Source organism: Ictalurus furcatus, chromosome 22 (assembly GCF_023375685.1).
Source record: "Ictalurus furcatus strain D&B chromosome 22, Billie_1.0, whole genome shotgun sequence".
NCBI classification, from domain to species: domain Eukaryota; kingdom Metazoa; phylum Chordata; class Actinopteri; order Siluriformes; family Ictaluridae; genus Ictalurus; species Ictalurus furcatus.
In genome coordinates, this window is record NC_071276.1 from 3,010,163 (window position 1) to 3,082,251 (window position 72,089).

General features: G+C 39.6%; 2 protein-coding genes across 2 annotated transcripts in view; both read right to left on the minus strand.

Annotated features, from left to right (window-relative positions):
* Positions 1-22,421: 22,421 nt before the first annotated feature.
* sfrp1a (secreted frizzled-related protein 1a) lies at positions 22,422-35,252 on the minus strand. Its single transcript, XM_053610397.1, has 3 exons — positions 34,321-35,252; positions 31,052-31,132; positions 22,422-24,040 (listed from the first exon to the last, which is right to left on the minus strand). Exons 1-3 carry the CDS (start codon positions 34,841-34,843, stop codon positions 23,715-23,717), a joined length of 930 nt encoding a protein of 309 aa, XP_053466372.1. The 5' UTR covers positions 34,844-35,252; the 3' UTR covers positions 22,422-23,714.
* A 32,593-nt stretch (positions 35,253-67,845) lies between these two features.
* Positions 67,846-72,089, minus strand: part of loxl2b (lysyl oxidase-like 2b) — a 25,475-nt gene continuing 21,231 nt past the window's right edge. The window contains exons 11-14 of the mRNA XM_053654281.1: positions 71,792-71,907; positions 71,209-71,345; positions 70,142-70,253; positions 67,846-69,755 (exon numbers count right to left, since the gene is read on the minus strand). Coding sequence (XP_053510256.1) covers positions 69,685-69,755; positions 70,142-70,253; positions 71,209-71,345; positions 71,792-71,907 — 436 coding nt within the window. The 3' untranslated portion in view covers positions 67,846-69,684. The remainder of the gene's footprint in view (positions 69,756-70,141; positions 70,254-71,208; positions 71,346-71,791; positions 71,908-72,089) is intronic.

Here is a 72,089-nt window from a genome sequence, read left to right on the forward strand (position 1 = left end):
GAACACATGACTACACTGGTTCATATCGAGTTCGTCGAGAGAGAAGCTGTATTTCACGCTAATTTGCAAGAAACTGAGGTCGACCTGCGAGTGCAGTACATATATCACTTTATATCTCATACATCCTAACCACGTTCGTTATAACTGCCGTTAGCATTATTAATAATTTTTCCATTAGCTGTATCGAAGTGCAGTCTGAAGGAGTAGGATGTAAATACATCACAGTATAGTCCATGATGCGGGTAAGAGAGCAGCCAGCCATGGCAAACACAGGCTAATACATAATGAAGGTCAAAAGAAGGCCAAGGCAAACGTAGTAGATTTGGTTAAAGTCCCTACAGCTTGAAAGCTCTGATTGAATTCCTTTTGTAACAGGATGTCAGATGTTTAACTGATTTACACAACAGCCAATAGTGTTCCAGGTATGCCTCACAAAGCTAGCTAGTAAAAAATATTAGAGAAAACCCCAAACCAAGCTAGCTAGCTAATGTTAGCGACAACCCTAGACCAAACTAGCTAGCTAAGGTTAGAGACAAACCCAAATTAAGATAGGTAATAAATATTAGCCAAAACCCTAAACCAAGCTAGCTCGCTAATGTCAGAGACAACCCCAAATTAAGCTAGCTAGCTAATGTTAGTGGAAACCCTAAACCAAACTAGCTTGTTAATATTAGAGAAAACCATAAACCAAGCTAGCTAAATAATGCTAGAGACAACCCCAAATTAAGCTAGCTAGCTAATGTTAGAGAAAACCCTAAACCAAACTAGCTAGCTAATGCTAGAGACAACCCCAAATTAAGCTAGCTAGCTAGCTAATGTTAGAGGAAACCCTAAACCAAACTAGCTAGCTAATGCTAGAGACAACCCCAAATTAAGCTAGCTAGCTAATGTTAGAGGAAACCCTAAACCAAACTAGCTAGCTAATGTTAGAGAAAACCCTAAACCAAACTAGCTAGCTAATGCTAGAGACAACCCCAAATTAAGCTAGCTAGCTAATGTTAGAGGAAACCCTAAACCAAACTAGCTAGCTAATGTTAGTGGAAAAAAAAACAACTTAGCTTGCTAATGTTAGATAAAAGCCCAAACCTAGCTAGCTAGCTAACAATAATAATTGGAAGTGATTTCTTTAATATTATAATATCTGTAATACTATAATCATACATTAAATCATACTAATGCCGGCCTAATGATTTTCTTTTGTTTCATCCAAATGTTTTGGCACCCCAGTGACCCTGAGAACTCTATACTTGCTAATAGAAAACACAACAAGTTCGATTTGTTTGTCATAACCATATCAGTTGTAGTGGATTGCTAAATATAGCACTTTTTTCACTTTAGTAGCAGTGATGCAACTTGTGTGTGTGTGTTTTTTTTTTTATCATGTAAATGCAGCATCATTCAGCTTATTTACTCCCCTGAGTGTTGTGGAAAGGCTGCTTGCTGCTTTTAATTAATTAGCCTGACAGAAAGAGGCGTCATTTCTGATGGGTTTTGTTGGCAGATTGTCAATCTTACGGAAGCCCAATTAAAGTTTGTGAGGGAGGATAAAATGCCACTGGCATGAAGCCAGGCAGAGTACAGATGACATCCTTTAAAGTCACGTTCACACTCGGATGTGGTGCAACAATGATGCTGGTGATAATGATGATGAGGAAGATGTGATGCTTTAATGTGCCAGGAAGGATTATTTGCACATAACTTTGCCTCTGGAGGCGAAGCTGATAACGCTGAGGCGAATGTCTCTCCGTCTTCGCAGTCATTTGCATGTGAAAACCTTTAGATGTCACACGTGAGGTGTTTCCAGTTCTGGCGCTCATCTGTGTGTTGACAAGATTTGCATTTTTAACCTTTCACAAATCTTCTGCATGCATGTTTAGCTTTAAATAGAAGCACTGCTACTCTCTTACGTTCTTCAGTGAGTTGCCAGTATGTGCATTTACACCCAAGCGTGCGGATCATATTTAATGGTCCACCACTACTGTCAAATTGATGATTACATACTTACATATATAACAGGGATGTCACCAGATAGGAATACATTACTCAGAATGAACCGATAATGTATTTTTAGGTTCACAGGGCATCTATTTGGAACTAGACGAGTACTTCGGGACAATTAAAAAAAACTCACGAATGGGAGGTTTTTACTTTCATGTGAGCGCAGGTGAGCGGTCAGATATGAAGCTTATATGAAGGGACAAGGAAAGTTCATTTAAATGAATGCACAAGGCAAAATACCGCATTTACAGTTTCCTTAGTAACTGCCTGGTCAGGGTTGTTCTTGTTTAAATTAAGATACTAATTTGTTCACATTTTTGGGAGGTAGAACCAAATAAATTTCTTTTACTCAAACTCCGCCCCTTGAATGAATCTGTAGGTCTGAAAACCCATGTCACACCCCTCTTCATCTCCCTCCACTGGCTTCCTGTAGCCGCCCGTATCAAATTCAAGGCCTTGATGCTCACCTACAAGACCTTGTCTGGAACAGCACCTCCTACCTTAACTCTCTCCTGAAGGCTTACGTTCCCTCGCGCTATCTGCGATATATCGCTTTGCTTGTATTTCTTCATTTTGGATAAAAGCGTCTGCTAAATGAATAAATGTAAACGTGAATGTAAAACGGACGTGGGCATTCTCACTAAAGCCAGCCTAACTGTGAAATTTAAATAAAAGCTATGTAAGGTTTGTACCCTGACGAGGCATTCGGTGCAAAGTGCAAAAATGCAATGTGTGTGTTTTCCGGCATTACTGAGCACTCCAACCTTCCAACAGATGCGTGTCCTGATTCGCACCGATCTGCATGTGGGCCGATTACACGCTCTGCCGACCATATTTCCGAAGGCCGTTGACTCGCTCGCTAAGATCGCAGCGTGATGAGCTGGTCAGAGCCCAAGCTGTGACTCAGGGTGAAGAAGGGAAGAAGAAGAAAAAAAAAGACACAATAACCCGCAATAACCACATACTGAGCAGCATTTGCAGAAATAATGTTTAATCCTGATTACCAAAAATGTCACACGATGGCCATTAACAGCCATACTTTCCATCTGAAGGAGCACGATTGACCTTTCAACACCATTTGCAGTTGTGTGTGTAATACATAAATTGGCCACGAATGGGGTCAAAATGGGGTTAATCTGCCAACACGTGTTTGATGTAGATAACTGTCACCTCTGCTGACGAGCCTTGTTAACAAAAATAATGTGCAGCCACCACTTAGTAATGAAACTCAGGACACTCTGACACTAGCATGGGAACAAGATAATTAAACTCTGGCCACAATTAATTTGATTTAAATGGAGCAACAGTGTCATGGTCGTGCTTCTGTAGTACGACGACCAAAATTTTGCTTCTTTATTTTGCACTTTTCCTAGAAGGAAAATAACCAGTGACAAGGTGGCGCGATACGGCGTAACACGAAGCAGAGTTACTTTTATCACCTCAAAGTTCATTGTTTTCCTGTGAAATGTTTTACTTCTCGTATACCACTGCAGTGTGCCAACGATAGCACTTGTTTATTAATTTCAAAACAAGTTACATGCTGTACTTTGCCTCGAGCTTTACACAAGGACCATTAGGGGTCATAAGCTTCTGTTACTTGTTAGCATTAACATTAGCCTCGTAGCACCAATGCGAACCTAAGAAACACTATTTGGACTTGACTTGGTTGATTGATTCTGTTTGAAGTAAAGAGTCAAATGTGGATTGCTCGGTAATACTCATTCAGCGCCAAGAGAAACGCCATGTGGCTCCATTTTGGAAGATTTATCCACTGGATTGAAAAAGTGTTTACAGCATTCCATCTTTTCCAGAGTTTTGTTTGGAGCAGTTAGCAGTAAGTTAATGAGATATCCTCTCGTGCTTGCCAACCGGCTACAGGAAAAGCCTGTAGTTAGCCTTCTTCTGAATAACCCGGCTTCCTTTCGCAGGCTTTGTAGCGTTGACACACTCACATAAAGATGATGGAGTATCTATAAGAACATCGTATCAATGCCATTGATAACAATAAGCACAAATGAATGCATCGGTAGAATCGTTTCAGCTCAAGTTTCCCCTTAATGTAAACATCCTCTGTTTTCCACCATCTCTCAGACTGATGTGGCTTTTTCTGTAGTGTTTTTGGATTTCCTGTCAGGTTTCCAAAGTTGCCGTCATGTTCCTCAATTAGCTGTTGCATTTTGTGGTTTGCTCTTGTGCCCTTACAGGCCACCATACAAACTGAAATTACCAAAATGATGCTGTACTTGGCCAAGTTCTACTGATTACAAAATTTCAATTTGAATAAAACAAACACTCTCTTGTGTCGCTACATCTGACTTACGAGACTTTTTGGTAACAAGAAGAAAGATTAATGGTATCAAAATGCCTGCCACCACATTTTCAGCTCTGTGATGGTGTTTTTGGTGGTGTTGGTTTTATTGATTGAGAACAGTACGCCTGTAAGAACATCTCCCGCAGTGATAGATAATGAGCGACTGTCATTATTAAATGGTGGCTGTGGTTAAATGGTTGATAGGTTGTGTGTTTTTCTTCACCCTGACTCACAGCTTGGGCTCTGACCAGCTCATCACACTGTGATCTTAGCAAGTGTGAGTCATCGGCCTCTGGAAATATGGTGGGCAGTGTGTGTAATCAACCCACACACACACACACACACACACACACACACACACACAGGCTGGTGTAAATCAGGACACCATTGCAGCACACAGGTCTCTAAATATCTATGATGGCCAGAAATAAAATGCACACTATGTTCCTCTTATACCTAACGTGTAGTTTATCAGCCACGATACACTGTATCCAAAGCTAGTTTTATTTGATTTTTTCAAGTAAGTTTACATTGACCACTTTAGTTCCAACAGAATATAAATGTATGTTTGACTGAACTATTCAATTCAATTCAATTTTATTTGTATAGCGCTTTTTACAATAGACATTGTCTCAAAGCAGCTTTACAGAAATATCAACATATCAACTATCAATTTAAATATTTGTCCTCTCTTTTTGTCGGATATCAAATGATTACTCTTTTACATTTATAGAGCCCATGAATTGCTACCAAAAATATGTATTTTATGATTTTATTGACTGTAACACCCGTCCATAAACGGTCCCTATCAAATCTGATCGGTGAGATGAAATACCAGGTTTAGAGTTTAGAGCACCACTTGTCTTTTTTAATCCAGGAGAAAAGTGTGTTGTAGCGTTGGGGTACTCGATACCGGACTCGATCAAGTACAATTATGAACAAACTAGAAACTTGACACGGACTTGGACATTTTGGACGTTTTCTAAGTACAGTCGAGTCCATGTCATGTGTCACGTCAAAAGAAAGATAAAAAAATAAATAACCACATAAAATTAAGATAACAAGGGCAGTGGTGGTTTGACGGTTAAGGCTCTGGGTTATTGATCAGAAGGTCGGGGGTTCAAACCCCAGCACTGCCAAGCTGCCACTGTTGGGCCCTTGAGCAAGGCCCTTAACCCTCTCTGCTCCAGGGGGCGCTGTATCATGGCTGACCCTGCACTCCGACCCCAGCTTCCTGACATGCTGGAGTATGCGAAGAAAACAATTTCACTGTGCTCTACTGTATATGTGACCAATAAAGACTCATTATCATAACAAGAAATTAATGAATGTCCTTCTGAGTGCACACACTTGAAACTCATCGTGCGAGTACCGAATTGAGTTCTCTTTAGCGCCTTATTACGCCTGGACGGTCGAATAATTACACACACATCATGTGAAAATGCAGGTCTGGCCGAGTGTTCATACAAACACACTCGGTTATGTCTTAAGTGAACTGGGAAAGTTGGGAAAGCAATCAGAGGTGTGTCAGTACAGTATATTGGATCTGTGCATCAGGTCTTAAAGTGACAGCAGTCTAATAAACCTGCTGCTGTCTGTGTCATTAATGTTCATCACACAACTAAAGACAAAGAGAAAATCCCTCAGTCACTCATTAGACTGAATAACTTCAGTACGTTTAATAAGAATCACTGCATGTGTCATATTTTACGTTGAATTGCTTTATTCAATTTCCGTAGTATTTCATACGCGAACACTACTGATAGACCTACCTGAGAAAACGTACCGTTATGGTGAAATAAGACTGTTGTCGTATCGCCCGCCTCTAAATATTAGCATTTGATGATTCCAGTCTTGAATTTCATATAAAATATGAAATGTACTTCTTAATGTAGTAAATATCATAAACCCTGCTGATTGGGATTTATTTATTTATTTTAGGAATTAAAATAAAAAAAAAAAACAGTACAAGAACAGAGCTGTGTTCAGAAATGAGTTTGTTGTGAGTGATAGATGGATTAAAAGCAGTAATAAAGCATGAAGCTTGTTGTTATGACATTCTGCTAAATGTAACTCTACTCTATACTCTCTATCTCAGTCTATATAACTGTGGGGGAGAGGCATCAAATTATTGAAATGTCAGCTCGAACTAGAGGACAAAACAGCTTCATTTGTATTTTCATACACTTGTAATATAATAAAAGTCCTACATATACCTCTATATCCATTTTTGCTTTGGAACCTTTAATAGGAAAGTAGTTGAGGTGCTGATGACATGAAATTAAAATATTATGTGGTAACGGCGAGATGTAATAGTGGTATTTTTTGTTACGTTTATGTTGATATTGGATTGTGAAGGTTAAAATATTAATGTAACAGCTCAGTGTTGAGTTTACAATCGCAATTTCGAATCTTTTTTCAGTTTAATTACTTTCCGGACTCTGCCATTAAGGACTCGGACTTGAGTCCAACTCTGGCCCTTTTGGACTCGATTGGGTAAGGACTTGGTCTCGACTCGAACTCGACAAAGATGGACTCGGACCCTGCTCTAGTGTGCTGCTTCGCTAAAAACAAAGAAACACAGACAGAAGAACAGTCCTAGTGTGTCAATATCAAGCTAACGTAGATTTCTTTAAAGTTGGCCTATAAATAACGTGGACCGAATGTGTTCTTCCTTTAACAGTTCAAGAAAAAAATAGCTAATAAAAACAACTCAAATAACCGCCAAGAAGAGGAATCTGAGGCTACACTGGGCACAGACTCAATGAAACTAAACAGCTGAAGATTAGAAACCTTTACCTGTCTATAACGATTGGCTTATCAAATAGCTGCATAAATGAGCCGGCATACAGGTGTTCCTATTAAAGTGGCCGGTGAGGGTATATCTCTATTGTAAGGGTCCTTGGACTCTATTTTGCAGTTTAGAGCAGTGGCACCAGTTACTTTAGAAAGTGGTGAAACCGTCTGCTAATCAACTCATAAAAACTGGTAAATATATATATATATTTAATATTGTGCTTCATTACAACTTATATTCTGATGTTAGTTAAAATCTATTTAACATTCAAAACACATTTCTGACAAACTATAATGTATTTTATTTACCATAATATATATATATATATATATATATATATATATATATATATATATATATATATATATATATATATATAATAAATCCTTATACATGTACCTTGTCCCTGAATCTGACTCTCCCAGATCCAATCAATTCAGAAATGCCAATCTCACACATTACATCATGTGCGAAGAACGCTCGAGGTAAGTCAAAATCAGACACCATCATATATATATATACCTCGAGCGTTCTTCGCACATGATGTAATGTGTGAGATTGGCATTTCTGAATTGATTGGATCTGGGAGAGTCAGATTCAGGGACAGAACATGTGGAAGGTCCAGTTTATTAGGGTTTTTTTTTTTTTGTTCTTGTTGTTGGTTTGTTTGTTTCATGTACATGCATATGACTATAGCTCCCTCTTGTGGTAATGAGCTGCAAGCACAGCTGCACAGGACAAGCATTCACGCAGCTATAAGGATTTATTAAAGCTTTATACATATTGTGAAAAAGAAAAGTGAAAGTACCTAACCTACCTAACCATGGACATCCAGTGACCCTACATGTTATATTACTGCAAAAATACGTTAATACAATAGTGCCATGGTTCTCATTGAGGGGTCCCGGAACCCCAGGGGTCCATAAAATACAGCCCGGGTGTCCATGATTTTTTCATTTTGTTACAGTCTTGGAAACCACAACACACCATTATAGAAATTATTATGGCTATAAATAATGTCAGTCGGAAAATAATGGCGATTTTAATTTAAAAAATGGGTTCTGTTTGGAAATGTAAAAAAAAAAAAAAACCCTCTCTTGTTGCAATAAATACTCAAGATATTATTGTGTACATCTAAATAATGTTCCTATCCCCCCCCCCCCCCCCCCACACACACAAAAAAAGTGTGTATTCAGGAGTCTGTGCCCCCCCAACAAAAAAAATTTGAGAACCTCTGCACTAGTGTGCATTTCCTCAATAGACGGATTGGAGACGATTCTCTTGCACTGGAGGCTCCTTCCAAAAATGCAAAGTAAACATCTCGTTCTTTTCCCAGCCTTTTTGTCATGTTACAGAGAAACCATAAAGCACAAACTACTTCCATCTCAAAACACATGACAGGAAATGAAGAGGAAACGGAGCGGAAGAGAGTACTTAGCAACGAGGAGGGTGCACCGGCCTACTACAAGCTCCGAAACTTCAGACCTCATTCTCACTCTCCAAATAAATAAATAAATAAATAAATAAATAAATAATGCAGAGTCCTGCTCAAGTGTGAGTCGTGAGGTAAAATATGCATCCTAAAAAGTAGGGAGTTCAAGCCAAGGAGGATTTGGCTCCAGAGAGTGAAGCAGGAGCCAGCGAACCCCCCCACCAAACCCCCGGCTGTTAGTCTTGGATCGGTCCTGATTCATTCCTCAGGATTGGAGAGACGACAAGTTCCCGTCTTTTTTCTCCCAAGAGGAGGATCAAGTTGAGGTGCAAATGTCCAACAATGTCTCACCTCCGGCTCCGTACCACAAGCCTTTTTTTTTTTTTTTACAGTTTCCCCAGTGACAGTCCTTAACCCTCATGTTCTAAGGTTCCTTAACCTCATGTACTTTGGTGTTGAATGGGCCATTTATTATTATTATAAAATGCAGTATTCAGTACAGCTTAGCTTCATCTCACTGATTAGCAACATGGAAAGTAATGATGAAACGCAGCTCCTACAGACCACCATGATTTTGGTGTACTGCCATTAAAATCACATTCTCTTGGCTCAGCTTTATAAACACCAATCACATTTAACGTGTTACTCAGACACCAAACAGACCTCAACATCATTTCTGTAAATATAATAGGATTTTTTCACATTCTTTAGGGCAATGACGCAACCACATAGTCTTATGATGATAAAACTCTTTTCGTAGCAAAATTTTTTTTTTTAGCATTAATTCATCTGTTTGTGAGGGGGAAAAAAAGGTTTTCTCAAGGATGCATTGGGTAGTCTTTAACTTTCTAAAGGAGTTGTAGTTAATGAGAACGACTCTGTTTTTAATGAGCCTATCTGTCTTGCTACTTTATTTAGATACTATTTAGCGATTATAAATAAAGTCCCTGCAAATGAGCTGTTACTATAGAAACATTCAAATGAGCGCGTTAACGTAAACCTGTAATTTCCTGTAATCCGCGCTGCTGTTATAGAAAACGAATCAACACCTTCTGATCCGTCGTAGTCGAGAATTATATTATGAGCCGTGGTATAATTATATTTAGCTACTGCAGTGACAACCCTTCAGTGTAATGAGTCAGTTAGCCATGTCTAATACCGGACTAACGTAATAGTTCTAGCTTCTGTAATAAAAAACCATGGCACTTTCGGTCAAATTAACGCTGTTCAATCCTTAACGCAGTCAATGTGTAGCAAACAACAACAACAAGACGAAAAAGTGTAGTGCGAGGAATGTAAAGTCCAAATACTGTAAGACAGATTTATTCGCAATTAGTTTATTTATTTTTTTTTTCCCTCTCTTTGGAGTTTGGAGCAAGAGTACATTTTTGGGAGCACCTGGAGGAATATCATAATGTGTCACGCTACTTTGTCTTGCGCCATTTATAATGACTGGAGCCAGCAAAAACTGTACCGCAGAGGCACTTGAGATATTTAGCTTCCTGGGAATGAAAGATTTGCAGCTTCCATGTGATTCATTTTCAGAATCCGTTCCAGCCTGCCTGATGTACGGATTCTCGCTACGCGGTAACCGTTTTTATAGCAAAAGTCCGAACAATAGCATTTGCAGATTTATAATATTGTGATGCAGTCTGAAAATACCGTAAATCAGGAGGGAGGGGCATGCTGTCTCTCAACCTGTCAATCACGGAGGCACTAGCTAATCATGTGCGTCTGTGAGCTTATGTATGCGGAAGAAGGGAGATAGCTCAGTTCTTACCGCCAAATGCTGGTCTGTTCAGATAATCCATCCGTAACCAAGTTGGCACCAGGTTGGATGGCACTCAACCCATGGCACTACTGTACCTGATCTACTCAAATAATACCTGCCCAGCGGTGGTCCTACAGTATGGTGGACCATTTCCACTGGTATATTGTGCATAGCAGCAGACGGGCTGTAATCAGTAACAGATGTGGTTCTGTTACTGGATGAGATGTTAAATGGATTTACACATGAATGCCAAAAAAAAAAAAAACAACCCAAAAATGATTTCTGAAGTATTGTAATGGTTATATTTCAAGGTAAAGTGTAGTTATCGAGCACATGCACATATGTTACTGTGAAGTACACTTTACCTGTGTGTAAAATTCCTTTTAGCTTTACATTACATACATATTTATAAATGTAATATCGGTGGGTCACATCATGGGGCATCGTACTCTGCAGTGCAGTTCAGCCCAAAAGGGGGAGTCAGAACTCTCCAGACACTTGGCATGTTTCATTTTCTCCTGTTCTCTCTCTTTGTCCAATTAAAAAGAGAAGTTTAATTACAACTGGCTATCTGCACGCACACGCACACACACACACACTGATGGGAATCCTCTCTCTCTCTCGCTCGCTTGCTCTCGCTCTATGTTTCAGGAGCCGTGGGCTAGTTGGAAAGATGATATTACTCCATTTCCAAGGCGTTCACAAAGAGACATTGTTGAATGGGACATACACAGGTATGAGTCTACTTAGGCCTCATTAGCCTGAATCCAAACTCTCTCTCTCTCTCTCTCTCTCTCTCTCTCCCGCTCATGCACACGCACGCATGCATGCATGCTCTCTCTTTTAATGGGCAGAGCCATTTTCTGCCTGCTTCACACGAGCTATTTTGCAGAAATTGAAGTTTAATCATAAGGAATCAATGGAAAAATACAGACTAAACACAGTTCTCCGTTCATCCTTCACCAAGCTAGTTGTGTACAGCATCTCTGTACATCGTAACCCTAACCCAAATAATCAGTTCATTTACTGTATTCATTCGTTCATCTTCGGTAGGCGTTTTATCCTGGTCCAGGTCGCGGTGGATCTGGGTCCTACTATGTGGCAGGTGGGAATATTTCCTGCATGGGACGCCAGTCTATTGTTGCTGCTCACCTGCATTCACACACACACACACACACACACACACACACACACACACACCTAGGGGCAATCTAGAGTCTCCGAATCCACCTCCTGGCCTGCATTTGGGTGGGAGCTGGGAAGAAACCAGAGAACCTAGAGGACATGCGGAGCACATGCACGAGTCCAGACAGACAGAAAGTAACCTGAGCTCAGGACTGAACCCCAGACCCTGGAGCTGTGACTGGAGAACGGGGGCAGTAGGAGGTGGGGGTGCTCCGTGCTGCACCACAGTGCTGCCCTGAATTAATACGAATTAGATCGAGACAAAAAGAGAGACACGACCGTAAGGGAACGACCGTGGATGTTCCACAGCATTAAATGCAACTATAAACGGATAAAAGTGCATCGCGTTACTCTTGGTAAATTGTTCATAAATTGTCGTGGTACTGTAGAAAAGAAATAAAACCCCACAGGATGTGCTGTTATTGGAAAACAATAAACCGTAGCTCTGCTTTAACGCACCACTCCGTTGTTAATTAATTTCCCTGTAAGGTCATGCGCTCGTATTTGCATATATTCCAAATCTGACCTGCATTCAATAGGTTTTGCGTTCGTCCCTGATTCTTTTTTCATCCCAATCTTCAGTGTGATACTCACTATCTACCCCTCCCCCAACACACACACACACACACACACACCTCCCCGTCTCTCTTTGCCCTCTTTTTGCCCCATTCCTCTCAGCTAATGAAAAGTTCACTCTTCCATTCAGCCGTGAGGAATACGATCCCGTCCAGAGCTGTCTGTGCTTTAATTACTTCGTTCTTATGAGCACCTTGTGGAATATCCTGATTGCTCTGCCTTGCGTCATTGAGGGGGTTTAAATCCATAACACTTAAGAACAATGCTACAGTCAGTAAAATAAATAACTCCAGACAGCCACGATGGAGTCATGCCACTGCGAAAGGCACTTTCACTTCAGTGTGATGAAAGCAAAAACAAACACACTTCTTGGAAGTCAATGATTAAAGCCGTTTCATTACTTTATATGTGCCATTGCAGGCTTGGGCCAACAGTGTGCAACTGTGCTTATTATGAAGTGTGTGAGAGAAAGTGTACTGAGACATGCCTTTGTATTTGCTTTGTATAAATCTGTATAAAAGCCTCCAGCTATGGCTTGACACTTTCAAACACTGCTGAGTTTCTGGCCATCCTCCAGGAAGGATCTTAGCAGGTGATGGAGCGAGAAGAATAAACAAAAAGGGCTTGAAAGTGCATTCGGGGGAGACACTTAATAAAGCAACATGGAGTGTTAAACCTCTTTCTCACTCTCTCGCTCTCTCTCTCTCTCTCGTCCTCATTCGTGCTCTCTGTGATCCTTGCTTTATGTCACTAGGGTCATTTGTCTGGTTTTAATTATTAACATGAGCAGGCAGAAAGAAAAAAAAAATAAATAAATCCCCGCAGAGCATACAGACTTGGTCAGACTTGGTTAGCAGCCCTGACCGTGCAGATAGGAAATCACAAGTTTCTATGAACGTTCTTATACGTTATTGTTTCTATAGTAACCACACATTCGCAGGGAATTGTATGGCGGATGCGCCATATTAATCTAATTATTAAAGTTTTGTTTTTTTTTTTTTCAGCGTCAGCACTTTGTAACAGTTTTTGTCTGATTAACGTTTACTGCATGAATTATAACATTTAACATTAAAATATGTTTTAATGGATTTTTATTACTTGGATTAGTTCAAGAAATCAGGGCTAGTAGGTAAATCGTTGGCATATGGCAATAGTGTGCAATGGTGGAAAGTATCATATAGTCACAGATAATACAAAATGTACGAGATTACAATTACAATTTCGATTACTGCGTTTTACAGACTATTGAGTATTAGTAAGCATGTATCTTCTAGAAAGGAATTACACTTGTAAAAAGTATGTGGATGGATTTACTCACTCAATTTACATACAAAAATTAGATCCATACATGTTTTGGGTGAAGTATCGTCTTGTCATTTTGTCTATTGCATTCTAAAATTTAGAACATAAACTGCAATCGCAAGCCGTTTTTCTTACTTTGAATGTGAACATTTTTTAAAAATATCCTGTTGGAGAAGCCTAGCGTTTTTTGTTTAGTTTAGTTTTTTTTTTTTTTTGCTGTTTCAATTTCAATGATTTGTACATACCACAGTTCTATTATCGCATGGTGTTGCCATATTGCAAAAAAAACAAACAAAAAACGTTAATTTATCTCAGATAGTGTTTCAATTTTCTCCTTTGAGAAATGAATGACATTTTTAAGAGCCCTCTGATGATGACCGCTGAAAAGGAAGTGCAAACAACACTTCCTGGTCTTGTGACATAGCATTTTTTTTTTTTTTTTTTGTTATGTCAAAGTTAAAGCCCCCCATTTTCCAGTTAAATAGGAAAATAGTAGTTTTGTATTATTGCCTATGAATAAATTGGAGCTAAATGAATTGTTGCCATATGGCAACACCATGCAGTAAAGGGTTAACTTAAAAAGTGAGGCTGGTGATGAAACAACTGTTTATAGCAGGTATAGCATAAGCCATCGTTTGTTTATCGAACGTTGCTCAACATTAAATGTCTGACGTGTCATTCTTTTATAAATAAAGCATTGTCCTCATTGGCAAATTGCTGTATTATAAGAGGAATAAAACACTTCAGGGTGGTAACAGTGACTCCGCTTCATCACGCCTCGCCACCGTTGATTATTTTCCTATAACGGCACACCATCCATCCATCCATCCATCCATCTTCTACCGCTTACTCCTTTTCAGGGTCACGGGGAACCTGGAGCCTATCCCAGGGAGCATCTGGCACAAGGCGGGGTACACCCTGGACAGGGTTAACGGCACACCACGTCCAAGTATTTTATTCCTCACATTGTTTCCAAAAACCACATATTTCTTTGTCATAATTGCTTCATTCACGGAGCCTCCTGTAATCTTCAAGCTAAGTGCTTCATTCAGTCTATAGGTTTATAGTGTCAGCGCTGCTACCAATCTGAATTTCTTAGCACTTCATTACTCTGCCTAATGTTTATGGACAAACCTGCAGAGCCTGCTCCATAACCTCCTTCCCCCACCAACATATTTCAGGCTGTCATTTTTTTTCATATTTTTTTTTTTAAGTGCACATGTTCCATTTAGGGCCTCGCTATGCCCCAAGGAACCTTACAACAGCAGAGCTTCAGCTGAAAATACAATGCTCGGAGAAATTCATTTTTCCCCTTGTGAAAGCACAAATCAGCGTAATGGCCGGCGACCTTTTTAAAAGGCTCACCGTTTGCCAGAATGCTGTGTTCAACTTTTCCAGAAAACTGGAGGCTTTATGGATGTGTTTTCATTCAGACCTTTATTGAGGGCTGTAAGAAACATTTGGGCAAAAGTGTGAGCAATTAAATTTTATATCTCTTTATATATAAAATATTTCAAAATTGGCAGCCGCACAATAGCAAGACATGTCAGTTTCAGGAAAAAAAAAGTTATAATCCAAAACTAATCAACAAATCCTTCGTTTGTTTTTGAAATAAGCTTGCCCCATTTTCCAAAATAGTCGACGATAATCCTTTTTTTTTTTTTTTTTAATATATCTGGCATTTTTAATACAGCTCTCAGAGGGGGGGAAAAAAAAATCATAAAACTGCTCAGAATGTGGATCCAAATGTAGGATTCCAAAACTAACGCAGTAACAACCACCACATGAACATAACTGAACTTTTGATCATGACATGTTAGGTGCCTTACATTATCATTCACTGAACCTAGCATAGATGCGAGTGTTCTAGAAATGCAAAGTAGAGCATTAAAATGAAAGTATAAATAACGCGGCAAAATATTCATTAAACGTAGAACTATCCAGCCAAAAAATGCACTCAAGTAAAGGTAAAAATAAATAAATAAATAAATAAATTTGGTACTTTTATTTGTGCTCAAGTTTTAGAATTGATCAAATTAAATCATGTTTTCACATGAAAAGTAGAGCTTTTATTACTTATTTAAAATTATTAGAAGATGATTTCTGTTCTCGTGAAGTTGCACGATGAATGCTTCGTAGTTTGCTAATTAATTAAAATAATCGCATAAATATTTACCAGCAGCTAGAATTTGACTAGCTGGATATTTATGCTAGCTATACTGAAATCGATGCTAGTCTATCCTGGAGATTGCAAAGAAAACCGGCTAACTTAGTTCAACTTATTTCAGCCTATTATTGTGTGATTTCAGCACTAAGTATTTCTGCATACATTATATTTTTCACATTACTTACTATTTAATTATCTATTCAACTTGCATCAGGTATTATTATAAGTTCTACATTAACACCTCATTACCTTTTTTTTTTTTTTTGCTTACAAACTTTTTTTTTTTTCGAAACTATGCACTTTATTATGGACTAAATTACATGTAATAGCCATGCGTATACCTATTCAGTTTAAATGACTAGATACTCACTGTACTGTAAATTAAAATGCTACCCATTACTTCATACAGTGTATTCTCATTGGTAATTTGATTGTGTAATAAAATAAAGAGTAAAGTCATCTGGATAGCATCCCGTAGCCTTCTGTCAGGTTGAGCTGAGCATGCTGAATTATAGCTAGCACTAAAAAAAAAAAAAAAAAAAAAGTCAGCAGTGGGATGGTGTGATAAATGCCAGATGAAATCAACAAAATAGCACGAATGAGTCCAGTCTTGTGACAGTCCCCTAACCATTATCAGAAGTTAGTTCTGTTTTTGGATTTATCTAATGAAACACAGAGCAGCTTGTCGGTTTCATTGGAAAGAAAAGTTTCATGATGGCCAGTAATTATCCGAACTCCCATCAGTCCACTGATAAATCCCCCACTGGAAATCTGCGAATGGAAATTTGTAAAATCGCCATGCAGTCTCAGTGGAAGCGCTGTAAATTCAGCTTGGCCATTGAGTTTTAGGAACGCTTCATGGGTGATAAATCTAGTGCAGATGAACGTGAGGCTCATTAGGTCGCATTTTATCAACGGGAGTGAGCGGAAGCACTTTTGAGCACTGGCAGGATGTCATAAATATTGAGATTGATGTAGATGTGCTTCCAAATTAATAACAGTCCAAGACATCCAGAGGAACAATAGCAGCATATGTATTCAGTAAGGGCCTTGCTGATTCATTGTGGAGCAATTTAAAAGATCAAGTTCTGGACTCGATCTAACTGAGGATCTATGAACTAACAGTCCAAGCGTGTCTCCTCCTGAAGTGTCAGTGGTGATGAATAATACATGGAAATATTCATTATCTAAGATCTGGGGGAATCAGATGCTGGATGCTTTCCTTAGTGTTGAGTTGCTGCACCTTCTGGCCTGGTAAAGCTCAGGAAATGCCTTTCCAGAATGTCTTTCTGAGACTCATCGAGTTTCATCCATGTTGGCAAGTCCACTCATCGAGCCTTAGCTATATTGGCAAGACCAAACTTGAAATTACTGATATCCCCTCGGCTCTCATAAGGAGATAAGCAAGCATACTCTGCGTCAGACTGCGTGTTATCTGAAGTATCTTTCCAGCTCCAGCTGTTTACATATTCAAGATGCGGCCAGGAATCCGTCTTATCATACAGGTAGAAGTCTAAGCAGGTGAAATTAACAAGGTTACTCGCTTGACGTCAGCTTTTTTTCCATTGAGCGATCATAACCCGATGCATGCAAGGAACCAAAAATGTTAGTGGGCGTATCTGAAGAGCATCAGGCCTTTTGAAGTGTAAAACCCACTCGGTGTTGTTAAAATGATTCATTGATGACATGCCGTATGGAAAAATGTTAGGATGATCTGAGAATAAAGATTTCATCTTACAGAAGGCTACATGCCCGAAGGCTTCATCTCCAGTTCTGTCAGTACTAGTATCAAATGTGTACCTAATTGGAAAACTGAGACTCATGGAAATGTGCTGTGGTATCTGGCACCAAGACCTTAGCAGCAGATCCTTTAAGTCCTGTAAGCTGCGAGGTGGGGCCTCCATAGATCGGACTTGTTTGTCCAGCACATCGCACACATGCTCGATTGGATTGGGATCTGGAGAAGTTGGAGGTCGAGTCAACATCTGTTCATTTGCTGCCTAATATATCCCACCCCTTGACAGGTGCCACTGTAATGAGATAATCAATGTTATTATAGTCACCTGTCAATGGTTTTAATGTTATAAAAGCACACAAGCAATGACTTTCTTAGCAAATATCAGCAGCGTTTCATTTTCATCGCGCAGGGCTAATACGATCTGTTTAAGCAGTGTGACTTTTCAGCACTAATCCTGCAGAACAGTTTAACAGCTTCCATTTTATTTTTTTCATATCCTATTTTTGTTGCGTCTTAAATTTTACGAGAACCTCCGGTAGACAAGCTGCTGTAAATGGAACAGTTAATGACGATCCTAATAAAAACAACACAAATGTATAGACTTAATGGCCTTTTAAAGGACTTTCCTTGGAAATATCTTGTTTTAGCACATTTCTGCTGCTATACATGTGAGGAAATCCAGTTTACACACCAATAAATCATTTTCTGATGCGTGCCATTTCACTGGGGGAAATATGGGTCCGTTTTATTTGTGTAATATTTCATCTGTCATGGAGTCGTAACGAATTATAGCAGGAAAAAAAAAAAAAAACCTTTCTTGACCTGCTTGCAACTATAAAACTATTGCCTTTACTTTTATACTGATACAAATTACAATTTGAGACGGTTGGAAAACCATTTTCGTTTTATTAAAGTATTTTTCTATGAGAAGTGTTCACTATGTTTTACAGGTTCTTATAATATAACCATTTTGTTTTTATTTTTTTAACCACAACTAAAAATGAATATTATTCATTATGTTTTAAAGCACACACACACACACACACAAAAAAAGGTTACCTCCAAAAGTGAAAAGGGAGAAAATTGCATTTAAAAATTCCAATTCCACCGAAATGGACAAACACACTAATTGTACAACAGCAACTGCTACATGTGTATTGATTTCATTTGCATTTGATTTAAAACTGTAATAAATAAAATATGAGAAATATTAATATAAACATATAAATATGACCATGAAAACTAACTATGATGAGAACTGCATCTGTCCTTATACCCACCTTTATTCAGTACAGCCTATGAGTTTTTGCAGCTGTGTTTTTTTTTTTAATCATGTCATTTACCTAACGTGATCTTTGCAGGAAGGTCAGAAAGGGAATGAAAATAGGTCTACATTGTTTTCGTGAAATATATTTGTTTTCTGAAAAGTAGGCATGTAAAATTATGTTATCATTTTGGCCACAACAGTATTTTTTGGCCCGCAGAACTCAGCCCCAGTAACAATTGAACTCTTAAACCAGGCTCGTAAAGAAATGATTTGGCTGATGAGATCACAGTTTTCCCCACAAAGCTCAAACTTTTATTATGAACGTAGCAAACAAGTAATTAAAAGCACTCTCGGCCGATACCATTTCCATAAATATGTAAACACTTGGGGTGTAACGCGATAACACTCTCTGTTTAGTGTTTTAAATGTACATATCTGTAAACGTATATTCGTATTTAGACGAAAACTGTATATTTTTTAATTAACCTTATGCTAGCAGTGTTATTTTTTAAATCTCGCTCACACAGTTGTTATTTTTGTTTGTTCCTGCCTGTAGTGTTTTCTAACTAATTTAGTTTAAGTCTATTTACTACAATACATAAATAAACGAGTAGCCTAATTTAAACCACCACAACCCTGAACAGGCAGTTACTAAGGATGAACACACATTTTAAATACAGACTTCAAACTAAATCCAGCTCTACAACTGAACACTAGAGCAATGTGGGAGTGGCCATCTTGGACAAGGGGAACCTCTTTTGTCATTAAGCACAATTTGCCACCACTCCGCCCTCATAGGCCACACCTCTCAAAGTTTTACATCGGAAATTTACAGTCAAAAGCTGAAGCGGTAGAGATGATAACAAAGTTCCATATCACCTACTGTATATTCACTCTCCTGTTTAAAAAAATTGGATTATGTAGCATAATGTAATTCGTAGCATGAACAGTAGGGTCCAAAAATTCTGGGATCACATTGCAAATCTGGGATTTTTATGTATTTATTTAAAATTGGAAATAAAGAGAAGGTTTTAGAATTTTTAAATATATAGAAAGTTCATTGTCTTGAATATTTAATATTCAAGACGCTGCACTATTTCTAGGGCCCTAAGCAGATTTGTGATATTAACCATGCTAACCACTTTCTACAGAAGGTCAGATTTTCCTCACGTCTAATCACTTGTATTGAACACTCCAATGGGATTTCATCTAAAAAAGATCATAAAGTCTTTGCACACGCTTGTGGAGTCCATGCCAGCTCGAGTGCACAATGTCTTTAAAGCAAAATGGAGATGAACCAAATACTAAGAAACTCTGAAATACATGTAAATATTTCCAAGATTCTACTTTTCACTCAAGTTGTTGTCAGTAATATAATTTTCAACAATGAAAATTGCTGTGTTCAATTAGAAAGCGTTCAGTAGTGCTCTCAAACTTTTGGAGCCCACAGTGGCACTATGTGTATTGCTCATGTATTTAGAGAAAAGAATTGGAATGATGTAGATTTCTATTTGTTATTGACTATGTTAGCCTTGTAGCTCCAGCGCAAACATAAAGCTGTTATATATTGAACATTTCTAAGGAGAAATTTACATACATTTTTTTTTTACCTCCCACTACATTTTATTCTCAGACGCTCTGATTGATGCTTCAGCAGGATTCTCATTCGATTTGGGTCACTTTTGATTAAAGGATCTGACAAATTCATATATGAAAATGTAAAAGTTGTAGGTTGTAGATCCTGAAATTGTAAAATAATAATAATAATAATAGTAAAAAATAAAAAAAAGAAAGAAAAGAAAGAAAAAGAATAAAAAAAGTAAGATAAACATTAATAATAATAATAATAATAATAATAATAATAATAATAATAATAAAAGATGGCTTCTCTGTTAAAATCACAGGGCGTTTTTGTTGTTGTTGTTATTGTTACTGTTTTGTTCTCAGATAAATTCCCAGATATGACAGAGCTGCATCTTGGCTTCTATTCCTTCTTTAAAAAAAATCTTTCCAGGCACACTTTCCGGGACAGCTTCGGTTACTGTCACAAAGATTAAACCACATCTGAAATATATTTGGCAAATCGTAGGCCTTTACTCAAACCACATGGCCTGAAAGACAACTTTTTTTTTGTCTTTTCAACATTCCGGGATCTTCCGCCTTCTTTTCAGAAAGAAGACAGCGCCATGATTTGTTTTTTAAAATGATTTTATTGCTTGTCCAGTGTTACCATGAGGTTCCAGGTTTGTAGCGTCGTTTTTGGATTATGCCGTCAATTCGAGGTTGTGCAAACTGTCTGGTCTTGATTGCGTGTTGTTTCATGTCCTTACGTTTGCTTGAGCTTAATAAAAATAAGATGTCTTAGTAAACCGTGTCTTATGTTTAATCAGCATTCTGTGGCAGTGTTTAAGCAATGTTCAAGATATCTTAATAGCATCAGTGCAGCTGGATACATTTTTAGCTACGCATAAGGCTAGAGAAATATCTGAAGAAAACAATTTTGAATGGCTTGTCTGTGATGGACGCCTGGGATGTTCATACGAGCCAACAGTCATACAGCAATGCCTGCAGCTGAATAAGCCATAATTATCTGTGACATGGCTGTCATTTCACTCATATAGTGATTTCTTTTGCCTGGTCGGGATAAGTCATAAATCATACGGCAGGCCAGTGGCAGTTTCGCCAAGGAGCTGTTATTCCTTGCGGATTTAAGATGGCTGCAACCTTCTAGACAGGAATTAGGAGCTCAATGGTGTAACTGGAGACAGTGTGTGAAAAAAGCTGCTGAAGGATCTGAACTCCACTGAGTTTTATGACCACCATCGGATACGCTGCGTCTAAGACGGCAGATCGTAAAATATCCGTGTTGACGTAACCTCTGCTCCTGTTGATATGGAACCAATTTTCTGTTCCAGGAAGGAGAATTTTCCTAAACCTTGTGGAACAACTGTCAATCCGAGTAACAGCCATGTTCCCATTAAAAGTGTGTCATTAAATTTAAGATATTATAGCAAAAGAGAAACTAAACAAAATGTGACCTAATATATGCAAAGCATATTGTTTTCTATCCAAATTCAAATCGCTTTAAAATAGAAAAAGTAAAAAAAAAAAAAAAAAAAAATGATCAGCACCTCCATAATTAATATTGGGTGAAGTTTAGGCTTTAAATCTGTATAATTCATCCTTTCAGTAATAGAATGACTTTTTCAGAGGAAAAAAAATGAATTGGTGGTTTGAGTTTTGAGGTCCAGGATTAGCTCAGAGTACACATTTCCAGCTGATCAAGCATGAAGTCCACAAAACCTTTTAGTAAGTAATGTCTTTAGCGTAAAGTTCTAGTGTTGGAAAGATGTATAAAGGAAGAATAAAACATTTCGGGACCTGCTGTCATTGGAAAAGAATCGACGACCGGGTAGTGTGATGTGGCCTGACGTGACGCGGAATTATTCTTACCACCCCGGCATTGATTCTTTTCCTCTGAACGTACAGTATGTCCCAAAGTTTTCATTATTCTCACACAACAGCAATTTGCCTGTGATTGTATTGAAGAACAACACAATATTTTTTTTTATCCAGTAATTACATTTAAAACCACCAACCAAAACGTTCAAACTTTTAGAAAAATCACATGGTGGTACCTGCAGCACTAATCTCATCAAGGACAACAAAACACTCTCAAGATCTTCTCAAAGTCAAAAAGCAAACTTTTCTAGGAGTATTGCCAGCTCTAGCTGATTGCTAGTTAATAATGTTAGCTATTATCTAACACGCTAATTCAGCATTAGCTGATTGCTTGTAGCTAATGTTGGCTATCTAACTGCTAGCTACCTAGCTAATGTTATTCGTTGAGACACAGTTTAAAATGTCAGTGCTGACTTATATCTTGCTTATGTGTGTAAAACAGGGTATAGACCATTTCTGACATACAGTATTATATATAACAGACATTATACTAAGTCCTACAGCGTTAGTTTGGTAGCAAGCTAATCTTCCCAGAGTGTTCTCTGCAAGTGCCATAAAATACACATACCATCGAAAACACCATTAAAAAAAAACGTTTACTCGTTAGCAAGTAATAAGGTGCGAAGCGGATCAGGCCGTGTTTGTGTCACAGTTTTATTCTATATTCGTGTTAGAATTTTATGTACAAAATGATTGGCAACATTTTACAAAAGACACTTTGAACTGAAATCGAACTAATAGTGCTACACTGAATAAAAAAAAAAAAAAAGAAGTCATTTGATATGTATATTGTGCATTTTTAACCACTATGAAAGAAGCATTTTGTAATATGGTGTAGGAATTGTATGAATGTCAAAAATACACAAAACTTATCCCCACAATAATAGCAAAAAGACTCAAACAAGATCTCAATCTTGTGGATCTAAAATTCATTTAGATAATAATGTATAGCTGTTGTTTACAAAGCTTGCTTTCTGTCATTGGTTAAGTATTAAAATGTGTGTGGTGTCTTCTACATGAACGTGTGAACCAGGACATCTATTACCTACCAATCACAGCATAATGAATACAAAAGCAGCTTGATTATCTTTGGATTGATTACTGAATATAGGTTATGGTATCTAGAGTGGATTACGTCACAAAGTGTATGATAATGTGTGTACAATAAAAAAAAAAAAATAATAATAATAAAGAAAACAATAAAAGCAAACAAATTCTGCCCAAAATGTGAGACATAACGTTCAACATACTTGATAACATTCAAGGCTCAAAATCTTTTGTGCAGGGTTCACAGTTTAAAATATAAGTACCTTTCCAAATGATCCAAAGAAGAAGGGTAGTCCTAATAAGCTAGATGTTTACAGAGAGGGGAGAAAAAAAAAAAAAAGAAATAATGATACATTCGAGAGGAATTCTGGTAATTTCCCAACACTTTCTGGACTGATATGGCTATATACATTAGTAATGATTCATACTTTGCTGGATAGTGTACCATTCGTAAAATCACTCCAATTAGAGTCCTCTATCTTAAACAGCACACACGCACACACACACACACACACAAAAAAAAAAACTACAAGTGTTGGTCTGAAACATACATAGAAATATATATATATAGGCTGTATATAAACAAAAGGAGCATTTTTGGGTTGCTCATATGTGCAAGTTCATTCAAAAGTAGGATGGAAATGTTGTTTTCGCTGCTGGATTATTTGAAGACTTTTTCGTAAGTAGGGCACTTGTGGCTTTGCAGTTTCTTCAAGGTCTTTTTGAACTCCTTGTTGGATTTGTCCCACTTGTGGATGCTGGTGATGAGGTACTGCCTGTCTGTCTTGCGGCCCATAATGAGGTACGCGCTGCTCAGGTTGTCCAGCTGCGAGCAGGGACAGTCAGCGCCGTTCTTCAGATACAATGTGAGGGTCTTCAGGTCTTTCTTTTTTAGGGATCCCAATTTCACAGCCTTCTTCTTCTTCTGCAAGATCACCTTGCGGTCCGCGTTGTCCCGTTTCACCTCCTTGATTTTGGTCTTGATGGCTGGAGGAAAGAACACAAAGATGAAGCTGAGTCAGTTTTACGAAATCGTATATGCTTGGGAAAGAGAGCGTGACGGACAGGCAAGAGCCTCGAGCAAACTTTGCTGAACTCCTAGGCATTAAAAAAAAAAAAAAATCTTTTAGCTCTTGGAAGGGTTCAATGATCCATTTTTCAGAGAACCCTCCCTCCATGCCTAAAAGACAACATTGGAAGACCTGTACTGCTAGGTAGGCCAATAGTTTGCCGTATATGCTTAAAGTACTTAGGGTCCAGCAAAACATCCCCCTTGGGATGTATGTCAGGCTTAGAAATGCTAAACAGCAAACAGGAGTTGGGTTGCAGGGGGGTGGGGTGGTTTGGGTCACACGGTGCTCTAGTCAGCGCCAGACCACAAAAGGAGAGGACAACCTGGAGGAAGGGATGGGGAGGGGGTCAACAAGGGAGGTTGTAATCAATATCAAGAGTCCCAGAGCTCTTCATAATGACCCAGGTATCACTGTCTCAGGCTCTGTCAAGTTTAAGAGTCTTCATCAGGATAAAGCCTCAGCCATGTTAATCAATCTGCCCCTACTGCCCTCGGTTTTCCCAGGGGGGGCAGGAATGTCACAAATTGCTGCCCTTTCTGCCTTGTCCTCCTCCAGATGTAACTTGATCTGTAACTTGATGTAAGTCTTGTTCCATGTATGATACATGTATTTGAAGTAGATAAGACTCAGTACTTCTGCAGTTAAAGTGTTTCTCACTGAACAGGAGGAGTAACGGTTTTTCTTTTATATTACGCTTGGTCACGGAATAAAGATGTCCAATATGCCTAGATTAACATTGCTAATCATATACTTGATATTCTTCAACTTCAAGTCCCACACTTGAATGCAAAAACAAGTTTTAATGACTGTACTCTGCCTTTCTAAACTACAACGGACAACTCACATGAACTAGATGTAGTAAGATCCTCATATGAAGATGGAACGCTGAAATTCTGGGAAAAAAAACTCTGCTTCTTGGAAAGCCACCTCCTTGCATTAATCTCCTAATCTTTTCATTTGCTTAACCTTTTGCTGCTCATAAGTCATCTCTGGGGGTGGTCTTGCTCATTGCTGTAAGTACATTTCAGGTAAGTTTACTTTTGCTCCAGTGTAATACCAAAACATAACATGAAATACGTCTTTGGAATTATGTCTGACACTCCTGTGAACCTCTGGAGGAATTCATCCCAATTAGTCAGCCTGCACTCAAAAACCCATTAAAAAAGCTTTCTATGGAAAAACATATGAATTATGATTTACTGCTAATTAGCCTTTAACAAGCTGATTAGTCTCCATCAGCTGTCACCAAGCAGACCACAGTAAAACTAAATCCTTCCTGTGTGGTGCTGAAAGTACACTAATGAAACACTCAGCTGTTTCCAAAGAAAGTTGTATTTGGAATTAATTCTTAAAAAAAAAAAAAAAAACATTATAAAATGAAAAAAAAAAAAAAAAGTTGTGAAAATTTTTCATTCATCTTCAGTAAGTGCTTTATCCCGGTCAGGGTCACGGTGGATGCCGGGAACACTGGGCCGGATGTGGGAATTACAACCCGGCTGGGATGCCAGTTTATCACCGAGTACCATGTACACACTTTCATAGAGGCAATTCAGAGTCATCAGTCCAGCCACTGGCATGTTTTTCGGAGGAAACTGGAGATCCCGGTGGCAACCCACCCCATGTGAAAATGCGGACAACGTGTGAAAGTCCACACAGGTAGTAACCCAAGCTGGATAAAGAACCAGGGACCCTGGAGCTGTGAGGTGTATCACCGTGACTCCCAGGAAAACATTTCATTCGAGATTTTCATTGAACTTCATTATGTATTTGGAACTGAAAATAGTGAGTGGCGAACGTGGTGCATCGCATTCAGAGGTTATAGTTGACTATTTCAATGAATCAAATGGTACTACAAGTGCTTCAGCGCATACCAAATTAACACCGCCGAGAAGCACGGTCCAGTGTTCAGGAATTAACTTTGCACATGGAAAGGATTAAGGGCTTGATCTGCAGTCTCAGCTCCATAAACAGGCTTTTTGAGAGGGCTTAATGTTTAATGGAATAAACGCATTGGTCAGGCTTCAGAGTTCTCAAGTCAGGAAAGTTCACCTTTCTGGGCTTTAAATTCTGCCTGAACCCTTGGTTGAACTCTCTACGCACCCTGTGGCATTTGTAACTGTAATCCGCATAGTCACAGCTGCAAAGCCACAATTGAAATACTGCCCTCACTGTGCTAATACCCATAATACCAAATAGTTCCTTTCCAGTGGTTCTAATACAGCAGAGTTAACAGAGTCCGTGCTCAACAAGTGCAATGAAGTATTTCACACAGAATCCCTGGGAAGCAAATGGGAGTTTAGACTTTCCGACTGGGATCCCTAATGAATTTATGATTTGTCCTCCAGTTTGACCAAATTATGTAACTGAATATACATCATTTTTCTTAATCAGTCACATTCATTTTCCTGATAAGCCTTATAAACATTTATGCCTAGATTTGGCACTAAAGATTATTAAAAAGTGATGTAGAAGTCTGATCTCTGTCCAAACATTGCCCGTCACCCCAAATAAGTACACTATCCTCGATAGTTCTTTTAAATATTTATTTCGTCAACTTTCACTTCAGCAGCTGGTGACCACTCGATTCGTAGCACATCGTTTACAAAAGTAAACAAGAAAGCAGAACCCAAACGCTGATAAGTAGCACAGAAAGGGAAGAATGTTTTGAATGAAGAATGATTTAAGTCCTGCATCTTTCCAAAGTCATCTGGAATATCTAGCCCACCTGACTAATATTTGGATGGTTTGGGAGATTGTGGTTGTTTGGATGGTTTGGGAGATTGTGGATGAATGAGGACCTGTGAGATTAAGAAACGAACTCTGCAAGGAGGGTCTGGAAGACTTTCAGAAGTGGAATCTGGGACTGAATTCTGGTGGGTCTTCAAGAGCAGGACAACCCTATATTGTACCCATAAATGCTTCCAGAGATTTAGCTTTTAAACTCCGTCTCTGTTCCCTGACTTGGCATTGTATACTGTCGTGGGACAAGAGGCAGACTTGCAGACGGTTCAGATAGTGTCATAAACCCAGCAGGGGATGTCGGGGATGAAAACAGTCCCAAACACAGCTTCCTTTGCAGCCTCAGATGCGTAAATGTGTGCGGAATCCAAAGCGTATGGATGGCCAAGGCGAACAATTTTCACTAAAACTGAACATGCGCCATTGACCGCAGAAGGAACAGCCAACAGAAGTGTGAGAAGAGATGTGTGCAGTGGAAGGCCATGAGGTTTGGTTAGGAAGAGGGATCATAAAACCCAGGCCTGGACATGAACTGCATTCCCCATAAAACCATTGCTGTTTATTAGCAAAGTGTCTGTAAGTGAGTCTGGACAGTTTGTCAAGAACAAACGCTCTAAGAAGGACTGTTGGGTTTTTGTTATCTCCCATGGTATTTGAAATGTCTGCTAAGCCGCGTTTCCACCGAAATTACCTGGAACAATTAGTCCCATTAACTTTTTTTCAGGGGACCATTTGGTTCCTCCAGACCTTTGTTGTCTGTGTTTCCATCGCGGTCTAAAGTAAGGTGAAGAGTAGGCAAATTATGCTATGAAGTATGCTACAATCAAACTGATAACTGACACAGTAAGCAAGTAAGCTGATTTTAATGATGTAATAAGGTAAAATGTTTGTTCAGCTCATAAAAAGACGTAGCAGGCTCTGATTGGAACACGGGCTTCTCTCTGCACTGTTTTCCTGTGTGAACAACGCCCAGCTCGCTTAACCGACTTGATATTTTTAAGTCGCCGTTTCCGGTTCCTGCTGTATTTCGTCATCAGCATAAATACTTAATAAGGCCTGAACCTCGTCGTCGGTCCATCGGTCGAATTTTTTAAGAAACTCCATTGTGTTGATTCGAATCGCAATAAACAACTGTTACGGTATGCACCGGAACAGAGTTCTAAAAATGGTGGTTTGAAAAAAATACTGTGTGCATTCAACCAATCAGCATGTTCAGCACCCAAGTCCCACCCCCTAAAGGTCCTGAACTTTGAAAAAGTACCACCTCCCAAGTAGAGACTTTCTGAGGGGGAAATATGTTACCCGGAACTTAATTTAGACCCTGGTCCCTGTGGTGGAAACACACCGAGCACCTCCGAAAGTCCCTAGTTCCTGAGGAAAGTTCCTGTGGTGGAAACGCGACTCAAGTCAGCTCTTGCTTGAAACTTTGTATAGGGTAATGTCTTTGCTTAACCACAGGGTTAGCTGAGGTTCTTACTAATACATTTGTGAAATCGCAACTGCACAATGACCAACAAAAGTGGCATTTGTGAAGAATCACAGTCTTTGCATCCAGTAATCAACATGTGGATGCATGAACTTAAGCCACTTTTCCACTGCACGGTACGGCTCGACTCAACTCGACTGAGCTCGCTTGACTTTTTTGAACTTGCTTTTCCACGGCAGTTTAGTGCTGCCTCAACATGGGTGCCATCTTCCATTCGCCTTCATGCAGGAATAACGTTGTATTATCGAAGCTCTGCACGGTCGGCCGTATTCCAAATGTCTTTTGTGTTCACTGAACATGGACCCTATTAAGGATGTAAAATAACGGTGTTCTATAAGCTATGTAGTGCTCTATATGACTAAGTTAGGTTCAGCAGCGACAGGAGTGACTTCGATAAACGCCTATTTGGAAATCGGTAACAAGCGAGATTTAAAAATCTAAGACAGAAACCTTTGTTGTAATTCGATCTGTAATGAGATAAATGAGACTTATTTTTCAATTTATAGAATATTACCATATACAAAGTATGTATCAAATGACGCACATTTATTCAGGCACAATACAGAAACACTCGTTAGGGAGAATCCTTACTCCCTCAATGCGTGGCTCACATTTAGTATCGGCTCAGCTTGCTTGGAACCTCGACCGAGGTGGTAATAAAAACAGTACCAGGTACCAGGTACTATCCACAGTGGAAAGCCCCCAAAAAGTGAGCAGAGTCGAGTCAAGCCGTACCGTGCGGTGGAAAAGTGCCATTTGTGAATCCATCGCCAAACCCATACTAGACAAAACTGTTCTCACCAATGTAAAGCCAGGTCCAGTGGGTTGGTGCAGGGCATTTTTAACAAAAACATTTTAATGCAAACCAGGTAACTGCTCAGTGATGACAATTCATCATGAATCGACAAACCACTCTCGCTTTCTCTCCCTGACAATAACTGGCTTTAGAGCTCAACCCAGGGGGTCACAGAGGGGGTTGCCAGTGGGCTTGGTTTACACAAAGCTGTCCAGAGGAAAGATGGCAGCTCACCAAAGATGGCTTAGCCCCTTCGAATCTCTGTCTGAATGAGGCTTTATGGTTTTCTAAGAGACAAACCAAAACCAGCATTTGTTTTCCTCTTGGGAGGAGAGCAGGAAGTGCTTGGTGCAGCACTCTCCTTTTGTTGAGGTAACTCCTGCTGGGAACGGTCCTAATGGCAGGAGTAATGGGCTGTTTTAACAGCTATGGTCAGTGGCTATCCCTCAGAATGTGTGGATTAACTCAGATTTTGAGCAAAAGTCCAAACATTTTCCGTCAAATGTGACCTGGAAGACCAGAATGAAATAGTGGCCCAAGTGTGGAAGTGATCTATTCTTTTGAGTCTACCAATTTATTTATTTTTTGCTTTCCTTAGAAACTTGGAGGGCTGGAGTGAATGCTAATGCAGAAGGTCTGGATGTCTAAGCCTTCACACATGTTTGCAAAACCTTGGCAGCAAAAACGAGTAAGAGTGTAAAAAACAAAGTGAGAAAACTAAAGTGAAAAACAATGTTTGGAATAGTGAGGATTACCAAAAAAAAAATTGCTCAAGCTAAATCTCATACTAAATATAGAGTTTGATGTATAATTCATCTGCACCATTCGTAAGCAACTGTACAACTGAAATATGCTGCACTACATCTACTTGCTGGAAAGATATCAACCTCAATCTCCTTTGACCCCTGCACAAAGGTCAGCTCTGGTGCTGTTGTCACATCCACTGGACCAGACAGGAAAACAAACATCCCGATTTACAGCTCTGAGTAGTGGCCAAATAAAAGGTTTTTAGACCTGTGTGAATTACCTCAATTCATTAGTCACAGAGTAGTGGTCTCTAAAAGGGTCAACCACACCGTGACATGGATTTACAGGGGTTAAAAGGAGCCCGCAGCTGTTATTGTAAGCACCGAAGACAGCAGTATTGTTCTTTTGTAAAACATGAGCGTGCTTACCACAGTCAGAGAAATCGTGTCAAAACAAGTCCAACGCAAGGACTTTTGAAATATACATGTACTGAAAAAGTGGTGAAATTGAATAAAGATTGCAATTAAGATCCTGCACTGTTGATAGGAAATGGTGTGAAAAGGCACCCTTTTAGCCTATTACAGTACTTATGCAAACGTTTCTAAGTCAAGCCGAGTGTACGTATCGTTTTCTTTCCACTGAACATCGGCTAGTAAAACGAGGGTGATGAAAAGAACACTTTAGAAAGTCTTTGTTGTGCAGTCAAGGAAAAGAAGGGAGGAACGTTTACTCAGTAACTCAACGACTAGACATGAACTGGTCAGAACATTGGTCGCCCCTCCGATGTCATTATGGAGTAATTCATGCAAATTACACAGTTATGGATATTGTGAAATAGAAAAGAAAAAAAAAAACAGTTCTACAATCAACTTTCTATATATTAACAATAAGCATACGGTGATGCAGTGAATGGTTCGTGTGCTTTCTGGATTGATGTACATCCACTTACCGCTACTTACAACTAATAACAGGATTTGGGAATGCGCTGCACTTGGAAATGTTTTTGGCTCGGTGTCCAGCAGGAATGTAACGTTTTTTGGCTGTCTTGAAAGTGGCATCTCAGTTTTCACCGCAAAATGGGCTTGTGTGTGTGTGTATGTGTGTGTGTGTGTGTGTGTGTGAGAGAGAGAGAGAGAGGGGTGTTTTGAAGCACTTACCAAACTCGCTGGCGCACATGTGCTCCAGAATAGCATCGGTTTTCATTTCGTTGTCGCATGGTGGGCAGACCGGCGAGTAACCTAAGACAGAAAGCGAGGCACAATGTCAGGGCCAATATGCTGCACAGAGATACCTAATCAGTATCATGGGCCATGGTAATAGAAACCAAATGTCTTTCCTCTTCGTTTCCTTAAACCTCTCATTGACATCCTCGTGAGTGTCCGGAAAAGTCGGCGTATGAGCGTAAACGGCGGGGACACACTTTACAGTCTTGTGATTGAAGGGAAATGTTAAGGAAATTCAGACTGCCATTTGGCTTGTAATCCACTTGTCAAATCACAACGCAGGAATTCAGTCTTAATGCAGCTTCATCTGATACCAGCTCTTTCCTCCCCCACGTTTCGAACTACGTATTTCAATTCTAAAACAAGAGGATGAATTTTTAGGATCAAAATCCCGCTTAATCCTGCTTTCCTCCACAATTCTCTCAAAATCTCTCTGTCATGCTAATGAGCAGTAGACAAACCCAAAACCACATCATTTACACATGTATGTCAACAGCTGTTCTTTGGTTTACTGTGAAAGGAGCAGAGGTTTGAGACAAGACCCTGAAGACCCCGGGCCATCTGTAATTATTAGAAACACTAAGCGTAAGAGGCCCCCTGAGGTCACGGAAAGTGTAATAATAATAGTAATAATAAGAAGAAGTAGAAGACTGAGATTACAGCTCCTTATCTCTGTGGACTCTGTTAAGATTTCAATCATTCTTTGATTAGCTTTGGTTATCTTTGTTGTCCTGTTTGTGTGGTCCCTTCTCTTATCAGTAGCAGCTCTTCTGGAAAATCCTTGTGAAAAATTTTCACAGCAGGTCAGGCTGTGAAATGGGGGGGGGGGGGGGGAAATAAATAAAAAAAAAACATTTTCCAAGTTGTCTTTCACACAAATTAGCACTAATAACGGGGAGAGAACAAAATCCACATTACTGGGACCCCCATCCCAAACGAATCCATTCCCATTGGAAGCTTGACTATATTTTCAATAGCTATCCAATCTGAGCATGCTGAACAATTCTGTATCTATTCCTTCTCGTGCCAAGAGCGCGTGTTTTCTTTCATTTTTTTTTTTCCCTTCCCCACATCAAGTGCTAAGTATGCTAAGTTTATTTTCCAGTTCCATGAACTACGCACACCAGGCTGTAGATCTCAGATTATTCCTGGAGCCCCAAAGCATGCAAGGCTTCCATAAATGTCTATTTGAAAGCTTTTCATTTATTTAAAGTTCGGTGTAACGCATTGAAACCCCATTCCACTGAGCGAAAATAGACGCCTATTGCAACTTTTATTCATATTTCTTCTGCTGTAGCAGAGCACAAACGCCATCCTGCTAGAAGTTATTTATCCATCAATGAAGGGGGAGTGGTGTGGAAAACAAAAAAAGAGAAGATATTTTCAATATTTTGACCTCACAATGCATTAAACATCAAGAGGACAGCATTAAACGCCATACTGCACTGCGATCTTTTAGAAAAATATGTTCTAAGAGCATGTTTTTAACCAGAATTAGCACACTAGCGCACTACGCACTAATGTTCAGTGTGATTTGAAACCTCCAGGAGAGCAACTTTAATCAACGCCTCACTTAATCCTTGACAAAATTCATGTTCTAAAGTACCACAGAGTTTCCCTGCCTTGCACATGACTGAGTCGACGTATATCACACGGTTCCTTTTTTCTGTGCATGTGGTCGAATTTGTTTCAGCTTGCTTCGTTGTTGTTTTTTGGGTTTTTTTTTTTTTTTTTTTGTCTCAAATTCCTCCTCCTTCTCGACGAATGCTTGGAAATACCCACACAATTTACGAGACAGTTACATCAACTGGGTGTACTTTCCCTCGTTCTCCCTTGTTCCATCAATTTAGACTTTCCGTAGAACCCCTGCCTACTTCCAACGACTAAAAGCGCACAAACACCACGGGATTCTGGGACAAACTTTCCTTCCAGACGCTTATTTTCGTAACGTTTATATTTTGTCGATGTTTTTAGGTGTTTAACGATCACGGAAATGTAAAAAAATGTCTTGCTTAGGTACTGTGTAATTCGAATGAAAAGCAGCCACCTCAGCCCCACCTCTTCTTCCCTTGTGCTGCACTGAGAGCCCTGTCCTGTTGCATTATCTTATGAAAAGTGATGCTAATGGGGGTCGTGCAAGGCTTAACTAAGCGTAGCCCTGAATCTCCATGATCGATGTGGCTGCTCCTAAAAATGCATCTTGAAAAAAAAAAATAATAATAAGTACTCTTCAAACAAACAATGGGAAACTATTTATAACAAAGTCATTAGTTTAACAACGCGCAGCAGTTGCGAAAGGTAGGGAAAAGAATGCGCACAATGCTTTTTCTTTGGACTAAATCCCAGCTCGGCTTACACCCTGCTGACAATTGTTACCAGGTGCAAACAAGCACCCAAATATGAATCTTTTCATGCCTTTCCGAGCAAGCGTGCTCGCTTGTCTGACACGGCCATCGTTTAATAAACGGTGAAAAGCATGCGCTGGCAGAAATAACAGAGTAACAAAAGGTGGGTAAACGGTGGCCCCAAACAGATGCCGGTTCCTGAAACAACATCACGCTGCCTTTTAAGAAGGACCCAAGCGTCATTTCTGACACACGGCAAAAGGTGTGACATGGTCGAGCGTGGGGAAAGTGACGCTAAATGCAGGAATACACACTCTACAACAGCAGGCTCATGTACACGCCGCGGCAGTGGGCTGAATACGGCCAACATGCATACTACATGACTCACGACACATATTGGAAATTACACTGAAAGTCATTTTTTTTAAATTCTGGTGAACTGACATTAGCAATTCAGATTGCTGCATGAGGCTGCAAAAACCTAGTAAGGCCTTTCAAAACCACAGGGTCCCAACCCTGGTCCTGGAGGACCCCTTGTCCTGCACATTTTGATTCGACTAATCAGCTAATTATCAGTCCGTCCTTGTGTCGAAGTTGAATTGGGTATCTAAGAGCAGGACAAGGGGATTCTGCAAGACCAGGGTTGGCAACCTGTTTTCTAGATGTGTTCTTGGATGTCTACCTTCCTACAAAATCCAAAAGGCAGACTCATTATCTGGAGCAGGTCTGGGTTTTGGGTTGGAAGTGAATTTTAGATCAACATCGAGCTCCAGCATGAGCGAGTTGGTGCCCACTGTTGGTACCCGTGAATACCATTTTTAGATCAGTACTGTCATTTTTTGATGCTTTAAAACTCACCGCTCTCCGTGGACGTTTCGGTGTTGTTGGGCGTGCTGATGCACACGTCATTCTGAGGGAACTTGTCGCAGGCGAGCATTTCGGGCCATGGGAACCCGTACGCCTCCATGATGGGTTCGCAGCCCTGGCGCACGCTCTCGCACAGCCAGCGGCATGGGTAGATGGGCTGATCCATGCAGACAGGTGCAAACAGCGAGCACAGGAAGATGCGTGTGCCTGGATGGCAGGCCTTGTGCACCAGAGGCACCCAGCTGCCCGCTTGCTGCCTCACCTCGGCCATGGTCTCGTGCTCAAGCAAGTTGGGCAACAGCATCTGGTTGTAGCCGACACCGTGGCACAGGCGCAGGTCATCTGGGATGGCCACGCACTGCGGAGGCTTGTCATAGGCTCGCCCGCCACCGAACGAATCAGGCTTCCAGCCTGGGTACTCGTACTCCGTTGCCGGGCTCAGGGGCACCAGGTTCACCATCAGTGCCAACACAGTGGTGGCCTTCCAGAGGTGCAGGGATGCCGCCGGCTTCATCACGTTAGTCAGTGTCAAAACAAAGGCACTGATGCAGATACAGAGTCCTCCTGCAAACAAACAAACAAACAAAAAAACTAAACAAAACAAAACAAGTAAAGGTCCTGTTTCAGGTCCCTTCAAAACTAAACTCAAAGTCAGTACAGCCAAAACGGTTCAGGAAATGTTCCCCAGTAGAAATGAATATGAGTGGTTTAAATGAGCAGAAGGCTGCCTCTGAAAGCTTGACAGCATTCAGCTGAGAGAGCGAGAGAGAAAGAGAGTGAGTGTGTGCGCTTTCCTCCTGCTGACTCACAAGGCCGCCTGCCAGGGACCCCTGCGCTTGAAAAATGACTGGAAGTGCGAGACAGCGGGGGAGCGCGAGCGCAGCGCCGGCCAATAGGAACCATTCAGCGCTTTTTGGTGCGCGGGGAACCAATGAAACGCACGAACCCCCACCTCCAAAAAAAAAAAAAAAAAAAAAAAGGCCACCCCACCCCACCCCGTCCCGCTGTCCCCCTCCCCCATCCCTCTTCCCATTTGCACTCAGTAAACCGGAGTCTTTCTGAGTCCCGCAGCAGCGCGCGCGCTGAAACACCGCAACCAGTATTATAGGCAATAATAATAACAATAAGCTGTTGAATCATGTTTATGGTAAGGTTCTGTGCGTTTGGGAACAGTCTGTGCCGGATTTTGCGCGCTGTTTGAGAGGTGGAAATGGGAAAAAAAAGACTAGATTATTCTGTTGACTGAAGAAAGAACAGGATATGTCAGTTTTGTATATTATTATTATTATTATTATTATTATTATTATTATTATTATTATTACGGTTTTTAATGCTGCCGACGTCGTTATGGTTGTTTTTACTATCGAGTGGTTGTTATATTCTCCTTTTCTGTGTTATCAATATACTCCATGATAAAAATGTGTGTGTGTGTGTGTGTGTGTGTGTGTGTGTGTTCACAGTTTCTTTGGTTTTTGTCAGAATGAAATAAGATCTGTACTCGCCTCTTTCCAAAAGCACATCTGATTAGAGACTATTCTCAGTTTTATTAGTATTTTTTTTTCTTTTTTTTTCAGTGCGGCTTGAAGTCGCGTCCAGGAACAGCTTGCCTTGATTTAAATGAATGAATAAATAAATAAATAAATTGCGGGGTTTTTTTCTTCTTCTTCTTTTCTTTCCTTTTTTTTTTCTTTTTCTTTTTAACATTTGTGGTTCTTTTCATTTATGACGCCAATGACGTAATTACCCCTGCTGTTATGTTCAGTTTCCGGCAACAGTGAAATTGTTCGGGTCAGAGTGACCCTAATCACATACAATCACCAAAAAGTAGTCTTAAATAAACTATAATGTCTGAGTTTTTAAGGCTGTTTTTTAAAATTATTTTTATTTATTTACTTAATATAAACTAACATAGGCTAAAACTATAAACTCATATTTATTCATATTTTTAATTAGTTTATTTATTTTTTCTTCAAAATATTTTGATGCAAATTTATATACTGCAGGAAGGTTGTAAATGCACACTATAAGTGTGTGTGTGTGTGTGTGTGTGTGAGAGAGAGAGAAAGGGTCCAACAGAAGCTAAGAACCCTTAAATAGCCTACACAAAGATCCCTTAAAGCATCCTTAGAGTGCATACGATCACAGCGTAAAAGCTTCTCCGTTGAAAATGTGATCGACTGTGATCTCCTTTAACTCGAGCATGAAGTCCGTTCCTTCGATGTGGAATTACATACAGGTCATTCTAGTTTATATATAGACGACTTTGAATTTTTACACTTTTAGTGATAAAAAGGGATCTTGAGGCGTTCTGAGGTTCCTGTAGCGGTTCTACTTGGGGAAACACTGGGGTTGAATACAACATAGAAACATTAAACACGTCTGAAGTTTAGAAAGCAGGTCAATTGTTGTATGCATATATATATATATATATACACACACAAATTTGTACAAGGCCATTGAGCTAACAATTTTAGAGATCATGACCTGAGATTATTATTATTATTATTATTATTATTATTATTATTATTATTAATGAGGAAGGTTTCTTCATTCAGTTAGGTGTTAAAGTTTCTGTAAAAATTGTTTCTGTACTTTCATACATGAAATTTCTGGATAAGCAGATAAATGTTAATTAATCACAGTAAGGTTAGGGAACCATATGGTAATACAATGTTTATTGTAATGTAATACATGTTTGTAAAGCGTTTGCTTTAATTCTCTTCACTTAAACGAAAACAAACAGCTAAAACAAATATGCAGAGTGTCATGTTTGGCTGTACATGTGCATGTTTTCGCTCAAGCTGTCATTTCTCTTTATAAAACAGGGGGCTTATGATGCCACGATGTATTCTCAGACAATAGAGTCTAAATATTTTGACATTTGGTCTCCTTTGGCGTGTGGAGACACTGCAGGCTTTCTGTGCACTCGAGCAGACGAATCCATACGTTCAGCCGACCGTTCACACGAATCGTTACGTTTCCATCCAAATGGTAAGCGAATTTCCGAAAAAAGTCAATCGACGGAGTACTAACAAAGCACTGGTATGGAGAGACTGGAGCACGCACTCATCGTTTATTCCAAACATCTGTTTTCAACACACTTTATTGCATTAATCCATGTACTTGCTTTTATAACTTCGGATAGATTAATCCGATATTAATGCGTTGTTGAATTCTGGATTCTGATGGATCAGAAGGTGTTGGAACACTAGCGGAAAACTGTACAGGTTTATATTAATGAGCTCATTCGAATACGTTATCGTTTCTATAGTAACACTAATCCGTGGCGGACACTCCGATTAATCTAAACCTAATAATAAATACCTACATATTGTGTTTTTATTTAACATTAAATCCATTTTCCAGTTTTTGGTAACATGTCAAGCTGTTTTTTGTTTTTGTTTTTAAACTTCAAGAGAGAAACAGTGGTAACAGGAACTAACTTGCAGATGTTCCATGACATTATACTCTATAAATGAATAAAATTGACAAAATGCTGTGGTATAAGAGGAATAAAACACTGCTGTTATTGGAAATCATCTTTGAGATTGTAACAGTGACTCCACTTCATCACACTACTCAGTTCTTGATTATTTTCCAACAACAGCACGCACCCCCCAAGTGTTTTAATCCTTACATATTTCAATTGAGGCTTTCCTTAATACAAAACAAGTAGGGAACCCCACAGAGAACCCCCACGGATAAACAGACATTAATATAAGCCTCATTACTAAAGGTATAGCTTTTGGTCACAACACTGAGGCAAACAGTTGATGTTTGCAGAGTCAAACGGCTCTTGGGCTCAGTAATTGAAGTCCTTTGCAGGTCTTAGCCTGAGGTGTGAATGAGAAAGCCTTCGATTAAGCTAACATAACAGCTGATCAATGCTAATTGAACGGCTTTGTGAGTGGAAGACCGACCCAACAGTAGGTCTCTTAACATAACCTTTAAACTAACAAAGGCGGGTCTCTTGGTTGGCCGTTGTTCTTAATGCAAAGCTGTTTCCTGACACACAATGGAGATCTTTATCAGCTGCATTCGCATTTGGGTAGACAGATGGCCTGATGTTACAGTAAACACAGCGCTTTAGCATAGGAACTTGACCTCATTTAAAGGTGAATGGAGATAGGCAGATGCAGGAATGCGAAAGGGGCGTCGACTTTACCTGGAGAGCTTTGTGCAAGTTAAATGTAGGGTTAATTTTTTTTTTTTTTCCCCACTATGTAAAAAAAAAAAAAATCACATAAAACCATGATTGGATGAACTTTTGTCTTGCAGGAATACAGCAAGCATGCATTGCTTTATGTAGGTTGCTTAATGAAAGATTAAGGGCTGCTAATTAAACACAGAGATGTTTTAACACCTCCTGGGATTTTCACAAGACAGTAAGCCACAGTGTTACTGCAATCTGTGACTTGCCTGGATGCGCATGACTAATGTAGATAATTAGCAACATTTACAGAGCACAGAGCCAGAGAAAGAGAGAGAGAGAGGGAGAGAGAGAGAGAGAGAGAGGTAGAGAGAGAGAGAGAGAAAACCATCTATAATGTCCATTCCAGGTTGTTCGGGTAAATGCATTGAAGTAGTTTGTTGTACCAGTTGGTGCAAGTCTATAATTTTGACAGATAGAACTGCACCCATGTAACATATTAATCTTAGACTGCCTCCAACTTTGACCGATTCATCATAGCAACTGGTATTTTTCATAAATACACAAGCGCTTTAATCGGTGTTGTGGCCTTGCCAGTGAAACTTCAAACCAGGTCTACAACAAAGAGTAAATTATAATAGTCCCAACTCCATAAAAATGCCTGAAGTGAACATCGAGCCCAGAGCTTGGACGCTCTTGTAAGGAGATCTCGCATTCCTCGCACTGATTTGGGCGATGTGGTTTAAGTTGAGCAGGAGGCAATATTTCAGCTCAATGTATTTAATGGGGCAAGGCACTTAAGAGTCGTGTTGGCCAACGTCGAATTTTTGGTGTCTCACTGCAACCCTGAAAGGTTTCGCGAAAGAACACGAGAGAGTGTGTGGACTGTATCCAACACAGCATGTCTCTGCGATTCTGCCAGTTCAGCTGAGCTCTTCTCTGCAACCCAGGCCAGACAGAGAAAGAAGGGAAATGGCAAAACAAACAAGATGTTGCTTTTCTTTCGTAGCTCCGGGCCAAAGAAAGCAGAGAAAATCCCTCAGAGACGGAGGCTCTTTCCTTGAGCAAGGCTCGCCAATGGCTATGACCATTTCTGTCCACCGGCTTCCTTCAGATAACTATGATAGTGTCCTGTTATGTCACTTGGGTGTTAGGAGGTCGGCATTTAATTCGATCCACATGTAGCCTGGTTTTATCCTTCTCGGCGGCCATGTTTACGATTAAAAAAAAAAAAAAAAAAGGCACCAAAACCCCTGCCGCTGCATTAAAACTCGTGGGTGAGTCACGTCGTGTCTGGCTAACGACTCAAAGAAAGAATGCAAAGGCCACATGTGAACTTTGGCGTTCTTTTTTAACGCTTCCCGGATCTTGCTTATGAGATCACTCTTCACTTATGAGGTAATGACTCTGAAATCTTTTCTTTTTTTTTTTTTTGTATATTCACTCTTCTTCGATTGATATAGCAAGCCACATCTTAATAAACAGCGAGATGTTCGTTGGGTTGGATTCTCCTAGCATACAACATCCATCTGGGAATGATTACACTGACTTACACACACACTTCCATTGCCGTACTTCAACCAGCGAAACATGTTTTCATCTGCAAACCATGTTCTACTGATTTTCCTTGCTTCCCAAGGAATAATATGTGATCTGCCACATTCCTTAAAGATTCATTTGTTTGTTTTGCTGGTCTATGGTTTCTTCCCCAATGACACAAATTGCTGATGTTACCACTGTTTTTGTAATTTATTCATTCTTTCTTGTCTTATGTCAGGATATGTCGCTAGTTTTATGGCCTTGCAAATAATTGTTATGACCTCAAAATATTCTATTTTTTCAAAACTTCCCCGACAGAGACCACTGACCAGCTCCTCCTCCTCCTCCTCCTCCTCCTCCTCCTCCACCTCGTCTTCACTCGAGGACGTGGGCGAGCTGAATAAATCGAGCTGAAGGAATTAGGCCAGCTGAGGCATGAAATTCAACAGACCCAGAACCATGTGCTTTGGTGGCTCTCGTGCTTGGGCAGAAGCATTAGGCTGGGACACTATCGGAGATGCTAAACAGACCCCCCCCTCCCCCTCTGGGACGCGCTGTTTAATGTTAGTCTGTGTAAACATGTACCCTAAGCGGATTTCACTGTGGCTTTAGGTTACACAGAGCTGAAGGTTTGAAGAAACTGAGGTCTTTGAAGTTGATGGTCGTTCGAAAAAAAAAAAAATGGTAGAACTGGTTGAATTTCTCTGTTTGTAAAATGATTCTGTTTTTATACAACAATCATCTAGCTAACAACTAGCTAAGAACTGTAACAGTAATATTATTCCAAGTACATTATCGTTGCTGACAACTAGCTAAGAATGACAGAACATCATTTTGCATAAACGGTCCCTGGGCATTCTCAGGACTTTAACAATGAGTCTTGACCTTCAGCACCAATCTTGATTAAGAGCTTAATCCTGGTCAGGGTTGCACTGAATCTGGCAACTATCCAGGAACACTGGGCATGAGGTAGGAATGCACCCTGGAGGGAAAGCCAGTCCACCATGGGCACCATGTGCACCAAGAGGTAATTTGGCTTCACAAATCCATCTACCTATTGGGAGGTGGGAGGAATCACACGGAGACGCAGGGAGAACACAGAATATAACCCAAGATCCGGATCAAACTGGGGACACTGGAGATTATGACACAACAGCTACCATCTGTGGCATAGTCTTTCTTGTATTGTTGTAGTTATCATTCCAGTGTCACCAAAGGTAGCCAAGCTAAGAACAAATCAAACCATAATATTTTCCAAAAAAGTATGCTCTCAGGGCTTCAGGGCTGCTTCATGACTTTTGTGGTCTCTCTTTTTCATTCAGAGTTTTGTTCCTTGGCAAGTCCTTGGTACATCAGTTTGCACGTGGCAAGACACTGCAATGTTCTCTACTCAAGTCAGGGTAGAGTCAGTCTTGTGGTGACATAAGTGACATAATTTAACCCGACAATAGCCTGACATGTGATTTAACCTCTCATTGACCATCAGTCTTCACTGAATGCAAACGAATGGGAATGTTTCCAACCTGGTGCAATTCTCTCTCTCTTTCCCACAAAGCAACATCTTTGTGGTTTCATTGGTTCCATTTGGTGTTTAACGAGGAACGCATGGCGTGTTGGCAATCGCGGCCTTGTTATTATTCTGTCCATCCCCTCCCTCTACAATCCTTCCTTCTCATTCTGGGGCTTTGTTATATGTAAGTTCAAACAGACAAGATCATGTTGTTTTGTTCCTTTTTTTTTTCCTGCCCCAATGTCTGATAAACCTTTTTTTATTTTATTTTATTTTATACGTAGCTGCTAATTTGAACCACATTTACAAACATTTGTGTATCAGAAAGCACTGCTTCCTGAGTATTCACACTTGTTACATAACATTTCTTCAGGACATCCAAAGCCAAACAAGAATGTAGCATGTGAAAATAGTATCGCACCAACGCTCCACATGGGTGGAGGTACGATTTTGATTTATTATTTAGTGTTGCAGCGATCTTGGACGTAGCCTTGAAAAGAATGCAACACACCCTCACTACATCTTCATTTATTCAAAATGGTTTCCATCATCCCTTTATCCATTTGGCAACTGTTACACCTCAGCTCAGTGTTGAAGCTCTTTTAGGTTTATGAGACTTCAATTTTATGACCAACTTCAATGGTACAAATGTATCACTAATGGGGTTTTGGAATTGGTATTTGCTAATCAGCTATTTGAAGCGTTCGCCTAAAATTTTGTCATGTCCCTGAAAACTCTCTCTCAGTACGGCACGAATCTCAACATCCTCCAACAAAGCGATATAAACCATGTTGCATTCATTAACACGCCGACCCTGTTAGCTGTTTACTGGATTTGAGCGTAACCACAAACTTGTTTGTATTTAGTGCTAATTACTTTCAAAGGTAATTCAATGTATTAGCAGTCCAGCATTATGTTTTAACACTCATGCAGAGGAGCCAGAATATGATATGTAGCCTACTGCTCCTGAATCTGTTGCTCCAGTGCTACAAACCGGACTGCGAACCGAGATTTTGGATACAATCAGTGTTCGAATTGGGGGGGGGGGGGGTGCAGACCCCCACAGGTGATAAGGGAGCCCCCCCATAAGGCCCAAATAATTTACTTTGGTGGGTGATGGGGGGGTTGGGGGGTCCCCTGGTGGGGGTCCCCTGGTGTTTCATTGAAACTAGAATACTAGAAACTTAAACATTGTCCATTATTTGTCGCACTTTCAAAAGTAATCCAAATTAGATTTTCTTTCATCTGAATACTCTAAACACACTCAAGTGCACCAGATGAGTGGATTTTCATTTTCATCCCATGATGATGGCAAGATATAGCTCTTCTATTTGTTTGGTACACCTAATTTATTGACATTGAATAGTGTATATCTCTGAACAGTTGCTAGGTTATAATTTTATGAGGCAAGTAGTCTTTCTTTATACTATGTTAGCTCACTATCAGAGAGTTGTAACTAGCCATCTAACATAATTAAGAAAAACAAAATACAAATAAGTATTAAAGTCAATGTAAAAAAAAAAAAATAAAATTCTATAATCAGGTCATGGTGTAAAATTTATTTAAGTAATTTATTATTTATATAGAAAACAAAACTATAGCAGTATCAAGTCTGGTTGGTGACTTTCGACTGGGGGAGGGCCCCCCACGGGCCCCCCACCCCCAAGAACAGAACCTTGACACAACTCTTATTCTTAATATAAGATTAAGCACTAGCTTACCGTCAATGCACGCACACGAGTCCTCGTGTTTTCGCCATTGTTCGTTTGAGAACTTTTGTCCATGTTGGAGTTTTTTCTCTTTTCACCTTCACTAGCACTCAATACGCATGTCATAATGCTATTCTCATGGTGCGCGATGTACGGAAATGCTATTTGACTGGACAAGAATTTATTTGAAATGGATGCGTAAAAAAATCAGAAATGTGTTATTTCATAATCAGTATCCCTGAAGAGGACGCTTATCCTTATCATGCCTTATATCTTGGCTCATTTGACGAATGGCGACTTTTAAACTGCGACATTGTAATGGATAAATATTCTAATATTTATGTTCTTTTACACTTTACGGTAGCATTATTAGTAGGAAACAAAATGACTTATTTAGCAAATAATATAGCGCTTATCCTTAGTGGGTCGCGGGGAACCTGGAGCCTATCCCAGGGGGCATGGGACACAAGGTGAGGGACACCCTGGATGGAGTTTTATAGAATATTGTTTATATTATTGTATTGTTAGCTCAATCGGCAACAGCAATGGAAACGTTGTTACTATTGCCTAGGTCTGAATCCGAATCAAACTTTATCTACAGCCTAAAACATCATCCGAAATCCTAAAAACAAACCTTAATAACAATTCCACCATAGGGACTTGAGGGAAAACTATCCATCAGAAGAATATGTGTAGTTTAACTGTTGGCTCAGCTGCACGAGTGGGTTATACCAGCCACTGGAAAAGCAATTAAATCAGGAACGCATGAGTGAATGCAGGTCAAATGCCTTGTCAGCAAGTATACATGTGTGTGTGTGTGTGTTTTCTTTGCGACAAGAGATCTCAAGAAATACATGGATGTAATGCAAAGAAGCCCACGTTTGACCTTGTACGTTGCAGTGAGGATGACCTTTTATTCCGCATTCAAAGTCAGTGCAACAATTTGAGTTATGCACAGCATTCTGATGGTCCATCACTTTTATTGTCTTTCTCATTTTGGAGTGGGGTTCAATCTCCATTTCTATTTATTTAGTTATCCTGCACTGCAGAGGTGGGGTGGGTTAGGGAGTGTGTCTGGAAACCTGGGAAAAATGGACTCATTGTCCAAAGCCAGGACCAACCATAAGGCCTCCATGTTCTAAGCCTGCTCTTTCTCAGCCTGTTTTATAAATTTTGTGATGGAGGGGGTCGCTTTTCTGAGTCACTCGGAATGGGATTTCCATCTGATTCAGTCTGGTCATTCTGGCAGAGACAGCCACGAGGGCATTAAGAATTAGGCGTCTTTCTGCGGTTTCTAATTTGCGCTACATGATTTATGAGCTTTTCATTTATTTATTTTTAAAAAATTTTTCTCAAGAGCACCACAGAACCCAAAATCTGATTTATTTTCTGTCAAGTACTTGAAGCCTGGAGCGGGTGTACATCTGGGAATGTTCCAGAAGATGACGGCCAAATATTTCTCTTGTGCGGAAAACGCGCTGAACATCTTGCCTTATTTATGAACACCGTTATTATCTGAGTAAAGTCGACAGTTTTAAAGTTCGCTTTACAATGTCGCGTTAGAGTCAGTTAACGTACTCGTCAAACGAACGATTCGTTACGTATACGCCGTTTAGTTCAGCTCGTTGCTTTGCTTCGCATCATCCACGTAGACTTCGAGCGGGTGCTTACACGTCAGTCGTGTAGCAAACTGCTTTCAGTTACGGAACGTCTTAGCGACCGCGTTTGTCATCTAATCAGAGGTTCAGTTTTACAGCTTTATCGCCCATAAAATCCAATTTTACTTACTTTTGGGTTAAGAGAGAGAGAAAAAGAAGCGTTTGTACTTAACTAGCGTTCTGTGTGTGGGGAAAATAAACCAACAACAACCACAAATGACAGAGCTCATCAAAAGTAAAATAAGCTCGTAAAGACATGAGATACGATTTGGGTTTCTGCAGTCTGAACCGGTAGCGGCTCACGTTTCCATGCTGGGGGAGGCAGATAGAGCAACAAGCCATAAATCTCCAGTAAGAACACACACACACACACACACACACACACACACACACACCATGTCGTGTTTAATGATAAACCTGTCTAAAACTCCACCCATAGACAGAGTGATTCATTACTGCGTTAGAAGCAAGAGAAATATGCATCTCACCAAAGCTATTAAAGATGACAAGGACAATTTTCCTTTAATAGTCTATATAACTTTGTCTCAGGGTGCGTTTTTTGAGTGAGCTCACTTTCTTTTACATTTTTTTTTAAGTACACACCCTTTTGGGTAGTTCCTTAAATAAAAAAATGCTAATCCCTAAAATCCACTGGGTCGTTTTGTAGATTTTTAATGAAGCAAAGTGAGATCTGTGTCATGCGTTCATTACATCACCCTTCACTTAGACAATCAAAGCCTATGTGGTATTAAACATATTATAGTCTAACATATATGGTAGGTGTTATTAGCATTAGGGGTAGGCTAATCCCGAGTGCGAACTGTAAATGTACTCTTAGCGAACAGCGCACGAGTGGAAATTTCTTCCTAACCATATAAATAGTTTATTACACAGCTTACAGGGACAGTACAAAACCCTGAACGTATTGGGGGCTGGTTTTTCCTCGCAGAAATTGTAGCTTTGGTGACCTGAATACTGTTTTTGTAAGAACGCTAACTAATCCTAGTGAGACTGCGCCATATGTCTGAGACTTTAGCCCAGTGTTTACCCATCCTGCATTGCTGTCTTGCATTTGTACTCTCTAATCGGAAACTGCGTTTCTCCCTGTTTTGGGAACTCGAAAATATGTTCTGATTGCTTCCAGAATGCAGTATGATTTAAAACATGTTTTTTTATTCGCTGATTGCTCCGAGTTGGTTAAAAGCCCTAATCATGTTTATTCTGTTAGACGGTAGGTACATTTTTTTTTTTCTTTTTAAAGAAATGTCTCTCAACCCCTTTCTCAGACTGGATGTATACCAGTACCAGCGTGGGACTCTGAGGCCTCACCCATCCCACCCACCCACCCACCTTTTGTCTCTCATCCTCATGGCCAATTTTTCCACATAACCCCCACCCCCAAATCCACTTCTTTCACCATGTCCGCTGTTTTTCTTCGCTGGTTTGACGTTTGTTATAAAAGCTGCGGGTGCTGTGTTGTAATCCACATCCTTCCATTTATGGGGAGACTAAAGCATGTATGTAATCGGAGAGGAAGCTTATCCCAAACATGAGTCCAAGACACATGTTGCCTCTCTTTGTGGTTCCTAAAGCAATAAATCAGGAAGCAGATGCAATAAATAAGGGCATAAAATGCAACATATCAGAGTCAAATGCAGCACTTTTCACTCATCGTGGTGAGTGTTTCAGTGAAGTGATGCAACACCTCCAGATTTTATTGCATTCTGCTTCCCAAGTGTGCATTCTGGTGTAATTAAACATAATGCAATCATCTAATTTATCGCTAAAATGGTCAAATATTTTGTAAACTATTAAACTGTCTTTTGATTCCAAATATATAGAACTCACAACCTTTATATTCATCACGGATCCTAAAACCCTGTTACCTTACCTTTTCTTTTTCTTTTCTTTTTTTTTTCCAACCTCACTTATTTTTGATAAATATTTACACACTGTTGTAATTTGCTTTTTATATTTCACTTCCTGTTCTAACAAACTGCAAATTGACTTAGTAGGACATAAATTTCAGCTATAGTCTATAAGTGTCCATATTAATTCAAAATAAACATCCATCCATCCTCTACTGCTCACTTCTTTTCAGGGTCACGGGGAAACCTGGAGCCTATCCCAGGGAGCATCGGGCACGAGGCGGGGTACACCCTGGACAGGGTGCCAATCCATCACAGGGCACAATCACATACGCACTCACACACCCATTCATACACTACAGACACTTTGGACACTTTGGACACACCAATCAGTCTACCATGCATACCTTTGGACTGGGGGAGGAAACCAGCATACCCGGAGGAAACCCCCGCAGCACGGGGAGAACATGCAAAGTCCGCACACACATGGCTCTGGCGGGACTCGAACCCCCGACCCTGAGGTGTGAGGCGAACGGGCTAACCACTAAGCCACCATGCACCCCCAAGATAAACAGCAGAACAATAATAACTATGGACTAAGACTAAAGAAAAGGAAAGAAAACGAGGAAAACTTTGTAGCTAGATTAGAAATTCAGGAAACACAGTGCAACATCTCTTTGACCAAAGGTTAAATTTACACGATTTTCACACTTTACATGTTTCACACGTAGGAAACGTTCACATGTAGTTCTTATTGTAACTTCTTCTTCTTCTTTTTTTTTTTTTTACAAGATTGATTAAATATTCAAATGTAAAGCATGTGATTTTATTTTCCGCGTGCGATTTTCTTACGTTTACTCAAATTTGCATATGCGATTTCAGGGAATAATAACGTGAAACGCACCTCGCATGTTTTTCACATAATTACATGTGAAATTAATAACACGTAACACAAAACTTCACAAAAAAACACAAGAGAAAAGCATTTACACGCATGAAAGGCTAGTGTTGAGGGACCAGTACAAACATTGATCAGTCTTTTAGTAAACTTGAGTGTAAATGTTTTCATGAGCCGGATCAAATGAAAAAAAAAAAATTCTGCCAGATTTTCAAACATTTCAGCAACTCGGATTTTCCTCGTAATCTCTTTGTGTATGTTGAGAAATGCCGAATCAGCCGAGCACAAAGAGCTGACGATGGCAAAATGATGACCGAATAATGAAAGAGCGCCTCCTAAGCACGGCGTGTGCTAAATCTTCCAGTAATTAGGCTCAGCTATTGCAACATCTTTGCTACCATTGAGACACACAAACTGCTCTCTTTTTTTTTATAGGGTGCAATTACTTTTGTCCTAATTTGAGTTTTATTTGTCTTTAATTGAATGATTTGGTTTTTTTTTTTATGGATTGAGTTTCACAACATGTTCATGCAACGTGTGTGGAATTGAAATAAATAAGTAATTTAAACTTGGCAGTATAATGCATATGTAAAATTACAGTCACTATTTATACCATTTGAATCGGGGCTCACATTATTGTCTCCTCAGATGTAAATTTACCCAAACTGTTTACCCAAAATCTTTTCATTCCTACCATATTTCTTGTGTACATGGTCCTGCGAATGATTTAGAAATAAATTCATTCAGATCATCCAGCTTAATTAATGAGGCCCATTGATCACAGATGTCTATTTTTGAAGAGTTTCTTCTAAATATGCCAATTAGGAGCAGTTTTTAGTCCGTAACATGAACACTGTTTTGATTTGAAATGTATAAGTGTTAACATTACCACGAAGAAACTATTCAGGAACAATGCGGCTCAACATAACGGTGAGGAATCTGCACATCTGAAACGCTCGGTGGAAAACGAAGATATGATATCATTATGTGCATGACATAGAAAATCCATCATCGTCTTCGAGAAGGGAGATGGACTGGAGTGATTGTGCACAGCTTGAGGTTTAGCAATAACAGGGTTTCTTTGAGATGCCTTCATCTGTTTACAAGGCATAATTCAACTAAATGGGGGGAAAATGAGGTGAAAAAATGTGATGCAGGCATGTGTGTATTTAGGGAAATATTTGGTACAAGCAACAGCTAATATAAACTTTTGTTCAGACTTGTCAGGAGGATGTATTGGTAAGCTGGATAAATAACTAGTAATATTATCCTGTGATAGCTAGCTAAGTTGGCTCTCAGAAGGAGAGTGTTAAGTTTGTTACTTAGCACGGTTAGAAGCGCTAAGTCTCCAGGTGTTGATGTTAAAAATATGAAAACCAGAAAACTTCTTAATTAAATCCAGAGTATGATGGAATATGTGGGATTTCTTCCAGACTGTTGCTTTGTTCACTCTCTCCCCGTATGAACGTTATGAGAAGATGGAGGAATTGGTTTGGATCCATCTAATATACAATTTTGGGAAGGGTGAGCTTTTTTCCATGGTATGATGATGTCACCAAACCTGAGGCCCCATGGGACTACATTACAAACTCAACCCACATGTCATACACGTTTTTTTTTTCCTTCCCTACTTTGGCCTTTCTCTAACTGTGGGTATAACAGACTGTAAGTGGCTAGATATGGGCAGCTTGGTGTACTTGACAAAACAAAACAGGCCCTCTGGTCATGTAATATGAGGAATGATGACCAATTTTCACACTTAATTTTCTGGATGTTGCTATAAACATTTCTGCCAAAAATGCTGAAAGAATTATTAGGTTTTTCTGCCTATTATCTATCGTGAATCTGTAAAGGTTTGTGATCATTTTATTGTTCTCACTATGAGAGATCATGCAAATACATATCTGCAATACATTACAATATATAGATTCAAATCATAGGGTCAATACCGAGGTTCCAGATTTCCAAATGACGGAATCCTGCTAGTTATCTGGTGTTCAGAAAATCACTGGAAAGGTGTTTGGAAATGAGCACTATACTCATGCCTCTGATAAATGGATTTCGTGATAAGACTTTAAGCAGAACAATGGTTTCAACCACAAAGTCACTTCTGAGTCATTCAGCCACCAATGGATGCAGCATGAGCTTATCACCAAGTCATGTAGTTCCCCCACACTTTTTGCTGAAGTGATCTCTAGGAAAAAAAAAATAGTTTGGCATACTGCACGAGCTCATAAGAGAAGGTATTATAAAACACCAGTATAAGGGTGAGATTCCATGCTTGGTTCTTGGGGGAGCTTAGGAGACCTTGCTCCCTTTGGAAAAGTTGTGACAAGTTTAAATGATGCAACCGCTGCCACACAAACCATTAATGTAGACAGGGACTTCCTGCTATTTACCAGTTCCTGCTAGTACTCTAGGAACCTTGCACCTGCACTGGATCCAGATGATGGAGTCCACACCATTCACGGAACATTTTACACCTGATAGCATACAAGGTCTGTGTACTCATGGTTTTGCGCTCAAGTGTCGGACATTTTTGGTGCTTCAGTTTTTCACGTGTCATAGCTAACTAAAATTGGTTAGGTCGAATTAGATGAACTGCCCCAGTTTTATCAAAGTATGAAGGTCAAAAATGTAGGTGTTTCACCTGATTATTTCAGATTTTGTCCTAATTGGCCAAGTAAAATGATGGAACAATGGTAAGTTACAGATTTTCTACCACAATTAAATAACTTTGCACAGAATAACAGCACATAGCCGTAGACAGGGCCAACACAACACAAAACACAGCTCCATCTTCCTCATGTGCTTCAACCACATCTTCATCGCCATCGGTTGGTTAGAATAAATGTGAGCTTCTGATTTTAGCTTTTCAGTGTGGTCACGGGGAAGACATGCAGACGCTCTGGAATCCCACAGGAGGAAGCAAAACATTGAGGTACAATCTAAACAGAATATTAAACAGCTAATAAACATTATGAGGCACATGTTGGTTTTTGTAAACACATCCTTGGGCTCCTGAAACAAAATGGCTGACTAGAGTCTATATATAACAATGTAGTAGTTCAGATGGTGTAAAGACCTTTAGAGACCTATTGTAAACAACTTAGGGGGAACATTTTCGGCTTGCCACTTACACAGTACCACAGTCTCATTTAGTAAGCACCATTCTTTTTAATGAGCTCCCCGAGTTAGGGTACATGAAGCATTCGGTCCAGGCCTACTGCAGAGTTATTCGGTTTACCAAGTTGTGGTTCAGCTGAAGGTGAGCCAAGAACTTGCAACAGACTTTTGGTTTAGCTCAAGGCTACTCTTAATTAACCCAATTTAGCAAGCTAAACATGATTACACTGCCTTACATCATTGCACTTTCTCGAGGAAAGTGAGCATTTTGCTAACATTACTGCAACAATATTGGTGGACGTGGCCTCTCGGTGGCTATGTTTCTGTGATAATGACCGGAAATTGTGCTTTCAAATCCTAGCACAGACTGGTGCTATCTTTGGATACATGTGTCTGCTCAATAAATAAATCTATTATGGTTAAGGTTGTGATGGATCTGGAGCGTATAGTGGGAACACTGGGTTTGGGGTGGGAATACACCCTGGATGGGATGCTAGGTCATCGGTGGGCACCGTGCACACACATTCATACCTAGGTGCAAGTTACTGAAGCCAATCCAACTGTTGGTATGTATTTGGGAGGTGGGAGGAAGGAAATCCACACGGACATGAAGAGAACATGCAAAACTTGGCACAGAATGTAACCCCAACTCAAGAGCGAACCAAGAACCCTGGAGCTGTGAGACGGTAACACTATCTGTTGCACCACCTAAATATAAGATACATACAAACGCAAACTGTTTTCACATCACTAGATAGGATTAACAAAGATATTATTGTTAAATCTGAGAATTGTTACCCAGAGGTACCTAAACAATCTGAAATTAAGCCAAGCATGTGGCAACTTTTTTCAGAAAGGAATAAAGGAATACAAATGCATTCCAGTTGCTTGTCCATCTGTATTACCCTCCCAGTTGTAAATCTTGGTTTAAAGAGAACCAGCTTGCGGCCCTCCGAGGTCATGATGCAGCAAAGCTGAACCCGAGCCGAGATGTGAAACTTGTCCTGGTCTTAAGAAGACTTCACATTTTGAACATCTATATGTGGATTTAGGAGCATGATCAAAAAGATAGAGATGTGCAGTTTGATGAATAAACCTACAGGCCAGGGTTTTTAAAAAAATCACAGGTATCCACTATTCTGCACAGTTTCAAGATTCGGTCTGACACACCAGACACAGAACTTGAATGGCTTAATAATTAGCTGCTGAATTGGTAAATCGTTGAAGCTGTGCAGGTCAGTGCGTCCCCGGTATCAACTTGAGAATGCCGATTATAGGCAAAAGTCTCTGCTCTTTCTCTTGAACAGCTCTTTGTTTATTGTCAAACCCCATTAGGGATCAACTCAACATTTCTTTCACAAGATGCACTACAAAGACTGCATTCATGGCTGGTGTTTCTTGTATTTATATTTGCCATGTCATGTCCTTCTGCAATTTTAGAAAACAAGGACAAAAAATACAAAGCTTGATATGAAGATGTATCCTTTTTCAACCACGATTATGCTTATTTGGCATTCATGAGAATCTTTATCAAATATAAAAGTACCTGGAGTTTCTCAAACCCTTTGCTTTTGTGCTGGCTTTGTAACTTTTGGTCTGGTCCAACATGCATATCCCAGCATGCCGCTGGCCACGAGCCAGCCACTGTTCCGAAAAGTGCTCTGTATTTTCTCCAGTACCCCAGATTCCTCACATCTGCTCCCTATTGTTTCTTCTCCACGCCCATCACTAAAGCTACTGTTCAAGTGCTTTTTCCCCGTTTCTTAAACACGGATCTACACATATATGTACAATATATACACTTACCGTCCACTTTAATAGAAACATCCTGCACAATCATGCAGTTATCTAATCAGCCAATGATGTGGCAGTAGTGCAATGCAAAAAAAAAAAAAAAATCATGCAGGTCAAGAGCTTCAGTTAATGTTCTGGTCAAACAACAGAATGGGGTTCAAAGTGTGACCTCTGTGACTTTAACCGTGGCGTGGTTGTTGGCGCCAGATGGGCTGGTTTGAGTTTTTCCAGAAACTGCTGATCTCCTAGGACTTTCACACACAACAGTCTGTAGAGTTTACACAGAATGGTGCGAAAAACATTCTGTGTGTGGAGGTTCTTGTGGCTGAAACACCTTGTTGATGAGAGAGATTGTTATTGTTGTTGTTTAGCCTCAGATTCCTGTTCTTGGCTGACAGGAATGGAACCCAGTGTGGTCTTCTGCTGTTGTATATGTTGTATATACAACATGCACAAGATTGTTATGGTGGACACCACAATGTATTGTCTTTAGCGAGGCTCCCTATGGAGGCCTTCTGAGATACAGTCTGCATCATTCAAAAGGAAGTTTTTAATCTGGCTTTCTAAAGACGTTTAGTTCAATTATCAAAGGGATTTATCTAATTTAACACTGCTTCAACTAATTTAAACAGTTATAGTTCATACTTGACTATTGCTTTTGGTTCTTTAAGTTTATTCATTCATTCGCATTCCACTTTTCCTGATGGGGGTCATAGTGGCAACAGGCCGAGAAGGTCAGTCCAGACGTCTCTATTTCCAGCCACATATTCCAGCCCTTCCTGGGCAATCCCCAGATTTTCCCAATCCAACTGTGAGATATGAAATGTCCAGTAGGTCCTGGGTCTGCACTGTTGGACGTGCCTGATACAGCCCTACTGGTAGCCGACCAGGGGGCAACATAGTCCAGTGCCCAAGCTAGTACAATACAGTGCCTCCTCTTGATTTGAAGAAGCAGCAGTTCTACTTCGAGGCTCTCCTGGATTGCTGAGCTCCTCAACCTATTTTGAAGAGTAATCCCAATAAGCCTGTTAAGAAACCTCATGTTTGCCCATAAAGTTATTTTTTTGGTCACCACCCACAACTGAGGATGAGACCTAGATGATAGAGACTTAGATTGACTGGTAAACAGAGATCTTTGACAACTGCATGTAATATAAAATGACACAATAAGGAATGTGTCAACATGACATTTTTTCATATCTTGATCATTTCCAGTTCACAAGATTATCATAATGTTAAAAGTGATCATTCCATGGGTAGCTGTTCTCATTTGTCAGAAACAGAAATAAACTTATAAACTATCATTTGAAAAATCCTTGTTTTTAATTTTTTTTTTTACATTAGTATGTATTTTATAGCATGCACTTTGGTTTCTCTACTTAAACGCCCAGGACGACTTCATTCCCCAGTTCACAAAGACCTTTTGTATGTTTATGAAATATCTGACCTTTTGGATATTGACTGAACATTAGGCCTCTTGTATGTTATCCTTGTATTGCTGCCAACAGTTTTGCATGCTAATCGAAGGTCCAGCCGGAGCCCAGATCACCCGTGTCGATGCAGCCTTTGAAGGCTGATCAAATCTCGCAGGTGGTGTTGTGGCTTGTGAAAAGCTGTGTTGCATTATGGGACAGTGCACAGCAGGGGGCAACCTCTCTTTTGCCCCAAACTTAAGGCCCAAGTCACTGAATTCAACTTAGTTCTATTTGACTATGACTTTTATATATCTTGGAGTAGGGTCCTAGGGGTGTTTTTTATATATATATCTATTTTAAAATGGAATGTTAAATACATACACAGTAGGGTCAGAAACCTTTATTATGAAAGGCGAGAATATAATCTGACTAGCTGGACACTAATGAAACTTCATGTTAGCTTCACTTTTCAAATGACTCTGAAAGGTTGGCAAGTTGGACGCATGTTCTATTAAAGACAGCAAATTTCATGATACGCTGCAAAACGTGCAGAAAAGACTGAGTTTAGAAATCAGTAACGCCAGAATTCAGAAGGTAGGGTATTTCTTGTGTGCAGGTATGCCAGATCCCACCCTGGGCAGCAGCTCATACCCCTGACTGTTGGTGCTTTAGGTCTGTGGAGGCCAGGATTGTGATGGAAACCAATGATTACTAATGCTTGGACATTTGAATGTTTCTTTGGGACAATCCCTCTGTGTTGACAAGGTAGAATATTCTGCATTCTCTGCAAAACTATGACAGGGAGTTATCCTTGTCCAATCAAGGATGGGGCTCCTGAGGGGGCTCATATTTTCTAACAAAAGAAAATGGATACAAAAGAAAAGGAATATAATAAGAACAGACGATTTATGTCTTTGTGATTGAATCTCCTGCCATCCATGCCCCAATAATGCACCCACTTTCAGTTATTCAGATCTTTTCTTCCTTTCATCATGATTCAAAATCAATATCATCTGCGCAACATTTGTGTACATGCCACAGTGCATGGTAGGGTGTTAAATGCATAACTGCATCAAGCAGTACACCTTCTGGAATCATCTGTACTTGTTATGTTTCACCACTCATTTACTGCATTTTTCCTCAGTGGCACCCAAAAGAAAACGGGCACCCTTTTAGGTCTGTTTAATCTCGAGGGTACATAAAGGGTTCTTTAAAGACACTTTGTCATGTCTTAGTTAAATAGAGTCATGGTGTTGGTGCCCCAGGGACTTGTAGGCGCTGTCGTTTGGTCCTGAGGTCCAGTTACTCCCTGTGTAGACATCTGCATGTTCTTAAGTTCTCCTCAAATTGGAATAAAAGTTTCACACAGAGATCATTTGAATTGTGTCACCGAGACACTGTGGAGTCTGTGCTTCTCATCAGTTTCTATGTATGAAACTGATGAGAAGCAGACTGGGCAGATCATTAGGCTGGCAACGCCAAGCATTGAGGATTTGAGTACTGTTGTCTGTCAACAACTCTCTTGTCTTTCCTACTGCTTGCAGGCAACATTCTTAGACGTACATGACATCGTTTTGACACATGAAATTTTTTCTGCAATGTTCGGTATATTTGAAGAAGCATGAAAGCTGTTTTCAAGCCCAAGAGAACTGACCCCCGGTCCTCGTGAAAACAGCAGTCTGGGGCTCGCATCAACCAAACCGCAAACAAGTCCAGAATCAGTCTCAAGTATTATGGACAACAGTGAAAATGCTCTTAGTAAGGAGTGATTGTATAATTTTTGAGAAATATCATTAGACAAAAACGGTTATAGACTTTGGGACATTACATTAGTTGCCCTCTCACACTGGAGTCTTTGCTAATTCTTTTCAAATTCATGGTTTGCCATGATATATCCTGAATTGTTTCCAGTCCCAGACACATATTTGGCCCTGTCAAATTGGATCACATCTTCATTAAGGACAATTGAACACATGGCTGTCCTCAAACGCGATTTAAAAAAGTTAATGTATGTGGTGTGTATGACCTCTTAAGCTCACATTTTCCTTTGGCACATCATTGGGGTGCTGACATCTCGAACTTTCTGCTGAAAAGAAAGGAAAACAACAGTTTTTATCCACTCTGTAATTCATTCATTACTGGTTGGGCCTTCTCATCGGGTTGGATTTACTTCTATTGGTCAGGAGCTTTGATGGTGGTCCAAAGTCAAATTCCTGCTATGACTGAAAACATGCCTTCGCACGTCTTTGAATATATCGAGGCTTCTCTGACATTATGCACTCCCAGGCTAGATGCTTTTTCCTCAGCGCATTCAACTTTCTGCTTTCTTCAAAAAAGAGCTTATGGTAGTATGAGTCTTTGCACTCGTTTACCTCTGGGTGTTTACCTTTTTTTCTGAGACAACAATTCACATCTCTACAAATGATCAATAGAGTCTGGTGAAAATAAGGATAACTGTGTTTAATATCTTCACAATACAGATTACTTTTTGACATAGAAGAAAGATCAGTCGACTAGCAAGAAGTCCTTTCTGTTCTGATTCAGATAAATGGTGGTCCAATCAAAGCAGACTGACTCCCTATACTGAAGTAAAGGAATAGTTAGACCAAAAATTACTAGATTTTCCCCTCAACCCAAATATAGTTGATCAGCCAGGACATGTTTGGACATATCTGAAGTTTGTTTCTTTAGTTTTGCACTAGAGCTTTTAGGCTAAAGCAGTTAACAAGTAATGGAACCAACTGTTAGCCTGACATTTTCTTCAGTTCCCCATTCACACCTTTAGTTCCTACCTGCAATTATTTACTCATTTGATTTTTCATCAAAACATTCCTTTAAACTGATCGGAATAAATTCAGTAATTTGTAATATATTACCCTTTCAACAAATATGCAAGTATATAAGCATATACAAGTACACACAGAATAAGCCATCCATCCATCCATTTTCTGTACCTCTTACCCTACACAGGGAACTCTGGGCAGAAGACAGGGGACACCCTGGATAGGGTGCCAAACCATCACAGGGCACAATCGCACACACATTCTCACACTACAGAAATGCCAATCAGCCTACAGCGCATGTCTTTGGACTGGGGAAGAAACTAGAGTACCCAGAGGAAACCCCTGAAGCATTGGGAGAACACGCAAGCTCTGCGCACCCAGGGTGGGGGCGGGATTCGAAACCCCAAACCCAAAGGTGTGAGGTGAGGCATCCTGTAGTGTCTCGAATTTATCCAAGTGGCGCAATAGTCACTCCTCTGATTTACTATAACTATAGCATATAGTATATATAACTCAACTGAAGTTCTTTTATAGTGGATAAAATGCTTTTAATAGGCACATTGCAAGGATCGATCCTGAACAAGTGACTGAAAAAGTGATGTAATGGCTGTCATTCTGCTTCTGTCTATACAGTACCTAATGTAAACACCCCTGCTACCTCGACTCTCTGCATGCCGTCTACAAAACAGCTATACCCAGGGCCAGCAACTGTAAATCACAGCCTTGCCAAGCCTGAGAGGGTGGATATTATTTCCATTAGAGACCAATCACTACTCCAGTAAAGCAGGGCGAGCGGTAATAAAAGCACTCGGTCAGGCCATTAAGCAGCAGGGGATTAGAGCGAATGGCACAAATGGTCGTATCTCACCTGGAAGAAGAACAGAAAAGGACCAGCACTGATATAGTTTCCTATTTTGTAGATTCGCACTTGAGAAGAGGAGCCAGACTCAAAAGGGAGCCCGTCCTTTTCCAGGTGACACCAGGTGGTGAGATTATGAATCATTACACTATTCATCTGTTAGAAGAGTAACTACAAACAGTACGAAATGCCTCGCAAGGATGTTCTGTATGAGCAGATTGTGAATACGAGTCCTGGGATGAGCAAAAGGAGCATAATCTTTATGATTACAGCAGCAGCTCTTAGGTATCCAGATGAGATTAAACACTGACACAAGGGTGAGTCCAGTGGACCATCAGGATGATTCCATCAAACTCGGATGGTGAGTGGAGCTACAGCAGTAGAACTGTGTCCGGATTTGGCACCGATGTCACATCTGGCAGCAGGAGTACACATACAGCTTGACAGAGTGCAGATGATTTTGGATATTGGAGTCTCTCATAAGGAGCATGGAAGAACACTTTGCACTGACATACACATTTTGAAAACACTTCTCTCATGGAATTGCCTTGTATGGACCAGGGCTTGAGATTCTTCTTTCAGGCAAGAAGGTTCAGACAAGGGCAACGACTTAGTTCTAGGCAGAACACTGAACACACTGTAACCTCTAAGACAGAGATCCGAACATGTGTAAGCTAGCAGCTTCAGTGACTTTCCAGAAGGAATAGCAGCTTCCACACTATCCCACATAAAAATGGAATGTCTTGAAACATATTTTCCATGTTTAAGGATTGCAAAAAGTAATTCCCATGCAGGAAAGGCTTGAAAACAGTTTGCTGGTTGATTGGAAAGTCTTCCGAGTACCCTCTGACATAGTGGCTTTATCGCTAATTAAATCAGTAAGATACCCGTTTGGTTGACTTCCTGATGTTGGTTTGATTCATAGTTAAAATCTCTTTCTCACTGTAACTGAACCACGCTCAAGTTTGATCGGAGGATGGTCTTGGACCGGTTGTTTGGTGCGCACCCGAGTGTGACTGCTGTGTTCTCGTCTGCCAAAAGACAAACACACCCGGGGTTCCAATCAAACGCACTAAACACTACATATATGAAAGCACCAAGACATTTGCCAGAATTGTCCTCAACTGAAATATGCGATTTATTTTTTTTAACCAGTGTTTAGATGACTAATTTGAGTACTTGCAATCACACCACAGACCAATGACCTGTCTGAACAGTGCCCTTTTAAATGGCAGATAAATGAGTATACCGTGGCCAAAACTCGTTAAGGGAGCTCGTTTTCACCAGCCAGGTTTGAAAAAGCATCGCCACAGGATATTTCAGTTTACAAAATGGTGACAGACAAATTAAGTGCAAAAAGGCCTGTTACAACAGTGCAGGAAAGTACGAAGAGGTTTTAAAGGGATTTTGTTTCAACGGCAAAACAGCATGGTATTGTTCTGAATTCGGTATTTAGTTTGATCATGGAAATAGTCGAAGACGTTTACCTTAGTGCACACTCTACCATATTTTTCACATGAAGTGGGTTGCTATACGGACGCATGCATCAGAGCTAAAGCGAAAAAATGATGGATTTTTTCATATCTGACTTGGCAGTGTGTAAGAAACACAGATTTCAGATCATGGAAATTCCCATTCCAGTGCCATCGTAAATTCAAGATAACATCACCCATCAGAAGCCCTGTGTTAATGTACCAGAAGGATCCCATTTACACTTTGTAACGTTGGTAATACCGCAGCACTTTGAATTCTGACATGGGGTTTGGCATTGGTGCTTTTTGGGCTTTCGATTACCTTAGAAATGATTAGCCTGTGTGTGTTACATAACGGAAAGACATGTAGACAATGAGGTGCGGTTTGAAATCTCAGACTTCTTGTTCCAAACCAGATGAGAAACAAAACAACGCTAAAGGCTGAAACTCTCCCAATGTGGCCTTCTTGGATTCCCTAGATCATGTTGAGAAATTCCTGGGCCACATAGATGCATAACTTGAAACATAGCTCATTTATAGGGCCGAGGCAAGGCCTGGCTCCTCGTCTGCTCGTCCATTTTGAAGACTTTTTCTGGTTCTTTTGACTTTTTTCGCTCCTATACTCTCTCTCAGTCTTCGTTTTTCTCTTTCGTACTCTCTCTGGTATCTGGCCTGCTCTAAAAGCCAGAGCTGTCGCTCTGTCAAAACGTCTTTCGCTTCCCAGAGTACCAAAGTCAGCCTGAATGGTTTTAATTTGGCCTTTCCCTCGTTCCGTTTTGTAGTCACGGTGGTCTCCTGAGCTCAATTTTGTTCAAATCCATCAACACATTCCAGCAGGTTCTGTTATTTTACTGTCTGCAGAAACCTGTAGCTTCAACCACTTCCATGCTTTTCCAGTTCTATTAAATTAGATATATTGAGTTTTAGCCCAGACATTTTTTTTTTAACTCCCAACAACAAATTAAGCCTGGACTTTCGTTTCTTCAGTTATCTCTTGCGAACAAATGTATTTATTTTCACACCTTTTATTAGGCATTTTACTCGCCTGCGCTCTGATGGCTCTGCAACTAGTCCTTGAGCCTCAGTTGAGAAATCTTCCAGGTTCCTGTCGCTGCTTGGCCGATGGTCTCGGTTCTGTTCCTCGCAGAACACATAGGGGATAAAATCTGTTACGGTGCTCTCGATTTTACAGCTGATTTACTGGAGGCATGCGAACACTGGCAGGCTTCAGGAAACACATGCCAAGAATATCATGCAGAGAAGGTCTGGGATTTAAATAAGTCCGTTCCCAACCTGTTAAAAGACAGTTTGATAACGGAACATTCTTCCCTTTATATATCATAAAACAATGCAGCCTTAGTAAATTTCACATATTATTTGCCTTTAAAATGTGTTGGACAGGAAGTGTCCACGTTTGTCGAAGAAAACAGTGTAGTTTTGACTATTTATATCTGATATAACATTAGTCCTAAAGTATATTTATTACGAACTTCATGGACGTTCCACAACGTTAAATGTAACTATAAACTGATAAAAGTTCAGTTGTAATCTTTGACACATTACTGTGGTATAAGAGGAATAAAATACGTCGGTACATCCTGCAATTAAAAATAATCCACGTCATGGTGGGAACAGTAGTGCTGCATGATATTGGCCCACATCGCATTACTCTGTCGTTGATTATTATCATATACTAGCACGCGTACACAATATGTTTGTCTATAAAGCTCTTCAATGTTCACTTTCATTCAATTTCATTGTCAGTGTAATGTAGGCATTGTTAAAACCTGGGCTATGTGAGCATTAAAGTATAATAAAATAGGACAATGAAGTTGGTAAAACTGTAAAATTACTTTTGTGGTAGTAGTGAATCTTTCCAATGGGGGATGTGTTGGGGAAGGGGGAAGAAAAGCTGTCACACAAGTAAATTTTGTGTGTTTTTCATTAAAAAAAAAAAAAATTCCCTGGCTGAAAAATACTTTCATCTGCCCTCTGGCATACATCGGGTCAAACCAGGAGATGTGAACGCAATAAAAGTCAACATTAAAGAGCAGCCTGTCGACAGGTTTTTGACAAACTGCTGGCTGTCCTTGGTTGGTTGAACGCTGATTGTTTTAGTTCTGTTCCTCCCTCGAGGACAAAATCTGTACTGGTTCTCTTTTATTTCACTGCAGATTTACTGCTCATGGCTGCAGAAGGCACGCAAACATCGCTAGGAATGGTGCACATCGTAATTATATTGTTAGCAGTGTGCGGGGATGTAAATATGTATGTTTTTGAGTTTGATAAAAACACGTCGTTTGATTCGCACCACACAAGCTAGCAGTTTGAGATCGCTCCGTGAACAGGCGGTTGCTGAAAGACATACCAGGCGGTGGACAGAGACTGATATTCACAGTAATTTAGCACACTTGGTTGTGTTCATTTCCTCAGTGTACTGCCCTAATCGTGTCACCCAATAACAATACAGTAGGTGATTCAAACTGAAACATAAGGACTACTGTAATAACTTTTAATTATGTAAATATAATTAAAAAGAAAAATTTCTACTTTCTGCTCAAAACATTTTCAAATACTGTATTCGAGGTTGCCAAGATAATTGTTTTTAGACCAATTTAGACTAGTTTTGATGAGGTTAGTGCATTTTTTTTTTAAAGGTAAAACTAGTCCAAAATTGTATATAAAGCATATAATTGAAATTAAATCTAATTCATTTTTGGCAAACATACCATACCATGTATCTAAAGTACAAGCCATGCTGAAAAAAAACCCACAAACAGTAGAAACCATCACAGAAATTCTAATGGTTTCCACTACAAATAGCATTACATACCTTTAACTAACCATTAAAACCAATAATCACCATTATTGGTCCTTAATGATATCCACTAGACATAACATGCTACCAATAGAAGACAACAAAGTACCAGTAGAGACCCACAGGGACTATCACTTTTTAAAATTAAAACCAATACAATTCCCATTACAACCATTATTAATTCTAAGAGGGCTTCTATTGTTTGTTTGTTTTCAGCAGGGTTGTACAGAACCATTTCATTTCATTTCTAATGAGAACTATACAGATATTACAGTGATTCAGTTAGTTGACTAAAGAATTTCAGAATATATATATATATATATATATATATATATATATATATATATATATATATATATGTACACCATATCTCACAAAAGTGAGTACACCCCTCACAGTTTTGTAAATATTTGATTATAACTTTTCATGTGACAACACTGAAGAAATGACACTTTGCTACAATGTAAAGTAGTGAGTGTACAGCTTGTGTAACAGTGTAAATTTGCTGTCCCCTCAAAATAACTCAACACACAGCCATTAATGTCTAAACCGCTGGCAACAAAAGTGAGTACACCCCTAAGTGAAAATGTCCAAATTGGCCCAAAGTGTCAATATTTTGTGTGGCCACCATTATTTTCCAGCACTGCCTTAACCCTCTTGGGCATGGAGTTCACCAGAGCTTCACAGGTTGCCACTGGAGTCCTCTTCCACTCCTCCATGACGACATCACGGGGCTGGTCGATGTTAGAGACCTTGTGCTCCTCCACCTTCCGTTTTAGGATGCCCCACAGATGCTCAATAGGCTTTAGGTCTGGAGACATGCTTGGCCAGTCCATCACCTTCACCCTCAGCTTCTTTAGCAAGGCAGTGGTCGTCTTGGAGGTGTGTTTGGGTCGTTATCATGCTGGAATACTGCCCTGCGGCCCAGTCTCCGAAGGGAGGGGATCATCTGCTTCAGTATGTCACAGTACATGTTAGCATTCATGGTTCTCTCAATGAACTGTAGCTCCCCAGTGCCGGCAGCACTCATGCAGCCTCAAACCATGACACTCCCACCACCATGCTTGACTGTAGGCAAGACACACTTGTCTTTGTACTCCTCACCTGGTTGCCCCACACACGCTTGACCCCATCTGAACCAAATAAGATTATATTGGTCTCATCAGACCACAGGACATGGTTCCAGTAATCCATGTCCTTAGTCTGCTTGTCTTCAGCAAACGGTTTGCGGGCTTTCTTGCGCATTATCTTTAGAAGAGGCTTCCTTCTGGGACGACAGCCATGCAGACCAATTAGATACAGTGTGCGGCGTATGGTCTGAGCACTGACAGGCTGACCCCCCACCCTTCAACCTCTGCAACAATGCTGGCAGCACTCATACGTCTATTTCCCAAAGACAACCTCTGGATATGACGCTGAACACGTGCACTCAACTTCTTTGGTCGACCATGGCAAGGCCTGTTCTGAGTGGAACCTGTCCTGTTAAACCGCTGTATGATCTTGGCCACCGTGCTGCAGCTCAGTGTCAGGGTCTTGGCAACCTTCTTATAGCCTAGGCCATCTTTATGTAGAGAAACAATTCTTTTTTTTCAGATCCTCAGAGAGTTCTTTGCCATGAGGTGCCATGTTGAACTTCCAGTGACCAGTATGAGGGAGTGTGAGAGCGATGACACCAAATTTAACACACCTGCTCCCCATTCACACCTGAGACCTTGTAACACTAACAAGTCACATGACACTGAGAGGGAAAATGGCTAATTGGGCCCAATTTGGACATTTTCACTTAGGGGTGTACTCACTTTTGTTGCCAGCGGTTTAGACATTAACGGCTGTGTGTTGAGTTATTTTGAGGGGACAGCAAATTTACACTGTTACACAAGCTGTACACTCACTACTTTACATTGTAGCAAAGTGTCATTTCTTCAGTGTTGTCACATTAAAAGATATAATCAAATATTTACAAAAATGTGAGGGGTGTACTCACTTTGGTGAGATACGGGGTGTATATAGCGGAGTAGCACAGCTGACATAACTTTGATTACTTTTTTACCCCTGCTAGGTACTTAGCGAGCTAGCTAATTAGTACGGCAGCTAGTTAGCATAAACAGCTGCACAACAGGAACAATAAAATTCTTACTATTTCAGATACAACACTTGACTTGCTGTGTTTAAAGTGGAATTTAGATAGGCAATACTCCATCTATACATGACAGCTAACATAACTTGATTAAGTTTACCAATTTACCATTTACCAAGTTCCACTGCTAGGTAGTTAGCAAGCTATGTATTTAGTACAGCAATTCATTAGCATAGAAGCAGTAACTGGAACAATAAAACACTTAATCTTTCAAACTTTCTACATCCAAATTAGATTTAGACAGCTGACACAAACACTTTATTCTGCTGGCTAGCTAGCATACCCAATGTGCGTTTTTGCTAAGTGAATGAATGTGTGTGTTGGGCTGAGCATAACATTAGATGACAGAAAGGCTTTTTTTTTTGCCAACTTTATGGAAATTCGCTTACAATTTGCCAAACAATTTCAACGGACGTGCACAGTATGTGATAGTCCACATAATAAATTAGCATGTGTGTAATAGAGTCTGTTCTTATTACTTTGGGGGGATTTTTTTTTTTCTTTTTTTACAAATTTGAACAGAAACGTTCATCCATCAAGGGTTAGTTTAGAAAACTAACATGAACTACAGCGAGGAATGTTGTCCAGTGACTCTCGTGGGGTCACTCAAGCAGAGCCGTTACGACCTCTTAATGTTTTTAGAACATAAACATCTTTTTTCTTCTTCTAAATTCTACATTTTTTAACATTACACAGTAGTTCGATGACATATGGGGGCTCACTAGCCGAATATCACAAGGGAAACAAAACCACACAAGTAAGAAGCTGTGATAACAATAACAGAGTAAAATGGAAGCTTAAACATCGGGCTGTGGACACAAATTTGTTGTTTAATGTAATAATATCTATAGACTTAGCTATTGTTTTAGTTATGGTTCAGTGCAAGGGTTTCCAAACTAGGGGCAAGACCCCATGAGGGCTAGCTTGATATACAAATGTGGTCACAAGAGAAACTCACAAATCCTCTCCTTTGTTTCATTTATTTATTTGACAAATTAATATTAGAAATATCAAAGACGGATTTTGTGTGCTAATATTTTGAAACGTTACTTGAAGTCACATTCAGACCAACCATGTTTAAATCAAAAATAGTACATGTTATTTCAGTCTTTTCCCTATCCTGACACAACACACTAGTGTAGATACAATACAATACAAATGGCTAAATTTCCCATCCATCTACCTCCACAAAACTAGCTAGAGTTGTGGCACAACTCACATACCCATGTCCTACTTTAGACCATTTCTGAAACTGGAGTTCCTATTACAGCAAGTATTTGAATTTTTTTTAAAAAACAAAAACTTTTATGTCACCTTTAAAGCTACCAAAAGTTTTTGCATACCAGTCTTCTGGATTTGAAATGACTAGACTACTAGTTTAGTGAATACTTTTGAATGCAAGGTCAGAGTTTGAGACGCAGATCATGACAACAATCACAACAACGGCAGAAAGTTTTAAAGAGACACAGAACTGTGTCTTCACTGTGATTAACATCGTTGTGCATGAAATCACTAAGCAACTTAAAGTTTGACTGGGAAACATGACGGACAGGGATGTTTTTCTAGATGTTTGGATGTATATAAGATACGCATGGAGTGTGTGAACAATGCCGCTTGCATTACTGCTGCTTCTGCAGGAGCATGCAAAGTCATGCGTCAAGTACATAAAATGGTCAAACGTTAAAGCCTTATATTATAAATGTGAATAATAATTTTAAAAAATGTAGCATGATCAAGGCTTGGGGTCACAGACAATTCATAAAGTCCCTTTGGGGTCATTTGCCGTTGAATGTAATAAAAATTTATATGTTTATCTTTTGTTTTGGTTGTTGATTAATGTAATAAAATCTATAGGTCTAGCTATCATTTTGGTTATTGTTTAATGAAATCTATAGGCTTAGTTATCGTTTTAGCTATGCCCCTTTTTCATCTTAATCCAGTGCTGGCCTTGCAGAACGGCACACTCCTGAATAAATTCAGCTTGATGTATTCAAGGAGGATCTGCACACTGTCCTCTTCACCACAGGCATCTGCAGCATTCCTGAAAGATGAGCTGGCAGGAACCTGGAGGTCTCTTTTGCAGATTTTCACCACATCCATCATGCATCTCATTTGAGATAAGCCTCCTTTGCATGAGCCAGCATTACTGGAAAAAAAAAATATATATAGATAGATAGATAGATACACAGTATGTCTATATATATATTTAAAACAAAAATCCTCTCTCTCTTTTTTTTTTGCAGGACGGTTTTAGTGGTTTGGAAGCCGAAGACGTCCAGGAAACGAGTTCATGACACACACACATGCTCATAAATAAAACTGAAATGGTGCCAGATTTGCTCGCACTGTCGTTCAGTCAATGAGAAGCGGGTAGAGGAAAGGCAGATCTTTAGAAATGGATCTTAAAATGTGCAGTCCAGTTGAATAAGCAAACCTGCACGTCTTCACCTATGGAGGAATGCAGCTAATGTAAACTGGTGTGCTACAAGTGCAGACATACCAAAGGATGAAGCGTTTTCTACAAACCTCCAAATAACTTAGGAGCCGAGGAGCAGGTCACTAAATAAATCACTTTCAAGTGTGCAAATGAAAGCTATAATTTAGAAGCCGAATGCTTTAGGGTGCAAGGGAACACTTAAGGTTTGCACTCGGCTAATTTATGATGCTGTTGTTAATATATAGTAATAATGTTACACTAGCTACTGGAGCTTTGAAGAACGTGTCTAGAAGGCTGGGCACTTTGAGATGAAGCTCCGTACTATAGCGCCATGCTTGTGACTATAGATTTTGGTGGTGTGGGATGACATTTAAGTCATGAAAATTAAGTACACTCGACTTATGCCACAGGCTATTATCTACTGAATGTTTAGAGTAACTCTGATCGCAAAAACCACACCAAAAAAAACCTGAAACTAGTCCAAAAAATCAGTGGAATGGAATAATTTTTTTTCATTTTTTAGCACAAGGTCACCATTGTGTGCACGCATTTCTAATATACACATAATGTCCACTCCATCATCCACCTTTATGTCTTCATCTTTGATATATTCTTACAGTAGAAATGATTCTACACATCACAGCCACACCTTCTGCACTTACACTTTGCCTTTGTTTGCGGGAAGTGATTCGATTTAATTCCACGTATTTGCGATCTTGGTGACAACAGAATAACTAGCCCACCCTGGCAACCCTGTCGTTAAGTGTTCAGAAAAACATACTTCTGAACTAGCCCCTGTCCTCTGCTTGAGAAACTGGGGAAAGTGTTTTCCACACTAGATATCACAAGAAATAATTTCATATCATGTTTAAAATAATAAATGCTCAAGTCTGTAAGATTGACGAGGCAGCTACTAGGAAGAGGCATTCATCAGCCATGTGTTTGTACAATCTTGGGAGTGTAAACAGGAAGTGATTCGAACAAGTTTAAGTTCTTGTGCACTATTAATAGTGTGCAAACCAAAAAAAAAAATAAAGTAAATACATGAAGATACTCGCAAAGTAAGAGGTATTTGAGTAGTTATTTAGGTATCTAAATAAATAAGATAAATACATATATATGTATTAGGTATTTATCTCAGACTGTCCACCTTAAAGAAATAAAGTATGTCACAAGTGCAAGTCTAAAAGAGTAAACTAAAAGAGTACTTCTATGAGTTTCATAGATCTGCTTAATTTTGGTACAAAAGCGACCTCTCTTGGACGAAGTTCACAAACACCACTCAACATATTTGTTTTCCTGGATGCTTACATTTATTTTACTGCTAAACAACATTACAAATGCACAGTATGGGATTTTTATTCTTTAAAACGCTCCATTCAAGTAAGCATAATGTAAATCAGTCACGACAACACGTACCCTCTAAAAACAGAAGGTACAGCTTTGGTAGCACCACTAGATCAGGAAACAAAACAAAAATAAAAATACAAATAAAATATAAAGACATTCTGCACCAAATAAAATGAATGTGAACGAGATACATTTGTTAGCTAATCCCTGACTTTAAATAAGTTACTAACTGAAGCTAAGATTGGAGTAAACGGGTAATGCTATGACATTAAATAAAACCAGCATGAGACCTTAAATGGAATTGGAAAAAAATTATAATAATAAAAAAAAATAATAAAAAGGGTTCTATTCAATCTTTCAAGGCATTTTGACAGCCTAGAATTACTGAGCCATTTGTGGTTAATGTCAAATACTGGTTAGTAGTAAAAGAAAAGAAAATCAAAAGGGCAAAATGCTAAACTATATTCCAAGACATTGTTGTTGTTGATGTTTTGCTTTGTTTTTTTTTGTTTTTTTTAAATGTGTGTTCATTGAAAAGCCTCAAGAGAGTTTTACTTACCTTCTTTCAGATAGTACTTGAAAATATTTGTTTTTGAGCTTTTAATGTTATTCACTAGGGGTTTATATAATCACTGTATTTAACAGGTAAGTTCATAGCTAGCTAGCTAGCTAACTGTTGTTGTTGTTACTTAGCAAGCTATATAGCCAGGTTGTATCCTCAGTAGCAGTTGCTAACATTTACCTACCTCCATATTTTAGATTACTAACCCGTATACTATTAATATACAAGTTGTTAAATGCACTAATATACACGGGGGTATTTATCTCCTAGCTACCTAATGTTAAGCTAGCTCACCACACACAACTAGCATCAAGTCAAGATGCTAATCTGCTGCTCACATCATAACATACTCAACATTTCTTTGAATTTAGAAGATGTACAAACATTAAATATCAAGATTGTGTATTGAGTCTTATTAGAGCATTTATTATTTGTTCCACTTTACTAATTGTAATTATTTTCTGCCCTGATGTTTAGGTAAGTAAAACTCCTGAGTTTTTCCAAGTACCCACATTCAGCAAAGGTTCTTAACACAGAGCACTTCAGAAATGAAATGAAAAGTGATGGTTGTCACCAATGCTAGTAAAGGTTTCTGTTTTATTTCTCCAGAGAACTGCAGCTGTACGACATAAGATCATCAAATATTGCATGATGTTGAATGATGAAAGAATATTAAGGCAGTAAACGTTTTGCAGATACAATTCCCATACAGCCCCTTTTGATCGTCAGGAGTCCTTTCACGTTTATGCACGAGTCCATTAAGGCTAAAAGAAAAAGTGCATCAGAATTCCCTTGAAAATCAGCCGAATCACCAACACCAGTGGCCGATGGGAATTCATTACGTTTGGGTTGTCGTTACCTCAAGTCACCTTGAAACAACTTGAGATTCATTATGGAATTGGTGTTGTGTTTCTGTTAATCCACTGTTTCTGTTCTGGATGTCCCGAGCCAGTAGTGAGTTTGCTTTGCTGGGCATGTACCGATAATCAGTCGATCAAACTGTACCACAATATCGAGAAAAAAATCTGTCCCGAGCATAAGGATAGTGGTCAAAGTCAGACAGAGAATATGGTGACAATATTGTGATTGAAGGTTAGTCGTTATCATGATATCATAATTATCGTTACATTCCCAGCAGTTTTTAATGGATTTTATCATATAGGGTGATTTTTTTTTCTCATCCCAACAGAGTGGCGATGCATTCAAGGAAGGAAACGTAGTGGTTCGAGCTCTCAGCGTCTCCGTTGTCTCATTTACACCTGTCCACCTTTTACCTGTGGGTGACCTGGTTGTTCAAAAGGCCTGGAAACAGTTCCTCTGTTTCACCGCTCACTGATCCACCTGCGAAAAGAGAAGACTGTCCTGAAGACCTTCCTGTGATGGAAAACGTAAAGTTACAACTCTAACTGCTACAACACGCTGGCACTGGAGACTCCTTCCGAAACTGCTTTAAAAAATGCGAATCAATGATGGTACACATTTCTTTCAAATTTGTTTACGTCGATCATCCACCATAGAAGTCCCTGTATCAGCTGTTACTATAGAAAAAAAATTTTTCAATGCCTTCTGACCAATCAGAAGGTCAGCAGCGCTGTGGTATAAATGTAATGATATAATGTAGGATCCAAATGTAAGAACTGGAAATAAATAAATATATATATATATATATATACCAACCAATCCACCATCTCAACCAACTCAAATGAGACAACGTCTGATTGTCTCACCTATATGGCAGTTGTACATCCATATGCGGTGACCGTCGTAACGAGTCCTGCATTTCACAATGTTGTTGGAGTAATCAGACTCGGACACCTCGTAGTTGGGATTAATTACGATCTGTTAAAATAAGTTCAGAGCTGAGGTTAGGTTCCGTTTATAGACATGTAGCGATATTTCATTTTCACACCATTGATGATCATATAATATTTTAATAAGAGTATTATATATTTTTTAACAGAATTATGGGACTGCTTTCCCTTTCCTTCCAATTAATCCAACATTTGAGAATAATAGGACGGCCCAAAAAGGTCGACTTGTGACCGTGATCGTGATTCATTTGTCCGTGCAATTTGATTCAGTTCTGCAGCATTTGTTTTCTGGAAACCGTTACATAAAACAGAGGAAAGCCATTCTCTCTTATTCACTGTGACCAATGAGCATACACCTTGTACCACATGACCTCACACATTCACCTGAAGCACGGCAAGTCTGTAGAAGAAAAAAAGGGCGCAAAACAATGTTGGAGTTGAAGCTGTGAGTGGATTTAACAAACAAACAGCACCACAACACAATTATTTAACCAGGTGTTAATATTAGTGGCTTCCTTTGAACTTTGGGAACTTTTAACATGATCAAAGTTTTATACTAAATAACATTTATTTTTGCTCAGGATTTAGGTGATTGTCCCAAGCACAAATGTGCCAATATTATTAGGTCACTCACAAACATCCGATAGGAAAATGGGGCTACAATGCTCTGCTACAGTAATATAAAAAATTTGGTAACAAACAATAGTGTACCTTACTATAACATGGGGGAAAATTACCGTAACTACTGGAGTAGTGAGCCTACCGTAAGAACCAGAACAAATCAGCAAGAATGCAACTAGAAATTCCAACATATACATCATTTTACTGTATGAAAAAATGTCTTATGATGGTTGATATGTTCATCAAACAATTAACCTCTTTAGATTATTAAAACTCTATTAATTTTCATGATTATTAAATTAACAACAAAACTAAGATATTCAGAAAATACATGATTGCCGCAAATGTGAGACGCTGCTCACCTGGAACATATAATCCCCAGGCTTGACGTCGGTGATGTCCACCCACTGGCAGTCGATGTCATGTCTATAAGTGTCCCAGCACCCCAATGTGATGCCTTGCTCACCAAAGTTTTCGCATTCGTATTTCTTTTCAATTCCTAGTCAAAACATAAGAGTTAATACAGCCTGCGCACGCATGGCGGAAAATCTAATTCACCCCGGACCTCATATGTGGTCGATGTCATCTATAAACACGAACAACGCTGAAGACTGTAACGTCATGGGGCGGCCATCTTGGATAATCATTACCATTTTAGACAGAACGTACCAGAAAGCTAGAAGTTACGTGAGGAATAAAACCCTTGGGGGCGTTGCTGTTATAAGAAAACAATCAACAGTGGAGTAGAGTTAGTTTTCCACCCTGAAGGTGTTTTTTTTTTTTTCCGGTAACAGGACATACCGCAGTTATGCCAAACAAAGCAATCGGCAACATTAAATACTTGGCTCAGGTGTCTTAGGAGCTGAGAGAGCACAAAAATACGGACTGTCTGTGAATCATTTGAGTCTAACGCTGTTTGACATTATAGAACAGCCGTTCACAAACCTTCATCGCACTCCGAGTCCTCGAGACAGAAGCTGGCTTTGTGTCCTTCTGCTACTTTTGAACCATTTAAGCTGAGTAGATCATAATAAGTGAAGACCTCCATGCTGTGGTAATGTCTGAAAACCCGGGAACAAAAACAGCGCTAAGCCTCGCGGCCATCTACACAATTATAACATACAGTATATTTTCAAAATAACTTAATATACAATATTCAAAATATCTTCGTTTTTATATCAGAGATGATCACTATAAACTGTACTGATGGACGAAGTCCCAAATCCCATTCCTATGCTGGGGA

What these genes read in the sequence shown, in the direction of transcription:
- sfrp1a (XM_053610397.1), bottom strand. Translation starts at nt 34,843, where the DNA reads ATGAAGCCGGCGGCATCCCTGCACCTCTGGAAGGCCACCACTGTGTTG. An exon ending in CGAAACGTCCACGGAGAGCG is followed by an intron (nt 31,133 to 34,320) that starts GTGAGTTTTAAA and finishes TTTCTGTCTTAG; the next exon opens with GTTACTCGCCGGTCTGCCCA. An exon ending in CATGTGCGCCAGCGAGTTTG is followed by an intron (nt 24,041 to 31,051) that starts GTAAGTGCTTCA and finishes TCTTTCCTCCAG; the next exon opens with CCATCAAGACCAAAATCAAG.